At 49.8% G+C, this 60,948-nt stretch overlaps 2 protein-coding genes across 3 annotated transcripts; one reads left to right on the top strand and one right to left on the bottom strand.

Moving 5' to 3' along the window:
• Positions 1–2,092: 2,092 nt before the first annotated feature.
• Tp53rk (TP53 regulating kinase) lies at positions 2,093–5,183 on the bottom strand. Its single transcript, XM_087911006.1, has 2 exons — positions 4,857–5,183; positions 2,093–3,469 (listed from the first exon to the last, which is right to left on the bottom strand). Exons 1-2 carry the CDS (start codon positions 5,119–5,121, stop codon positions 2,991–2,993), a joined length of 744 nt encoding a protein of 247 aa, XP_087767132.1. The 5' UTR covers positions 5,122–5,183; the 3' UTR covers positions 2,093–2,990.
• A 16,091-nt stretch (positions 5,184–21,274) lies between these two features.
• Slc2a10 (solute carrier family 2 member 10) lies at positions 21,275–35,667 on the top strand. Of its 2 annotated transcripts, XM_048441081.3 has the most exons (6): positions 21,275–21,514; positions 28,466–29,737; positions 30,208–30,330; positions 31,791–31,926; positions 33,699–33,759; positions 34,049–35,667. In XM_048441081.3, exons 1-6 carry the CDS (start codon positions 21,511–21,513, stop codon positions 34,148–34,150), a joined length of 1,698 nt encoding a protein of 565 aa, XP_048297038.2. In that variant the 5' UTR covers positions 21,275–21,510; the 3' UTR covers positions 34,151–35,667. The 2 variants fall into 2 exon arrangements, with proteins under 2 accessions (XP_048297038.2, XP_048297040.2); XM_048441083.3 differs by having other exon boundaries at positions 21,276–21,514; positions 33,699–35,667.
• Positions 35,668–60,948: the final 25,281 nt, after the last annotated feature.

Raw genomic sequence — 60,948 nt, 5'->3', positions numbered from 1 at the left:
CAAGTTGCAGTAAGACTAAGCACCTCCCCATGTATTAAGCTGAGCAAGGCGACCCAGTATGAGGAGTAGGGTCCCAAAAGCCAGTAGAAGAGTCAGAGAGCCCCTCCTCCCGCTGCTAGGAGTCTCACAAGAGGACCAAGCTACACAACTCTAACATATAAGCAGATGGCCTAGGTCAGTCCCATGCAGGCTCCCTGGTTGTTGGTTCAGTCTCTGTGAGCCCATGAATCCAGATTAGTTGATTCTGTGAGTTTTCTTGTGGTGTCCTTGGCCTCCTGGCTCCCACAATCGTACTCCCTCTCTTCTGCAGGATTCCTCAAGCTCCACCTAATGCTTGGCTGTGGTTCTCTGCATCTGTTTCTCCTGCAAGATGCTTGCAGGAGAAGCATCTTAGTGACTCTCAACTGGGCTAGCGCTGTCAAACCTGGGGTGAGTCGCTGCCATCACTTCTGGTGACCCTAGGGCAGATTTCACAAATGGGTTGGGCTTTGCACCAAGCTGTTGACTCATCCCAACAAACACTTCCCGCTCCCATGTAGTCTGAGGAGATGGAGCTGCACTGGTCCCCTGGGCCCTTTGTGAGACTCCACCCCTGAGCTACATCAGTACCCATCACAGTCAAGAACTGGGTGCAGATGGACAGAATTCCTGCTGGGGCACCTACTGGGCTCATCACCTCTAGGAACAGCCTCTCCCTCTTGACACCCGCCGAGATCTGCCCTCAGTGCTGCTGCCACCGTTAGTGCCACATGGCACTAGGTACACCTGGGCCAAGTGGTTCACACCATGCTCAGCACTGCTTGGACTCCAGGCAACTGTAGCAGACGGGTAGATGCAGCTGTAGCCTTGTGGAAGCCAAGTGTCTCACTTGTACTCCTGTCCCATAGCTCTCTGTATGCCAGCAACCAATGCACCAGAAAAGGATGAAGCAGTCACCCTGTTTAAAACCCTAGGAGGGCCACAAAGAAAACTATCTTGATAGGGGACCCTGCATGAACTGCCCTGCCCATCTCCTCACCCGTTTTCTGCTCCTCCTCCTCCCCCTCAGTTGTTGCATGCCAACCTTGTCCCGCAGAACTTCTCACCAGCTTAGTACGTGGCCACCCTTCCACTGGAATGCCTTCCCTAAGTTCTTGAATTTGTTTGCTGGCTTTCTTCAGACCTTCCCTCGCCACTGAGATGCGCTGGGCCCTATAGGAAAGGAAGTACAGCCTCCCCTCTTCTATAGGAAAGGAAGTACAGCCTCCCCTCTTCTATAGGAAAGGAAGTACAGCCTCCCCTCTTCTCAACTCTCCAGGGCCAGCACAGCGAGCGCTAGGATCTGCTGACGATGTCTGTGCATCAGACAGTCATTTCTCCATGCAACCTCCCTTACAGTATGTGAGGAAACTGAGGCAGACCATCTCAGTCATGCTGAAAAGGTTACTGCTTGTTCCTGCGGCCCTTAAGTCTCTGAAGATGTTACCCACGTCAGTTCTTGTCAAGTCCGTCATATCCAGTGTCTCACTTCTGGATCAGAGGAAGGCCAGGTATGGTGACGCAGTCACTGGGGTGGTGGAAGCTAAGCTAGCCTGGGCTTAGTTTTAGACCTTGCCTCAAAACAAACAAAACAAAACAGGAAACCCCTAAACCTCAGTCAAAGAATGCTGGCAAGAGTGCCTCTTGCTTCCTGTGGTACCTGAGACAGCAACCTCTGTCCAGCCCACCACCCACCTACAGTGACAGCATCCCGAGAGCTGACTACGAAAACTCCTAGCACAGAACATGCCACACAGTGAGCAAAGCTCACTAGCAACAGCTACCCAGTAGGGGTCATGTGTATCCTCTCCTGGCCGTCTGTCTGTCACACGCTGGCACTCAGGTGGCAGCAGCAGCAGCCGTGAATGGACTAGAAACCGGGCTTACCAACTTCATTGCAAGGCACTTCATCTTTGTCCTGCCTCCCCACCACTTGAGATACACCAGCTCCCTTCTCTACCCCATGAGCTTCAAGACCTATGGACACTGGAACGGTAAAAACCTACACGTTGCTGCGTTCTAATCATCTGAAAGCTGTAAATCTGCTTTTCTACAGAAGAAAAATTCGGAATGCTATTTTTGCATCTTTTTATTGTGACTTTCAAAAATATTTCAAGAATTTATCCATACTATATTATGTGTATAATTATGTGTATGTGTGTGTCTGGGAAGAGGGGCCTCTGCATGTAAGTAGAGGTGCCTGAGGAGGCAGAGCCATTGGGTCCCTTGAAGTCTGAGTCCTGGAAACTGAACTAGAATCCTTTGGAAGAGCGAGCATCACAAGGCCACCTCTCCAGCCCCTCAAAAGCACCCTTTATAATAAACTCCAAATACACCCATGTAAAAATACACACCTAAAACACGCTTCGGAAAGCAGTTCACCATATCCCAGTCAAGAGTCTGTATTGCTCTCTCAAATGATGGTTATATCCCACTAAACTGGCTTGAAGCACAGTCTTCATACACGCACCCAAATCCCAGCAGGTTAGAGGAAAGAGAGAAACACTATCCCAAACTGAGTCCCTGTCTTTATCTCTCCAGGCCTACAGTATTGTTCTCAGCTCAATGCCACCTGGAATGCATGAGGTCCACAAGCCACTGTTTGGGAAAAAGCCTATTTGATTTGATCTGAAACACCCAGGGCTAGGGCTGGGGATGCAGCTCAGTTGGTAGAGCGCTTGCCTAGCACGTGTGAGGCCCTGGGCACTGATAAAACAGGAGTGACAGCACACACCTATATTCAAGGAGTTCAAGGTTATTGATCCTCACCATACACAGCAAGCTTGATGCCAGCCGGAGTTACACACCCAGTTCTACCTAGACCAGGCCTTGTGCACATTAAGCTCCTGCGAACAGTGAACCGCAGGTGATGGTGGCACAGCACAATCGCAGGCCACTTAACAACGACCCCACTGCCTAGGCCCAGACAACCCACAGCATTCTCAGGGGAGACAGTCACTATAGCAACTCTGCTACCCGACCATGGACCGCTTTCTCCCTCTCAGGCGCACTTCATCTAACTTCTTCAGCACTGGACCGGACTTTTTGGATGAAGTACCATAGCTCTTCAGAAAGGCTTCAAACACAGTCTCGGTGTGGGGGTGGGTGCTGAGGAAGGCCTTCTCCAGGACATAGAGGTCAACGCCTTTATCTTCCGGCAGCCCCGAAACAAAACTCAGCCCGAAGTCGATGAGCACAATGTTCAGCTGCCCCAGGGGCCGCTTCAGGAGCATGTTGGAGGTGGTGAGGTCCCCGTGAATGAGGTCTTCGTCGTGCATTCTAGCCAGAACCTGCCCGATTCTCCTGGCCAAGCCCAGGAGGCACTGGGGGTCTTTTTCGGTCTCCATAGTGGACTGGATATAACCTCGAACAGTCACTGAGTCTTCGATTTCTTCCATATACAAGCAGTTAGAAGCATAGTCCACAAAGAAGACAACCGGGGCAGCGATCCCTGCAGTGGAGACACAGGTGCTAGTGTGAGTATCTGTATGAAGGAGGCGTCACCTGCTCAGGTGGGGACAGTTTTTCAGTCTAAATCTACTTACTCTGGAGAGGGCTCAGGAATGCTGTGGGAATGATAGAACTTAACCAGAAGCTTGCCTAAGCCCTGCTCTAGCTCTGCAGGACTATGGTCCAGCCCAGGGTGCGTCTGCAAGTGTCAAAGCTTGCTCCCCTTTCTCAAGTCACCTTAGGACTGGAATTCATTGCTACTCCCTTAAAAAACAAAGGAAACAGAATCCAGAAGGGAAAGCATCCTCCAGTCTGAGCGGCGACCTGACTAGCAGGAGGCTAAGCAGCAGCTCATCTTACAGACCCATCTTTTTCCCAGGACAGGCAGGTTCAAATCCCAGTTCCCTCCTTATTAGTGGTGAAACCTCAAGGTTCCATTAGCTTCTCTATATCTCGGTCTCTGATACTGTAATGTGGTGACAATAGCTCCAATTAACCCCAGGAGTCTCTCCTGACAGTCAACCTCGCCCAGGGCTCTTTCCTAGAAACCGGAGACCTGTCGATGGGGATCAAGTAGCAACCATTCTTGTCTGGTAACTTATGAAAGAGGGTGAAAAAAAAACTATGAACACTACTTTATAGCTCCATTAAGTCGCTAGGACAAGAAAATACCGGCCTGTTCACTGTTGAGTTTTCCCAGGTGGCCCCGCACCTATCAGTGCCCTTGTGCCGAGTAAATGCCTAAACAACTGTAAGTGTAAAAGCAAAAAAGGTCGGTGCGTAGGGACCACAGACAGCCCGTCTGGTGGCTGTGGAAACTCGGGCACTTTCATTTTGTGCCTCAGTTTCTCTGGAGGACAGTTCTGTTGGTGGGAGTGTGAATGGTACTTTTAAAGAAAAAAGTGAATCATTTCATGAACTCAGACGTTTACTGAATGCTTTGTAAGCATTCAAACATATGACACATAGACCTTCTCTAAAGGTCACATCCCTGAGATTCCCATTACACGCAAGGAAACTGAGGAGCGCGGTGCTAAACGACTCGCTGAAGAGACACGCGTGAAGCAGCGCTTAGAGTCTGAATCCGGTGAGTCTGGCTTCGGACACGCTCCCGGTAAGGCACCTGTTGCTTAAAACTACCAAATGGAGAGGGGAGGACGGTGAGCGGAAACGGCATAAACGGGGAAACTGAGGCTAAACTACACGTTGAAGGACAGTTGCCGAGCAACAAACCAAACGGAAAGGCGTTCCGTGCGACGCCGGGAGTCCTTAAACACCGCTCTGGTCCCGTCTCCCGGGTCTCGGAGCCCTATGCAGTCCCGTCCCGTCCCGTCCGCCCCATCTCCCGGGCCTCGGAGCCCCGTCCACCCCCGTCCAGTCCTCCTCACCCGCGCGGCGGCAGCGGAGCAGCGCCCGCGCCTCCTGCACCGTCCTCCGCCGGCTGAGCCGCGCCTCCAGCGCCGGGTGCCGGTAGCTCTTGGGGAAGCGATGCTTCACCACGGCCGCGCGGCCCTGGAAGCGGCCGCGGAAGACGCGCGCCTCGGCGCCCTGCTGCACCAGCTCCAGGCCGCTCAGGAAGAGCCGGCTTCGCTCTCGTGCCGCGGCCAGCGCCTCGGCCTCCGCCTCCCGCTCCGAGGACGTCTCCGCCGCCATGCCTTGGGCTCGTCCGGACCCCGGCAGCTACGCTTCCTCCCGCCTCGGAAATCCTCCGGCCTCTTCCGCCACACGACACTGGCCCCGCCCCACTTCCGCCCCGCCCGAGTGCTGCCGCCTAGCGACCTTTCGAAGCTCTGGCTTTCCGGACGCGCCCCTTGGCCTTTCCCGAAGCTCTTCGTCTATCTCCGTGATCACTCAGCAAATTTCGGGCAACAGCTTCTCACTCTTCGGCCTTCTCCGGAAGCCCGTTGGTGATGCTCAGACTTTGGGAGTCTCCAAGTTGGAGGCTCTTTTGAGAAAAGTCTTTTGTGGACGCTCTGCTCCTTCCTACTAGGGTTCTTTCCTTTCCGTTCCTTTTCTTTTCTTTCCTTTCCTTCCCGTTTCTTTCCTTTTTCCTCCCCACTCTTCCCTTCCTTTCCCCTCCCCTTCTCCTCCCTCTCTTCCCCTCCGTTCATTCTTTTCCTCTCCGTCCCTTCCTTTCCCTTCCCTTCCCTTCCTTTCCTTTCCCTTTACTTTCCTTTATTTTCCATTCCTCTCCTTTTCCCACTCCTCTCCTTTCTTTTTGCTTCGTTTTTGAGACTGTGTAGCTCAGGTTAGCTTCAAAATCATGGTCTTTCCATTTCAGTCTATGGAAATATGCTCTTAAGTCAGAAGGGAGGAAGGGGCTAGGTCATAGCTCTCTACCCAGATGCCACCGGTGCCTGGCATCAGCGTGTCAGCAAGCCAACACCTTTTCTCTAAGTTCGGTTTCCTCATCTTCAGAATGAGGATGCCTGGTTCTGCTGAGGCCAGGGTTTATCAGAATTAATGAAAAGGCCGATTACCATGCCTGTGGACAGGGGTCCTCTTCAGATGGCCTCCCTGCCCCTACCCTGCCCCATGCTCCTTGGAGTCCTATTGAAAATATAGACGAGAAGCCATTTGAACCAGGATTGCTATGGCACCAGCAGCCTGGCTCCGTGGTCCCTGGGTTTCGTTCATACTATGAAGGGACCCTTTTCACACATCAGACCCTTTGTGTGGACAGAATGTTTTCCAGCAAAGCTCACCCGAACCGGTTCCCTTTATATCCCCCAGTGCTCAAGTTTGTAGCTTCATTATCATAACTGTTTGTGTCCACACGGCCATTGCTATGGTGACCAAAACCGTTGGACCCTTTGCCTTAGAAATCTACAGTGCAAAGGCGCTGACCAGAGCCTGGCTTGCTAAGTCAGTCTGGGCTTAGCTCTTTAAACCCGAATCAAATGTTCAATGGCTCGTCACTTTTGCTGAGGATAAAGTACCTACACCTTAATTCAGTCCATGAGGCCCTGCAGGGAGCTCCTGCATCTCTTAGAGACCCACCCCTTCCCCCACTCCCACACACCTCCAACACCCTACCCCGCCCATCCTGCTCCCTCGGCACAGTCTTTGCATCTGCAACCTACCCTGGGGGAAATGTTCTTCCCGCCCCTCACCACCTAGACCCCTGTAGACATCCTTTTTCTGAAAACCAGGGTCACTTTCCAGATAAGGCCTTCTGGCCTCTCTGAAGAGAGGGACACCAATTCTTATCTGCCCTTGTTTTCTAGCTTCCAACCCTGTCTCTCGGACTTCCTTGACGCCTACCTCCCTCTACGGAGCTAGCAGTCAGGCAAAGGATTGTGTGGTTCCCACCCTTCCCCCAGGGCCAGAGAATGGGTACCGGCCCTGAGAGTGTCTTTGGGATAAAGAAAAAAATAGAACTGGTGCAGGCCTGTGTTCTCAGCTCTCAGAGGCTGAGGCAGGAGGCTGCAAGTAAGACTTGAGGGGTGGATGTTGGGGGTACTGAAATTCAAATTTTGACCTTTTAAGAATATCTTCGGGGGGCTAGAGAGATGGCTCAGAGGTTAAGAATACTGACTGCTCTTCCAGACGACCCAGGTTCAATTCCCAGCACCCACATGGCAGTTCACAACTGCCTGTAATTCCAGTTCCAGGGACCAGACACCCATGACAAAACACCAAAACACATTTTTTAAAAAAGTATTTTAACACTTTTTTTGAGAATTTCATACAATATATTTTGTGACTTTTTTTAAAAAAAAAATTGCCGAACGGTGAAGTGGAGTTGACAGCTTCTTGTCTGTCTGGGTGCTGAAAGGGCAGTTTAGAGATGCGGGTGCAGACCTTAAAGGTGCTGAATGAGAAAGTGAGTTGAGCGGAGAAATGGGACACAGGCTAGTCCCCTGCTGGTCCCTGTGACTTTACCGGAGCGCAGGAGGCTGGAGATAGATTAAGGGTGGTGGTAGGGACCCTCTTCGTTTGGTTTCCTGGAGCAGATAGTAGTACAGTGCAGGGTTGAGTGGAAAGTCAGCTACGCAGGCTTCATCCCAAGATGAAGAAGAAGAAGTCAGAGAAGAGTGGTAGGAGCAGGAGGCTGCCAGTCCGAAGTGGGCTGGCCAGCTACGTGCCACAAGGGCCAGCAAGTTCCTACTCAGAACAAGAGCCAATGCAGAGAGCTAGTGTCTTCTACAGTAGGGAGGGTCCTAAGAAACGGAAATTTTATCCAGGAAGAGGGGTAGAAATGGACAGAATGGCTGCAGAAGAGAGCGACTTTCTCCAGGACAAGGGCGGCCATTAGCAGTTGTGAGAGCTTACCCCACAGCTAGCTCTACACACAAACCTAGCTGGTGTTTCACCCTTTCTAGAATTCTACCGCTGCAGAGAGAAGCAGAAAGTTTATCTCTCAAGCTCTTACCCAAACTGCAAACAAACCTCTTTCCATTCACCACTTCTTGCCTCCTAGACTTCTGACGAAGCCTGCAACAGTACCCCTGAGACCCCTGAGTCACTGAAGCCTGCCTCCAAACATCCGTGGGTGAGGGTCACTCATCGTAGGATGACTTAGGTGCCCCCGGTCTGCTCCAGCAGCAGAGCGGGGACAGAACATGGCACTATGCTCTGACCAGGGTACACTTGAGGGGCAGAGAACAGAGGTTTCCCTTTGGGTATAGTACCATCCAGGGTGGGGACATTTTCATTACTCATGACTAGAGTGGTAACAAGTAACCAACAAGCTTAAAGGAAATAGCCGGGCAGTGGTGGCGCACACCTTTAATCCCAGCACTCGGGAGCCAGAGGCAGGCGGATCTTTGTGAGTCTGAGGTCTACAGAGTGAGTTCCAGAACAACCAGTGCTTCAGCTGCCTTCTCAGTTCTCTTCATGTGTGAAAATCAGGCCTCAGGCATCACTATCCTCCAGCTACTGCAAGGTCTATAACCAGTTTACTTTGTTTCCAGACGTTAAAAAGAGATAAATTCACAAAACAGATTTCAGTGCAATTTAATAGTATTCCTTTCTTTAAAGGAACTTGTTTTACAACAACTGCTCTCAGTAATCAACCGCCTGTGTCTCATGGTAAATGGCTGGGCAGAAAGAAAGTGTAGCCGGGTGGTGGGGGCGCACACCTTTAATCCCAGCATTCGGGAGGCAGAGGAAGGTGGATCTCTGTGAGTCTGAGGTCAGCCTGGTCTACAAAATAAGTTCCAGGACAGCCAGGACGGTTACACAGAGAAACCCTGTCTCAAAAAAATCAAAGAAAGAGAGAGAGAGAGAGAGAGAGAGAGAGAGAGAGAGAGAGAGGGAGAGGGAGAAAGGAAGAGTAAAGGTTATGTAAGATTTGAGAATAAGAAAGCTTAACTTCTGAGGGTCTAAAAAATGTTTTATAAATTTGTAAAGTTGTGAGAATATAATTTAAACTGAGTGGTGGTGGCACATACCTTTAATCCCAGCACTTCGGGAGGCAAAGACAATCTCTGTGAGTTCAAGGCCAGTCTGGTCTACAGAGTGAGTTCTAGGATACTCACAGCTACACAGAGAAACCCTGTCTCGAAAAAAACAAACACTAAAACCCAACCACTCCAAAAGAATATGATTTAAGATATATGTAAAAATTAAAATTTCTGACTTCTTTGCCTCTCTGTGCTATTGTTATACTAAGACCCTAAAAGTTCAGAGTTTTAGCATTAACCAGTGGAGTTCTGATAAGATATTTATCCAGCTCTAGGAAGCAATGACTTCTACTACCTTAGTCACAAGCTCAAGATTTTAAATTTTCTTTGGTTGTCTTCTAACTGTAGACTTAGAAGTGCTTCTCATGATGCTAAAAGCATCTGTTATACACTTATATACATCAAGTTTTCTGGATAGAGTAAAGTATGTTCATAATTTTGACCTAACCATTTTGGGTTCACAACTTCTACTATGACTCAAAAGTGTGAGTCTACAGCCTACAGTGTGGGGTTCAGGACAAATTACAAACAGTGGTGAAACTAACATACCTGAAATTTCTGCCTTTTTTGTAAACTTAAAAAATTCTTGTAAGCTTCAGGAAATCAACTTAAATCCACCCCTCATAGGTCAAATGAACTCCAGATAGGTAGTCAATCAACAGCCCATTTCCTTACCTGCCTATTCCGCTTATCTTGAGGGTGGAATCTCTTCGGGTTGCTTAGCCTTGGTACTCACCTTCCCCAACAACCAGGAACAAGGTCTAAAAGTTTCAAATGCACACCTAAGGGGGAAAAAAAGTTACCCTGAACTCCTTAATTTTACCTTCTGTCCTTAATATAACCATAACCATAACCACAAACCCTAACCCTAACCCCTAAATTCTAACTCCTAACCATAAACCCTAACCCTAACCCTAACCCCTAACCTCTAACCTCTAACCCTAACCCTAACCCCTAACCCTAAGGTAGGTTATTGTTCCAGTAACCCTCCAGTTCTAGGTGTTCCCTCAAAATCTATGTCCCAGATAGTTTCAAAATGGCTAGCTCCAGGTGGTCAAGCCTCACAGATTCTGCCTGTACTTCCCTAGCCCTAGCTGGTCCTACAGAGCCTAGAAAGTGGGTGAAATGCCTGTTCTTCCAAAACTTGGCCAGTGCAGTGGCGATGTCAGTGGAGCAGCAGGTAGCAATTGAAGTTCAAGGTGTCACCCACCAGGAGCAAACTCTCTGATAGGTCAATCTTGGACAGGTAAGGCCCTGAGACCACAGACCTGGAATGCCTTTGCCTCTGCTGTGCCTTTCCATGTTTTCTGCTGCCATCTTTCTCTGGTATCTGGCATGGTGTTAATGAGTGTTGGGAGATCCCCACTGCCTGTAATACAGTGTGTTTATCTCATGGAAACATCCTGTCCTATTGAGCATTTTTACCTGTGGGTTATTATGAAGAAACTTCCTTCCTAAATGGTACAGCCTAATTGAAACAATGATTTTATATAATAATAATAATAATAATAATAATAATAATAATAATAATGTTAGTTTAAATAGAGTTTTGATGATTAAAAATACAAGGAAGTGTCACACAGCTAGGATTCATTCTATGGAGGAGCCGCATAGACTGGGGCTTAGCTTAATGATTAAGAAAAACAATTGAGTACCAGCAGAGCAGCTAGCTTAAGTTCTTTTAACCTTAATGTTGGGAGATGTGTTCACAGGTTTTGGAGTGCACCACAGTTGAAACAAAGCTTTAAAAATAACAAAGTTAGACAAGATATTATTGCCAAATAGCTCTGAGGTGAAAAACCCAAGAGGACAATCTAAAGTTTTAGGAAGGCACATAGTTGAATGTGGAACTTGTTAAGGTCAGGAAACGGGAACAAAGCAGCCCAATTATCATTAGCTGGCGAGCCTTTCTTTCTAGGATTGGTTGACAATTAAAGGTGATGATTAATTCCTTATACCCATTTCTGCCCTCAATCTCCTGATAGAAAAAACTATTAATGTGTGGGTCTGTACCCTAAAGATTTAAAGTAGAGCTGACTGTTTCTTTTTCATATATAAAAGTTTAGGTTTGTGATTCTTTTAAGACTCCTTATAAGATTGCCTTTCACGATAAATGATGAAGTAATTGACCTTTTCTTTGTAATTGCAAAATACAGCCTGCCAGTAAAAGACCTACAATTTGTGCTACAAGATCTGACTGAGAAGAATAATGTACTTGCCCACATGGTTAATCTAAAACAAGTTGCTTGGGTATGAATGAATGTGGCTTTCTTGGGATAATTTGTTTTTCACCTGTAATACACAAAATGTTTAATCATGTAAGGGACATGGAAAACATGCTGTTTTTACTGTTTATTTTGTATTCATTGTAATCATTCACTTGAAAAAGAGAATGTAACCACATTGTGATTCTTGTATTACCTGAAAGATTTTGCTGGGATATATAAGCTGTAAGGGAAAGAATAGAAAGAGAGCTAAAATGGGCAAGAAGGAAAACATTAGGAATGAGAGAAGTAGACGGGAAACATCAAGAATAAAGGAAGAGTTAGCAGGAAAACATTTAGACTGAGGAAAGGAAATCACCAGGAAAATAAAGACTAGAGAGCACAAAAGAAGAATAAAGAAAAAGCCTGGAGGAAACCATCAAGAGAGTGTGAGTGTCTTTTCCCCTAATCCCCTCAAATAGAGACAAAGCGGATGTTGTGGATTCCGTTCAAGCCCCATGATGCTTGGAAGTTGGCCCCCTAGGCAGCAGTGGCCAGCATCCCAACTTTGTTGAATCCCCCCAAATGTCACTGCCCTAGACAACAGGAGACAGTCTAAAAAACATGGCACCTCCATTTCTGCCTCACCAGCTATCCTTTCCAATTTCCTCACGTTTTATAACAAACAAAAGGGAGGAATGTTAGGAACCACCCACATTCCAGAACCAGGTGCCACCCTAGCCTGCCTTTGGAGACTCGGCACCAGCAGGTGCCACCCAAGCCTGCCTTTGGAGACTCGGCACCAGCAGGTGCCACCCTAGCTTGCCTTTGGAGACTCGGCACCAGCAGTCATTGTCATCACCAGCTGCCAAGTGCAACATGCATACCCTTTATAAAGGCCCAGCCATTACGCGCCCCCCCCCCTCACTCTCGTTCCCACTTACAGGGAGCCTTTCACTGTCACCCCCCCCCTCCAATAATCTGTATGAGGTCCATTGTGTGGTGTGATCTTTGCATCATTTTTTGGCCCCAATATACCAATGTTCTCTTCTGAAACAAAACCCTAACATTGGAGACCCTCTCTGTTTCCTTGCCTTTTTGGTTTCTGGTCCCTGGGAGCCTTCCTAGCATAACTCAATAGATGCAAACTAAGTTAATCACCAAAGACAGGACAGATAAAGGAAGCATTCCTCTTTGGTGTGAATTAGGTCTTGCTCATCAGCACACCTCATGTGCCGGACACTGTTGGTTCATAGATGCACACACACCCCAGGTATGGCCAGGGAGTCTCAGTTCCGACACTCGGTTCTGGAAAGAGACATTCTTTATAATTAGGAAGGTGAGCTATGGGAATATGAGTCTGGGTTATCACAGAGATCTGTCTGAGAAGAGGCAGAGAGAGAATCTCTGTGTTCTGTTGATGCCATTTGAGAATAAATACAGCTGTGCCCGAAGCCCTTTAGGACACCGAGACTTGCAGTTTGAAGCATCTTGACCTCTTGGATGACAGATAGATAACAGGGCCATTGACAAATAAAGTACAGGTCCCTCAACCTCACACAGTTAAGGGGAACACTCAAAGGATGGGAAATTGGTAAATATCCTGATGGACCCCCAAGGTTCTACAGGACTCTTTTGTGCTGATTTGCTATGCAGCAATTTGGTAGCAGACGTGAACTATTACATGCCTACACACACATACCCTCAGCAACACACATAAACACAAAGTGCAAACACACATGCACACACATCTCTCTCACACAGGGCAAATGGAAGCTGTCTAGCCCTCTATGTTCTTCCCATCAGTCATGTTAGATCTCCAGACCCTGCCACTCCTGGTTGCTGCTTGAGGAAAGTAGGTGTCAGGTCCAAAAAAAAAAAAAAAAAAAAACCTCCATCTCCCCAATTCTGGTGGTTAGACAAAAGTCAGTCCCCCTCTACCAAAAGGAGCCATTTTCCTTATCACTGGCAGAAGGGACAAATGGCTACCTATGGTGCCTACTAACACACCAAAGTCCATGTCGGCCTCTAGCTCCCTCAGTATCACAAGTACCTGCTGGCATCCTGGCTCTTCTCAGATCTTTTCATCTCTTTCATTTCCTGAATTTCTCCAGTTCATGGGCTCTATGTGCATGAAACCCTGGGTCTATATGGCCCAGCATTGTATAAACTGGGCAAGGCAGTATGATGTGGGAGTCCACTCTTTGTGCTGTGATTACCATTAATGAATAAAGAAACTGCCTTGACCTGTAGATAGGGCAAAACTTAGGTGGGCAGAGAAAACTAAATGAAATGCTGGGAGGAGAAAGGCAGAGTCATGGAGATGCCATGGAGCCGCCAGAGTCAGACATGCTGAATCTTGGCCAGTAAGCTACTGCCACGTGGCAATATACAAATTAATAAAAATGGGTTAAATTAAGATGTAAGAGCTAGCCAATAAAAAGCCAGAGCTAATGGGCCAAGCAGTGATTTAATTAATACAGTTTCTGTGTGATTATTTTGTTTCTGGGCAGCTGGGACGAACAAGCAGCCGCCCCCTGCAACAATAGTACACATCTGCAATCCCAGCCCTGCAGAGCTAAGGCATAACGTTCAGAGTTTGTCCTATAGAGTCCTTGGCTCTATTGTGAGGCCAGCCTGAGTTACATGAGACCCTGTTGAGGCTAGGAAAGGAGGGGAGGGGGAGAAGACAAGAGAGAAAAGCAAAGGACAAAAGAAGGGCAAGGAAAAAAAAAATAAAATAACCCTCCTGTGATGGAAAATTGTACATACTAGGCACAGGTCCCCTGACCATGACAGGCTAAGCACAGGTCCCCTGACCGTGACAAGTTGAACTCCAGCCCCACTGCTCAGCTGCCCAGGGAGTCCAGAGTAAGGTTGTCAGTGTCTTCTGTGATGGTCTAGAGTTTGACCACCATGCAGACTATTCCCTCAGCCTCAGACAGAATCCACAGGGCCCTGTGTAAATGAGTGGCCGTGGCTGCATGCTGCGTGGACAACGCAGACAGCTGGCTATGGCTTGCTACTGCCTGTGTGAACCTGTGGCCTTTAGTTTGCTAGAGACCTCAGCACTCCACAGTGCCCGGCTTGCTCCCTTGTTTATAACACTGTGCAGACCTGCATGGATGCTGTTTGATTTGAACTTGCAAGGCCTGTATCACCTATCAGTGGGCTGGGTCCTTTGACTCTATCAGAATTCACAAATAAGTGAGGAGTGGCTCTTCTGGTGTTGGCAGACGTGGACCCTTGTGTGTCAAAGGCTTATGGGTGGGGCTGGCTGACCTAGAGGCTTGCAACTCCTGATAACTAGGGGCTCATGGTCCAGGCTCTAGTGCCAGAGACTTACAGATCCAGGTGCTCAAGTTAGAGACTGATCGATCTGGCTTTGGATTGCCACGGTCCAGTAATTCACAGCTTGTGGAATTCTTGGTTCTTTGCAGCAGCAGTTAGCAGCAGTCAGGGTCAACTAGTGTCACAGGTCCCTCGCCTCAGTGATTGAAATAAAATTGACACCACAAAGGAACTACTAATACTCTCACTGAGGAAATATTAGTATCTTAGGGTTGCTATTGCTATGATGTTTCATGACCAAAAGCAGCATGGGGAGGAAAGGGTTTATTTGGATCACACTTCCTCATCGTACATTGCTCCTCACTGAAGGAAGTCAGGACAGGAACTCAAACAGGGCAGGGTCCTGGAGGCAGGAGCAGATGCAGAGGCCATGGAAGGGTGCTGCTTACTGACTTGCTCTACATGGCTTGCTCAATCTGCTTTCTTATAGAACCCAGGACCACCAGGTCAGAGATAACACTACCCACAGAGGACTGGGCTCTCCCATATCAATCACTAATTAAGAAAATACCCTACAGGCTTGCCTACAGCCTAGTCTTATGGAGACATTTCTCAATTGAGGTTCCTCCTCGTAGATGACTCTAGCCTGTGTCAAGGGTACATAAATTTAGCCAGTATAATTAGGTTACACGAGGTAGACTTAGCTAAGGGAGCATATTTTCAGTGTAATTGCAAGAAAAATCATGTATCAATGGGCTTGTTAGAAATAGTTTTGTGCCATAATAGAAATTTATGCTCACTGAGAAACACTTCTGTTAAGGCTGCACTTGGAAAGCAGAAGCAGGAAAATCCCTGGGTTTGAGGCCACACTAGTCTATAGAGTGAGTTCCAGGACAGCCAGGGCTACACAGAGAAACCCTGCCTTGAAAAACAAACAAACAAAAAATGTTTGTTCACTAAGGTTGTTGCAGTTCAGTTCAGCCCATTCCCATAGCAAAGAAGACAGCCTGATTTACTACCATTAGGCCCATTCTCATATCAAAGAACATTCCTCTGAGAGCTCACATCTCATACCAGGACAGCCTCCACTAATCCCCCATCTGCTATCAAGTCCAGGTTCTCTTATGGGAAACATATTTGAATGGTTAACACTGATGCACTTATGAAATAACTCTGGCATCTTGTTTAAACTGTTAGAAGTGTAGCTTGAGGCCAGGGCTTGAAAGAGATTTAAGGATGACAGTGTACGTGAAATGTATCATTTTTCTCTTTGGGGTTGGCTTCCTTTTGTATGTTAGCCAGAATCAGTCAAGTACTACGATTAAAGGTTTTTTCCTTAGTGTTGTTATTAAAGGGTTTTTCCTTTATTAATCTCTAAGTGTTCGGCAGGACTGCTCCCCAGGAAAGCACATTTATTCTATAACACCAGGTGTCAGGGCACACAGATTCCCATAGTAGCTGTGGCTACTGGGGCCTCAGGTGTCAACCCCTTGCTCTTACAGGGAGTAGCGTTAGTTTGGAACTTTGGATCCTGAGCCCCTTTGTCCTTAGAACTTGGTAGCTCCCAGGAACTCTTCCACAGACAAGACCATAGTTCCTTAACTTAGCTTTTCATACCTTCTCTCTATTTTCATTGGCCTTGTCATCTCTCCTGCCTCTTTCTCACTGTTAGTTTCCAGGCTAGCCTCGGACTTGGGATCTTCCTGCCTCTGACTCTTTCAGCAAATCCTACTGGTATGTACCACCACATCTGAGTCACGGCACCAATGTTATGGTTACAGCATGAGTTGGAACCCTGGCAGATTCCATGGTGGGTGAGGACCATGGACAGGAGGTGAATACACCATGCAGGCAGAGTTTGAGTGTGGAGTTTAGTGAGATAAAGGGAATGGAGAAGGAAAGAGAGAATGGGAGAGAAAAAGAGAGAGAAAATAGAAAGAAGAGAGACAGAGAGAGATAGAAAGCTGCCTCCTCAGAGAAATGGCAGAAAGGAGGAGAGCAGGAGTAGGCAGGGATTGTCTCTTAAAGGGACAGGGTACTGTCTGCCATGCACAGAGGCATGGCGCAGGGCGTGATACACTGTACCAGATTCCCAAGGAGCAGGGCCAAGGTGTGCCTGGATCCTAACCCACCACCTCTGGGATTCTGAATTCCTGAGGAAGGACTCCTCATCCCTCTCTGAGGGAGAATAAGGATATCTAGGTTCTGCCTGCCGCAGTCATTGCAGGATGACTGGAGCAATGCCTGCTGGGACGGGAGTCCTGGCTTCAGCCACAGTAATTCTCAAGGTTGCTCATCCTCAGAGTGATCACAAGGCTTTCAAACCAGTGCCTTCAGGGCCATCCAGTCACTTGCTAGAGAAGTGATTGCTCAGTTGATGGCTCCCCTGCCAGGCTTTAAGGTATGAGGAAAGGGTCAGTCTGCTGCCACTCACAGACCTGAATGACTCTGCTCTGAGCAGTTTTACTTATTTACAGAAAAAAAAAAGCATGAGAGGGTGCTTATAATAAAAACTTAAAGAAATGCCATATCCAAATTAATAGTCTCTACAGCTTTGCACAGTATTTAAGAATGTTTACTGGTGCCTTGTTCCTGCCTCAGAGCCCAAGGGAACATAGTCCCTCTGCCTGCCTCATTTTACCTATGTTCTTGCTATGGGCTGACTCCAGGACATCTCCTAAATGGGCTACTTAGATGAGTACAAGGAAGGCCATTCACGTGGAAGCTTCACCCCAGTCCCTGGCATCCATATACCCAAAGAGTCTGGGATGTTTGGATTAAAGCTTCACCCCAGTCCCTGGCATCCATATACCCAAAGAGTCTGGGATGTTTGGATTAAAGCTTCACCCCAGTCCCTGGCATCCATATATCCAAAGAGTCTGGGATATTTGGGTTAAAGCTTCACCCCAGTCCCTAGCATCCATATACCCGAAGAGTCTGGGATGTTCTGGTGGAAGCTCCATCCCAAGCCTCCTCCCCCATCTCTCTCCAAACCCTGCTGCCTCTCAAAAAGTCTGCCAAGTGATAACCCCTCCCCAGAGATGCTCAAGACCACTCCCACAGAGTACTTAAACCTGCCCCCCAGAGAACAGAGGCAGGGTTTTCCAGTCTTCCTTTCCTGTCTCCTCTCTGGGGACCGTTGGTTTGATTTGGTCCGATTTGGACTGCTGTATCAGCGGAGAGACTCATGGGGCACAGAAACTTTTCAAGGCCACAGTCCTCATCAGCATTGGTCGTGACCAGGGCAGAGTCCTGGGCTTTTACTCTGAACCATATGATGCTGGAGTAAAGAAGAAAATAGAAGAGAGTTTTGTTTGTTTGGTTTTTTTTTTTTTTAGGTGTGAGGACTGAGCCCAGGGCCTTGAGCTTGGTAGATAAAACCCCCAATCCTCAAAAGAGAGTTTTTAGAAGTTCCTGTTCCCAAGGTTTCATCCTAGTAGGGAGACACAATAAATCATAGATCTGTAGTGTGCTTGAGGTCAAGGAGTCTTAGGAAGGCAAATAGGCCCCATCCCCTGGCTGTGTGTGTACACAATCTGGACCACACTTCCTCCTTTCGGGTGAGGCTCTCCTTTTATCGATCAAGGTAATGAATAGTGATGGAATATGTACCAGCTATTTATTGTTCTGGAACAAATTGCTACAAACCTAATGATTTAAAGCAAAATTAATCTCCTTATGGTGTATGCACCTGTCAAAGGTTGAGATCAAGGAGGATTTGCCAGTCAGGCAGGGTTGGGGGAAGAGACCTGAGCACACTGTGATCTTGGCTGAGGTTCAGTTCTTCACAGGCAGCTGATCTAAGGCCCTCAGTTCCCCACGGGCTAGGGCCTGGAGGCATCGGCACTGTGACTCAGTAGAGCCTTGCCCTCAGTGGGGGGGGGGGGGCTTCCACAGGGCATCTCACACTGGGCAAGTGGCTTTGTCAGAGCAGTGGCTAAGTGACCTAGAGTAAGGCTGACACTGCCAACTTTTGTAATCAGATTGTAAATGGCAGTTTGGCATCTTCTGTTTTTTAGAAACCTAGGACTTGACTACTGGCAGGGAAGCCAGAGAAGTGGATGGCTCTGGTACACAAATACCAAGGGGTAGGGACCATTCCGGTGTGTTTGAAAGGAGCTTCTTCCTTGAGGGGATCAAATGAAGAAGGAGACCTCCGTTTTCTGTGTCAGGCAGGCACACATCTCCACAGCAAGCATGAGTCACAAAGACCAAAAACATCTAGGCCATTCCAGTTTCTCAGGAATGGAACAACACTTACTGAACTGGCCAGTGACAGCTCCACAGAGGAAGGAAGAGCTGCCATATGGGACTGGCCAAGAGGAAGTGCGTGCAGAACGGTGGTATGGTAGGATGGTTGGCAGGGCTGCATCAGGAGCTCTGTTTCCCAGAAACTCCTTGTGGTTGGAATCCCAAATGCCCCCAACACACACACACACACACACACACACACACACACACACACACCACAAGCTCACATCTGAATGTCCAACTTGCCGGCCGTTTTGAGGGCTGTGGAGACTTGAGGTGAGGCCTGCTGTTGGAAGTAGTTTGCTAGGGGCCTTTGAAGTCATTCCCAGCACTCATTCTGGCCCAGAGCTCTCCACTTCCTGTCTGTCATGATCGGAGGTGTCTCTGACATGGGTTTCTACCAGCATGAACTCCACCATATGTTTCGAACTATGATGAACTGAAATCCCCCTAAACCATGAGCCAAACTAACCTGTTCTCTCATAGGTCAATTCTGTTGGTTGATTTGTCCAGGGCAGTGCCAAAGTACCTAGGCTTACTTAAGCAAGTGCACCATCTCCCTTGGCCTCAATTTTCTTGTCTCCAAAATGGGAATCGATTGGAGTAGTTCCTACCTCCTTAGGTTGTGGCGGGGTTAACAGGGAGGCAAAACACCAACAATGTTAAGTAATTTTCAAAAGTAATTTTACTCAATGGTTTCAGTTTTCAGTCCAGTTATTATTGCTGTATAATTTGATCTAAAACTTTGCAGCTTAACCAACCATTTCTTCCTTTCTTTTGAATTTTTCAAGACAGGGTTTCTTGGTATAGCCTTAGCTGTCCTGGAACTAATACTGTAAACCAGGCTGACCTCAAACTCAGAGATCTGCCTGCCTCTGGCTCCAGAGTGCTAGGATTAAAGACATGCACTGCCACCACCCAGCTAGTCAATTATTTCTTATACTTGAGCATGGGATTTGGGGCTCTTGAATCCAGTTTGTCACCGCTTCATGGTATCTAAGACGTGGTCTGGTCAGGACTCCTGGGGGCTGGGGTCATCTCACAGAGACTGACTGGGAGACGAGCAGAAGCTATGACTGTATATTGAGGTCATCTTCAGGCCACTTTGGTTAGTGTGGGCTTCCTCACAGCATGGCTGACAGCGGGCCTTTGTTAGCTGTGTGAGAGTCTCCCTACGTGGCCTGAGTTGCCCTCGAACTCACGGACCTCTTAATTCAGCTTCCCAGTGAGTGTGTGCCACTATGCCCCGTTAGTCAGACCCACCCGGAGGCTTAGCATCCCGGCGTCCCAGCCTCAGCCCAGTAGTCTCATAGCTTGCTACTCCGGGAAATCTCCTGTATACATACACCAGGGAGAGCGTGAAGAACTTGGGACCATGTTTTCAAACTGCCCTCACCGCCATTCCTCTCAGACCGTAAAAGGCCCTGCCCCAGAAGGTCTTGTCGACATCATCTCTTTGCAAGATATTTGTCTGTGTCCGTGACACGTGGGCCTACTTGGAGAAAGTACATACGTCTACTAGGGAGGCTGAGCTAGTGTGAACACATGAGTGTGGAAGACTGCGTGTGAGCATGGGAGGCTGCGAAAGGCTGTGCTCCCTTGTGTGCTGAGCCCGCATGTGGTCTTGGAGTGAGAACTAGTGACATTGTCCCCAGCCTAGGTGCAGGGCCAGCCACCCCCTGACTCCATATGGGTGCCCAAAGTCATACAGCGACAAACAGAACCCTTGATCTCCCTTCCCAGCCTCACGACACTCCCGTTCCAGTGTCTAAGTCCTTACCAGATGTCCTCTGGTTTGCCCGCTTGTCTCCATCCCAACTGCTGCCTGGGCGCAAAGAGCTCATCTCTCCTGCCAGCTGTCCAGCTCCCACCCTTGCTCCTGTACCCATAAGTTGGAATAGAACTCCTCCTTCCCGGACTGGGATATACTCAGGGGTAGAGCACTTGCCTAGCAAAGCACCCTCCCCCATATTCGTGGCCCTGCCCACTGTCTGGGCTTGTCTTTCCCTGGCCCATCGACCACTCTCCACTTGACCTCTCTGAACTCATAGGTTCCGGATTCCCAGCCTTCACTTGAGATGCTTCTTTGTTCCCCACTGGCTCCTTTGCTGTCCCCTGGGCCTGGTCCATCAGGCCCCAGCTGAAGTTTCTCCTCCTTAGACCGACCCAGCTGTCCCCAACTGCCTGGCCCAGCGCCCAGTCTAGTGTTGTGCCGCCCTTCCTGATGCAGCCGGCCCTTCTGACTTCTGTAACTCATTTTCTTCTGCCGTTGGAAAGAAAGCTCTTAAGGAACAAGGAGCGAGTCTGCCTTGTTCCCTGGGCCACCCCAAGTCTAGGCTAGTGCTCCTGTGGCTTGCTGGTGCCCAGACCTCCACGAAAAGTGAACGGTGCTAAATGCCTGGGATTTCAGAGGTGTAGTGTGTGTGTGTGTGTGTGTGTGTGTGTGTGTGTGTACACATGGGAGAGGCCTGACACAGGATGTGTGTGTGTGTATATACACATGGGAGAGGCCTGACACGGGGGGTGTGTTGTGTGTGTACTTGGGAGAGGCCTGACTCAGAGTGTGTGTGAGTGTGTGTGTGTGTGTGTGTGTGTGTGTGTGTACACTGGGAAGGCCAGGGAAGGGTGGGCCACAGTGACTGCGGAAACTATTTGTAGAGTGACAATTCCTCCCAGAAAAACTTGAAGTAAGTTCCCTTGTAGGGCAGCCACAGAATTTGCTGTCGCGGGGCGGTCCCAGACTACCCTCTGTCCCGCCCCCCAGACTCAAGCTGGCCAACGTGGCGGCGGTGGGAGGGCTCAGGCCCCAGCCCTGGGGAAAGTTCGTCGCCACCGCTACAGCAGGTATTTGACCAGGACGTGCCGGCAGCCTGCGCTGCTCGCTAGCTATGGGTAAGTCGCCAAGGAGCCTAGAAGCTCCGGGCTGGGAGAACTGCAGGCCTGGGCCTCCACCCGCCCGCACCCCCCATCCCGACTTCCCCGACCCAGTGTAGGAAAGGGCGCCCCTCCCCATGTCAATCCGCCTTCCCGGGGAGTGGCCTGGCCTCAGGGAGCCCCCAGGAGTCCCAATGAGATGATTCTGCAGACAGGGCTTGGGATGGTTTTGCATTCAGGGTCGCTTTGGGGTGCTGAGGTTCCCCGGGGGCTCTGCAGACAACTCTGGGGAGACTACAGCTCTGCAGACTGGGCCATATGCCCAGGAGCCAAGCCAGCCAGCAGGTTGCTAAGCACCCAAGTGCTGGGTACTACCCTAGGTCAGGACATTGACAGGCAAGGATTAGCCAGAACTCCTGTGCTGGGTTCAACTCCAGTGAGAGGAGAGGGATCATGTCTTTGCCACAGCAGGAGCCCAAGATTTCTGTTAACTTTTCTGAGTTCAGAAACTCAAAGCCATAGTCAGTCCCTCGTTCTTCAATGGATATATAGTTCAGGACACACACACACACACACACACACACACACACACACACACACACAGGCTGGGACACACAGTAAACAAGGGAGACTGTGCTCTCGGTCTTGGAGGTAAGGAATTGCGGGTAGTGAATGAGATGCTGTGTTACATACAGGGCTCCGGAGGCCTGGTGATGTGTTCCTTGGGTTGCAAAGTGAGCCAAGGCAGACCCAAAACCTTACCCAGAGGTGGGTTTTGCTGAGACATGGGGGAAGAACTTCCAGGTGGCAGGAATGCACAGTGGGGTCCAAGTCAGGGAACTCGGGATAAGTGGAGGCGCAGACTATTCAGGGCTCCGAGGGCTGTAAGGAGAAGTTTGGATGTTATTCCAAATGACAGGGGAAGCTGGAGATTTTAAGTTGCAGGTAGTAAATGGGGTACCTGGAACTGTCTGTTAAAACCCTACCAAGGCTGTCCAGTGGAGAGTCATAGGAGCTGACACTGGTTGTGATATAACTAGTGTCTCGTTTGCAGATAATGAGGTTCAGAAAGGTCCATTCTCTGACAGCCATGCCAGAGAATAAATATCCTCATTCTAGAAGGGAGGAGCAGGAGATTCGCAAGGAAAAACTGGGCCAAAGCAAGACTCAAACCCAGGAAGGTAATTAGTAGTTCCTGGAGATCCAGGTCTGGCATCTGGGACTCACGGTGTCACCATGGGAGCTTCCACGGGCTTGAGCAGCCTTGTCTCCATCAACTGAGAGACTAACGGCCACAGGCCTCTGTCTGAGCGGGCTCCCTTGTGGTTTTCCTTGGTGTATGGTTCACAGTTTTGGTACCTCTAACTTCCTGGGGTTTCCAAACCAATGTTCTGTCATCAGCTCCAGGGGCAGCAGGGTCCTCTGGGATCCACTGCAGTGGCCTCAGGCCAGCTGATTGTGGTGATATAAACCCCCGAGGAAACCACTTCCTAGGTGGCTCTGGGCCAGCATGGTACCCCCAAAGGCTCTCGGTACCCCCAAGGAAAGCCGTTTAAGTTCTAGCTTTGTTGATTCCATGGCTGGGACTTGGTGGATTTCTGAGATGCCCACAAAGTCTCCTACCTATCGTCCCAGTACAGTGTGCTTGGCCTGTTTTTTAATGGTGTGACTCTCTTCAGAGACCTTGTCTTCCTCAGCTCCAGCTTTACACAGGCTTCTCAGACTGGGCTGCTCTGCTCTCGCTCCCAACTCCTCACTGTAAACCTAGCAAAAAAGCAGCTAGCAACAGCTGTGTCATAGCCTGAATGCTGGGCTACCTTGACATTCCTGTAACAGCCAGCTTGATATTGTTAAAAATCACTTCCAAACAACTCTCTCTCTCTCTCTCTCTCTCTCTCTCTCTCTCTCTCTCTCTCTCTGTGTGTGTGTGTGTGTGTGTGTGTGTGTGTGTGTAGAGAGAGAGCAAGAGAGAGAGAGAGAGAGAGGTGATGTGTGTGTGTGTGCGCACACGTACGTAGAGGAGTAGGAAGAGGCGTATAGGAACATATGTGCCACACTGTGCATATAGAAGTCAGAGAACAAACAGCCTTTGGTAGTTGGTTCTCTTTCCACCTTGTTGAGGCGGGGGTCTTCCTGGTTATTTTTGTTACACCATGAGCTCTGGGATAGCTGCCCCCAAGCCTCTGGGTGATTCTACTGCCTCTGCCTCCCACCTTTCCAGAGGAATGCTGGGATTACAGATGTGACAACCACATCTGGCTTTCTGTAGGTTCTAGGACTCAAAACTCCAGTTGCCAGGCTTGTTCAGCAAGCGCTTTTACCTCCTGAGCCACCTCAGTGGGCCTAAAGTATGACTTTTAAATTTAGCTTCCCACAGAGCCTCAGGCTGTGAATAAATTGAGCATACATTCTTTGTTGGACTATAACAAATGGCCTCTAGTCCAATTCCAAATAGATCTTTTATTTCTGTCTTAAGCCTCACAGGCCTGGCCATCCCTGTCTGCATTCCTGCTAGTGCTCTGGTCTTCTGAGTTTCTCCTGGACACAAGCATTAAGCCCTGATAACAGCATTCTTGGGAATCTCTAGTCCACAACTCTAAACTCTTGCAAAACCCTCCCACCAGCCGGTTCCGTAGGTTTAAGAACCATGTAGGCAGGTATGGCCACAGCAACAATCCCACTTCTGGTACCAATTTCCTGTATTAGTTACTTTCTATAAGTGCAACCCAAATACTCAAGAGAGTAACTTGAAAATAGGCAAGGCTTATTTTTACTTCACATGAGTGTTCAGTCCATGGTTTCTTGGTGTTAGCATGGAGGCACACCTTGGCCCTGTACCTTGGGAACCTGGCACAGTGCATCATGCTCTGTGCCCTGCATCACGCCTGCATGCATGATAGACAGTACCCTGTCTCTTTAAGAAACAAACCCCACCTACTCCCGGCTCTCTTCCAGCTGTTCTTGCCACCACCAACCCCCCCTGCCCCCCCTCGCTTTCTCTCTCTCTCCCTCTGTCTCTCTGACTCTGTCTCCCTAGTCCCTCTAGTCCCTCCCCTCTACCCTTCTCTCAATAAACTCTGCACTCAAACTCTGCCTGCATGGTGCATGGTGTATCTCTCTCTCCTGCTCGTGGTCATCACCCACCATGGGACCTGCCATGGTCCCCACTCGTGCCATAGTCTTAATACTTGGTCCACTGCTTAAAGGCAGGATAATGTGGTGGTGGAAGCGCATGGCGGTAGGGGATAATGGCATGGTTGTGGAAGCATGGTGGGAAGCGCCCTTTTCCCTTTGTGGTGGAATGGAAGCAGAGTGTAGAGAAGAGAGAGGGAAGTAGGGACTTCCTTCCTCCAAAAAGGTCCCACATCCTAATGTTTCCAGAAACTTCCCAAATAACACCGTCAGCTGGGGCTCAAGTCCCCCAACAACGTGAGGTTTTTGTGGGGCCAATTCACGTATAGCCATGACAGTCATCTCACGTAGTTTGACAGAACCTCTGAGAGTGAGCTCCAGGACCAAGGGAGGGGAGGACAGTGGAGGCAGGCGGGGATCTTTAGATGCTTCCCTCATCAGGAGCAGGGAGGATGAGTGGCAGGACGGTGGGGGCAGGGATGAGGAAGGGGGTGGAAATCAGGATCCTCGTGAACGTTTGCCTCTGCATCAAAGTTGTCTGACAGTGGGGGAGAGGCAGGAGTGAGAGAACAAAGTCCTGTCACGCAAGCTGTTGTTAACCAGGAGTGCCGACCACTGGCTTTGGCTTTTTCTGGTCGTGAGTTTATTTCCACAGAGGTAATTCCCAAACACACCTCATTTAGTTGTGGTAAGACACAAATGAGTTATTAAGCTTGGTGATCAAAGCCGTGCCGGGACCAGAGACTGCTCTCGGTAAATCTGGCTATCACATCACCAGTGTGTGGGGGCGGGAGTGACAGATGCAGCTGGCTGCTTCTAGATGCTTCCAGAAATATCTATGTTTAAATGTACGAATTCAACGTAAGAATGACCTGGACAGCTTCAGTGCCAATGTGGCAGTTCCCAAACACATGAGTTAGTAAGATTATTATTAGTCATAATAGAAGGGGGGACATCAAAATAGCAACCCCAAACTTAATCCATTTGTGAAAAACATGCTTGGCAAGGAAAAGCAGTGTGGCGAGCTTGACTCTTAGGCTGAACTGGAAGGCATCCAGTTCTAACTGGCTCAGGGTTCTGAAGGTGGGGTGTCCCTGCCCGGCTAAAGGTAGAAACTTACTGACCTTGGGGATGTGAGCTGAGGGTGAGGGAGGTCATAGCTGACAAGCTGAGGGTGGGCGAGTGTTGGAGGGGACTGCTTGTTCGTCCCAGCCACCCAGAACCAAAATAATCACACAGAAAACATATTAATTTAACCATATTAATTTAACCCATTTCTATTAATCTGTGCATCACCACGAGGCTGTGGCTTACCAGCTAAAGTTCCAGTGTCTGTCTCTGGCGGAGCTACATGGTTTCTCTCTGACTCTGTTTCCTTTCTCCCAGCATTCAGTTTAGTTGACCACGCCTCGCTCTATTTCCCATATAGCTTGCTATAGGCCCAAAGCAGTTACTTTATTAACCAATGATATTCACAGCATACAGAGGGGAATCCCGCATCAGGGGAGATCATGGCTGACAAACACTGGGCCGCTGCTCTCTGTTTTCCTCCAGTGTGTCTGTTCACAGTCCCTTTTATGATCCCTGATGTTTGTGTTTCCATCTCATTTTCTTTCTCACCCTGTTCAAGCCCTCCAGGCTTAGTGGCCAGCAATCCTGAAATCTCCCATCCCATACCACTTGATTAACCTCTCCTTTAAATTCATGAATTCCATCTGTTCCTTGGAGCTGTTTTCTTGCGATTCTTCCTGGTTTCCTTACTTGAAGAAGAGATTTATTGTCATGTTATTCTGGAATTTCTGATAAAAATTGTCCCACACCATGGGCATGTGGCCCTTCTGTTCCCTGTAGATGGCTATTTTATCGTAGTCCTTCCTGCTAGTCTTTTGTGTTTGAGACAGGGTCTTGCTGTATAGACCACGCTGGCTTCAAACTTGCTGAACTCCTACTCTTTCTGCCTTAACCTATGGCCTGCTGGGCTCACGTCCTGCTTAATGTCTCATAGAAACATACAGTTTCATGATTTTTTTTTTTTTTGTGAGACAGGGTTTTGCTGTGTAACTCCGGTTGTCTTGGAATTCACTCCGTAGACCAGGCTAGCCTCGAACTTACAGAGATCTGCCTGACTCTGCCTCTCGAGTGCTGGGACTAAAAGCATGTGCCACTTTGACCAGGCTTAGTTTCATACTTAAGGAGGGAGGTAACGGGTCAGATATGTACCCCAACAGCTACCAACTGATCTTCTTGTCCTTCAGCAGTGTTGAGGCTGGAACCCAGGGCTCCATCCACTTAGGTAAGCACTCTACCGCTGAGCTGCACTCCTGGCCCCACACACTGCTTTCTAGAGTCCTTTGTCATTCAGACATTCTCTACTGAAGCTGGGCCAAGTAGCATGAACTTATAGTCTCAACTATTCGGAAGGCCAAGACAGAGTGATCTCTTGAGCACAGAAGTTTGAGGCCAGCCTGAGCAATTTGAGAGTCCTCAGAGAGGGGAAGAGACTGGTCTAGTGTCACACAGTTGGTGAGCTATACAATAGAATCTTCTCTTCTGACTATCTAACATATTGTCTTGTCCTCATTGCTATGTATATTAAAGCATCTTTGCATTCCCCTTTAGTTCCCCCAACTTAAAAGAAAAGAAAAGAGTAACTGTGCAGTGGTGGTGCACTCCTTTAGTCCCAGCACTCGGGAGGCAGAGGCAGGTGGAGCTCTGTGATTTCAAGACCAGCCTGGTCTACAGAGTGAGTTCCAGGACAGCTGTTACACAGAGAAACCCTGTCTTAAAAAAAACCAAAAAGAAGTAACTAGACGTTGAGACGACTCCATCCACTTCACTCAGCAACTCCATAAAGCATTGAAATCAATTGTTTAAAAATTAGACCAACAATTACCTCACTCCCTGTGTAAGGCCTGTCCCCTAAGAATGAGAGTCTTCATGTCCTAGTGACCCTCATTAGCTGGCCATTGTCAGCCTCTCCCACCTCGTCTCCTATCACTCACCCTTGCTAGACTCCAGCCTCTCCACCCTTGCGGATAAGCCCAGAGCTCTAAAGCTCTCCCACCCCACCTTAGCTCCACCCCTTACTGTGGCCCTGAGAACATGGTTTTGTAACCTCTCTGTTCTGCTTGGATGATGCTGATGATGGTAGAGCACTGCTGTGAATGCAAGCACAGCTTTGACAACAGTCTGGTCCTAAGTAAGGGAGGGAGGGAGAGAGGACAGACAACTGTCTGGGTGGATGGTGGGTGAGTGGGTAGATGGATGAGTGGGTGGGTGGATGATGTGTGTGTGTGTGTGTGTGTGTGTGTGTGTGTGTGTGTGGGTGGGTGGGTGAGTGGACGTTTGGATGGGTGGGCAGGTGTGTGGGTGCGTGGATGGATGGATGGATGGATGGGTGGTTAGATGGGTGGGTGGGTGGATGGATAGACAAATGGATAGGTATAAATTATAGATAGATATATGAGTTGATGGAGAAAAAGAAAGGAAGGAGAGTAAGGGAAGGGAAGTAATTGACTGACTGGAGATAGATAGATAGATAGATAGATAGATAGATAGATAGATAGATGGAGGGTGGGTGGGTGTGGCCTCAGAGACAGGCAGAGTAAATATATGTCTGCCTGGATGATTAGAGGGATGGAAGGATAAATGGATGTCTCAATGGAAGGGAGGAAAGAAAGATAGAAGGAGGGAGGAAGGGAGGGAGGGAGGGAGACAGGTGGTTGGGCAGTAGACAGCTGCGTAGATGGAGGATTGATAGACAGAAGGGAGGGAGGGATACACAGACCCTCTGGTGAGAGTCAGTCCGAGCCCTACCCGGTCACTTTTGTTTTCCAGGCCATCGCCCACCTGTCCTGCTCTGTGCCTCTGTGTCTCTGCTGGGTGGCCTGACCTTTGGCTATGAACTGGCTGTCATATCTGGTGCCCTGCTACCACTGCAGCTGGACTTCGGGCTGAGTTGCCTGGAACAGGAGCTCCTGGTGGGCAGTCTGCTCTTGGGCGCGCTCCTCGCTTCCCTGTTCGGGGGCTTCCTCATTGACTGCTATGGCAGGAAACGAACCATCCTGGGGAGCAATGTGGTGCTGCTGGCTGGCAGCCTGATTCTGGGTCTGGCCGGCTCCCTCTCCTGGTTACTCCTGGGCCGCTCGTCCGTTGGCTTTGCCATCTCGCTGTCTTCCATGGCTTGCTGTATCTATGTCTCAGAGCTGGTGGGACCGCGGCAGCGGGGTGTTCTGGTGTCTCTCTATGAAGTCGGCATTACTGTGGGCATTCTGTTCTCTTATGCCCTCAACTATGTCCTGGCTGGCATCCCTTGGGGCTGGAGGCACATGTTTGGCTGGGCGGCTGCACCTGCCCTCCTGCAGTCGCTCGGCCTCCTTTTCCTCCCTGCTGGTGCACAGGGCTCAGCGGTCCACCAAGACCTCATCCCGCTCCAGGGAGGGGAGGCCAGCAAACCAGGCCTGAAGAAGCCACGATACACCTTTCTGGACCTCTTCAAGACCCGGGCCAGCATGCGGAGCCGGACCGTAGTGGGGCTGGGACTGGTGCTATTCCAGCAGCTGACAGGCCAGCCCAATGTGCTGTATTACGCCTCGACCATCTTCCGCTCTGTCGGCTTCCGTGGAGGCTCCTCAGCTGTGCTGGCTTCTGTGGGGCTTGGTACTGTGAAGGTGGCTGCCACCCTGACTGCCACGGGGCTGGTGGACCGTGCGGGCCGTAGAGCCCTTCTACTTTCTGGATGTGCTCTTATGGCCTTGTCTGTCAGTGGCATAGGCCTGGTCAGCTTTGCTGTGCCTCTGGACTCAGGCCCCGGTTGCCTGGCCGTATCCAATGCCAGTAGGCAGATGGACCTGCCTCAAAGCTCGGGTCTGCTTAAGGGTTCATCTCCATCACCAGTGCTACGCACCAGTGGGGACCAAAGACAACCAGTCCTGCCAGTCACTGAGAGAATCAAGCCCCATCCAGTCACCACAGTGACTCTGGGACCAGCTCTGAATGCTGCCTCCCCAGTTCCCCCAGGTCCCATCTTGGAGCACACTCTGCTATGCTGGTCTGCGCTAATCTGCATGATGGTCTACGTGAGTGCCTTCTCCTTTGGATTTGGACCAGGTAGGAGGTAAATCCAGAGGAGGTAAATCCATTTAGTGGGCCTTATTCATCTATGGATGCATGTGCATTAGCAGTGGACAACTGAGGCTTGGGGGTTCCTTGTTTATACCAAAGGGTTCCTCCAGGGCTGAAACCTAAGCTTCCCGCCCCCATCACCAAATTTTAAACTTCAGGTCTCCTTCAATCTTGGATCTATCCCTGAGTGGCTGCATCAGAAGAGCTTTATCTGAGAGGAATCAGATAAAAACCAGACATACCAGTTCACCTAGGACGCTTCTTCTGTTGGCCCTGAATGTCTTGTGTCCCAGGAACCCGAGAGTGCGGCCACTCGTGGGATTCTTGCAGGGGTGTGGGGATGTGCGGCTGGGAGAATCTGGGACCGAGATTGTGACACAGGGCTCAGCTAACGAGGACAGGAGCTAGCCTGTCCAGTTCATGAGTGTCCAGAAACTCTCTTGCTCTCGCCCCAGTGACCTGGCTGGTCCTCAGTGAGATTTACCCAGTGGAGATTCGAGGGAGAGCCTTCGCCTTCTGCAGCAGCTTCAACTGGGCGGCCAACCTCTTTATCAGCCTCTCCTTCCTCGACCTCATTGGTGAGTACTCTGGCCTCGTCCTGGGCCACGTCCGTCTGGACCTAGGGACAGTTTTCACCAGAGCTAAAGTTCCCAAATTTGCTGGGTCACAGTGTCATGAAACCTGATGCAGCCCAGCTTGTGAACCCGAAGGAAATATTCCATCTCAAACCACCTAAGTGTGTGGGGTGGGAGGCTTCACACAGCCAGTCGTGAGCTTCCCTACTTCAGAGACTGTCCTTCACTCTTTCTTAACTCTGCTGATCACCCAGAGTCTTTTTTTTTTTCTTATTCAAGGTTTCTCTGTGTTGCTTTGTTGCCTGCCCTGGAACTAGCTCTTGTAGACCAGGCTGCCCTCAAACTCACAGAGATTCTCCTGCCTCTGTCTCCCGAGTGCTGGGATTAAAGGCCTGCGCCTCCACCACCCGACTACCCAGGGTCTTTGTTCACAAACATTCCTGCCTCGTGGTACAGAGGTGGCTACCAGCAGGCCTCTAGTACACCCCAAGTCCTGGACCTAGCCCTCATTGACCCAACAAGATCACTTGTCCCTCCCAGGGCCAATGGCCGGTGCTATTCTGATGCCCAGGGCTCCTTCACTCTGGGCAGTTTTTAGGATCGGGTTATTTTCTGCTCCCCCTGGTCAAGCATTTCCATGTCTAGCTCTGAGACTGTGGAACACTTTGGAGGAGCAGCTCTTCTGATGGTCTCCCAACCTTCTTTCTCCCTACTGCCCCTGTCTCCAGACATTTCTGTGTGTATGGGTGAACAAGACAAAAGGGGGAAGGAGGGGAGAGAGGAGGGACTCATGGTGAGTCCTGCCATATCCTCACCCCCATTGCAGAGATGAGAAAATGTTGTTCCTAAGTGCAGTCAGGTGTCAGAGGATGGAGCCAGGCCCTACAGACAGCCCATGGCAGATCCCGCTGCTCAGGGAAGCTGATGGGAGGGTGATGTTGGCTGGCAGAGAAAGGCACCCACACAGAACCTCACTTCCCCATCTACAGAGTCCCTGCAGTCAAGCCCCCTCTCCCTGTCATGGGCTGACGTTATCATCTCTAATGTGGTCCTTAGCCCTGGGCAGAGTCCTCCATTCTGGGTTGGAGCAGTGGCTCCTGTCTTCCTGTTCTCCTGGCTCAGGTCCAGTAAGCTGTAGGTCAGTTTGCAGAGTGCCCTTTTGTGGCCTTCTGGAGCAGAAGCTCTGGAGCCACCTTTGTCATGGTTGGCCCCTGCAGCTGGCTACATCTCCACCCAGGTGTTCTAACTGAGGGACTTTCCTCTCCATACATCTTGCCCTTACTGTGTTGGTGGCCTCAGCCTCAGGGACAGCCAGTGACTTGTCAGCCATTCTGCAAACCGGGCATCCCTGGCCCTTGCATGGGTGAACTATTGGGTTTATACCCTAGGACTTGTTGGCCGGCGTGGGCATCAAGAGCAGGGTGCTCAGCTCCTGGCCCACACTCCTGACATTGTATCCCAAGGTGCCATTGGCTTGGCCTGGACCTTCCTGATCTATGGGCTGACTGCTGTCCTTGGGCTGGCCTTCATCTATTTGCTTGTTCCTGAAACAAAAGGACAGTCACTGGCTGAGATAGAGCAGCAGTTTCAGATGAACAGGTATGTGGCGGATGGGGCTGGGGGCTAGGACGGTGCCTCCTAGCACCTCCAGGACCTCAGGCTCCTTCCTCTTCCTTTGGCCGGATTCTCCTATCTCCTCTTGCCTTGCTGCCATTGTCGCCAAGTCATTTTCCTTCAGCTACTATGTACCATCTGACAGCGGCTTTGCCTCGACCTCAAGGCTCAGCCCCTGGATGTGTGTGTGTGTGTGTGGTGAAGGGCTCAAACCCGGGCTTTGCATGTGTAACCAAGCATTCAACCCCTGAGCTGCCGTGTAGTCCACGCTAGCCTGGGGCTTGCTGCGGAGCTCAAGCCGACCTCATCCTTGCCAGTTTCTCGCCACCATGCCAGGCTCTCACAGGGAATTGGAAATTAATTACAAAACCACAGAGTATTGGAATCTTAAAAACCACCAAATCTTAGAGTCATGGACTTCGGTGTTTGTATTAAGTCCTTGCAGCTATGTCCCCGACAGGTACTGAGACTTTTGTGAATGCGGCAGAGGTCAAGTCTGGCCAGGTACTGTCCTCAATGAATTGCTGTTCAAGTTTGGAGGGGGCATAAATAAGCCAGCAGACCGCTGAAGGAGAGTGGCCTAACCTGATGGTATTTAATGAGAAGGGAAAGGAAGCCGCGTATCTTGCAGGAAGGCCAGATGGGCACGGAGAGGGACAGAGAGAGAGGATCAGGGGTTGTGGCTCAGTTAGAGCAAGGGCCTTTCTGAGTAGATGCAACTTCTGTTGATGAGGAGGGAGGCAGCCATGTAAAAATGGGGGAGAGGACATTCCTAGGTGGGGGATATTCCTAGGTCTTTGCTAATGCAAAGACCCTGAGGTGGCAAGGATCAAGAGATCCCCCCCCCAGCCCCACACACACCGTGGGACTGGAGGAGGGAAGGAGGGCCAGATCAGCCAGATGGAGTTAGATCACTTCCAGTATGGAGGCCACAAACAGGATTTCAGAATCTTAGCACCCTGGCAGAAATGAGGGGAGACAAACAACGGGGTGCTACGGCAATGAGAAAATGTCCTCACCTTTCTTGCGGTTGAGGTTTCTGACTGCCTGCTCTATTTCTGGGATGGCCTGAAGGGTTTTTTAAGTCACTGTAATGTTGAGCCAGCCTGCAGCTGAAAGAAATAGGTGGGGAATGGGGTTGGGTGAAGGGGGTCGGCTGACCTCCCAGAGCAGAATGCTGCTATGGGTGATGTGGGCGGGGTGTAGTTCCTTTAGCTAGGGTGTTGGTGTTTGAGCCGTTGCATGGAGGTGTACTGAGAATTCCCAAGGTACATGGTGACCCTGGTTGTGGTGAGGCGGGTGGGGTCCTGTGGCATTCAGTGGTTTTATTCTGGTGCCTGAAACAGTGGCGGCCGCACCCTGGTTATCAGTGATGTGGAGTTCAAGGGCAGCCAGTGAGGGAGCTGTTACCTGAGTGGGGAGAAGGCCAGTGGTTCAGAGCTGGGTGGAGAGGGAGTATGTTCTGGAGGAGGGGAGAACAGAGGCCCTGGCTGGCGTGATGGCCGTTGTGATGTTTGAAGAGTGGTACAAGCATCACACACATCCTCACAGGGACATGAAAGGGTCTGGCTTTGAGTTTAGAAAGGGCACAGTGACTGGATGGAGACACAGCCAGCTCGGAAGTACAGACTGGAGAACAGAGGTAGACCCGTTAGGAAGGGATCAGGAAGGGGTGGAAGAGGGTGGGGGCAGCGAGGTCCTTTGCTTACTGCCTGGGGAAAGCCTGCGGCTCTCTGATCATATGGTTTTCTTGGCAGGTTCCCTCTGCGCTTTGGTCACAGGCAGAACCCCAGCGGTATCCAGTACCACCTCCTGGAGGTATCCTCAGCATCCTGAGGGCCCAGTCTGCTTGGAAGGTGTTGGTATATTGGTTTCTGAAGTTCCAGCTCTCTGTCTGCTGGGGCCTGGAACTCATGAACCAAGTTTCCTTCCATAGTGACCCCTGCCCTAGTGGGGTCACTATGTCTCTTGCTGGGGTGAGAGATGAACCCCCAACTCTTCATTTTGGGTGTGAGATTCCAAGGACTAGCTGCAGGCATCAGGGTTCCCATGGAGTTGGCTTGACCGCATCGTTTGTAGTAACATTCTCTGTGGTCTCTTCATCAAGGGCTTCTCAGATGACCTGGGATGGAAGTGTCCCCGCTCACCAGCCCTGAACCAGCAGAGTCTGCAAGTCTCTGCCTTCGTTCTCCACTCGCCAGGATCTTAGTGATCAGGACCCTGTTTTGGTCACTCTCTTTCTCTTGTCCAGGATATTTATCAGACACTGGGACTCTGACTGCGGAGAGGCTGTTGCTAAAATGACTTTTAACCCTGGTCTCAGTTTTCCCCATATGTCCCACAGAAGCCTGGACTAGGCCTCTCCTAACTCTCAGACCAGGCATAAACACTCAGTGAGGGTCCTGTCATGTGGCCCTGGGACAGAAGCTTTGTTAGTAGGGAGTATACCTAGATTTGAGAGTGTAGCAGCCGGGAATGCAAGAGCTAGTCTCCAACATGTGACAAGTGCCAGGGTAGGACGGGGGACTTTAAAGGAAGAAAGAAAGAAGGGTATGGAAGGATTCACTGGTGTTGGTGATTATTACTTCTACTTTGGGTGCTATTGACTCCCCAAGACTCAATTTCTCCACCTGTAGAATGGGCAGAGTTGTGCCCTTCGGGATATATTAACTTACCCCATCTCCCTCAGGAGGATCTTCCGTGAGTCCTGCGGGCTTCTGCTCTCTGTGTTACGCAGGGCATCTCCTTTGGTGGCATTGTAAGGGGTCAGTCAGCTGGAGTTCAGCAAGTAGTTGAGGTCAGAGGTCGCATAAGGATATAAAAAAGACAGAGTTGGTTCCTGAACACTGGGTAGCTGGCCGCACTGGCAGTGTAAGCCACACCCTTCTGGTTTCCAAGCCTGGTTCAGTGACCTTGCTCTTTTTCTAGATATTTAATTTCTAGTCAGGGGCGTGCTGGATTCAACTTGTACTGGCTCCTCACAGTCGACTGCCACATGGTCAAGATTTCTGCAGACTGGTTGCTAAGCACTGCCATTATTTTTTTCAAAATGTTTTAATTTATAATAAACGGTTCGTGTAATCCTAATAGCCAATACTCAGACTTCATCTTCTCCAACCAGCAGAAGCTAGAGGATTGAGCATTCTAGGCCAGTCTGGCTTTAAACCTTGTCCAACTCAATAAATAGGTAAATAAAAAAGCCAAACCCGTGTTGCCACCTCCTAATTTCTCTGCCGCATTTCTCCCTCCTCCGGGCTTCTGGGTCATCCTCACGTGTGCCTGATGGAGACGGCAGAAGGTATCGCATGTTTGACTGATCCTGCATTCAGTGGTATTTTCACAGGAAATACCAGGCTGTGTCTTTGATTCCCAGAGGTGAGGGAACTCTGCAGAGCAGGGCGTGGTCTGTGGTTTGGCTGATTTTTCTGGAGATGAGAACTGTGGGGTCAGGGGGTAAGGTGCCGCCTGCGTGTAGTCGGGATATTGAAAACAGCACAGAAAGTGGGGTGTGTGTGAAAATCCTTCCACTCTGGGCAGGTCGGCAGACACTTGCTCGTGGCCTTGATGGAGGGCGGGTTCTGGTGTACGTCTGACCTTCGGAGATGTGTGTCCGTGCGTCCGTCGCCTAGCCCCAACTGCACACTGACTGTTTATGGAACACTCTGTAGACAAAAGGTTTTCCCACACAAATACATGCATTTTAAAATAAATTATTTTGGAAAAAGATGCACGTGGTGATTTATATTTCTGCACAAATGCGCATTTATTGTTTACCGTTCTCTGGAGGACCAGCCTCCAGCAACACAGAGCCCAAAGGGCATCCACAGAGTTGGCATATACTAAGGTTTTTCTATCTGAGCAGGTAAAGAAAAAAAAATGCTCATACACTCTCTCTGGATGGTTTCCGTCTTCATTCTTCTATATTCTTCATTCTGCGTTCTGTATTCTCTTTTTTCTTATTTCTATCCAGAAATGTCGCTTCTGTCTCTCTAGATATTTCCCTTCTAATTCTCTTGATGTTCTCCTCCTAATTCTCTCATTGTTGATACTCTCTATATATACTTTCCCTTTTAGCTTATACACCCCGGCAAAATCTTTCAGGCAATATAAAAATTACAATGTGGTTATATTCTGTTTTTCAATGAATAAATACAAGTTCAAAACCAGTCTGTTTTCCATATCCCTTATACGATTAAACATTTCATGTATTTACAGGTGAAAAACAAATTATCCAAAGAATCTGCATTCATTCAAACCCAAGCAACTTGTTATAGATTAACCATGTGGGCAAGCAAGATATTCTTCTCAGTCAGGTCTTTTACTGGCAGACAGCATTTTGCAATTACAAAGAAAGGACCAATCATTTTATTATTTGTCTTGAAAGGTAAGGAATCTTAAGGAACTCAGAAATCTAAACTTTTATATATAAAAAGAATCAGCTCTATTTGAAACTTTTAGGATGCATATCTATTTACCAATAGTTTTTTATATCAGGAGATTAATGATATAGTTTTTTATATCAGGCAGAAATGGGCACAAGGAATAAATCAACCCCTTTGATCACCAACGAACAAAGAGCGTTAGATAGCAACAATTGGGCTACTTTGTTTTTGTGTCCTGACCTTAACGAGTTCCTCAGCTATGTGCCTTTCTAAAACTTTTGATTGTCTTCTTGGGTTTTTCACCTCAAAGCTTTTATCAAAACATTATCATGTTATCATAAGGCTTTGTTGCAGCTGTGATGCACTCTGAGACCTGTGAACACATCTCCCAACATTAAGGTTAAAAGTGTGTAAGCTAGCTGGGCCACTGGGACTCTGTTGTTTTCCTTAATCATTAACCTGAGCCAGTCTATGCGGCTCCTCAATAGAAACTCATATGTTCTAGCTGTGGGACTCTTCCTTGTTTTATTTTTTTATCATCAAAATTCTATTTAAGATGGGCGGTGGTGGCACACGCCTTTAATTCTAGCACTCGGGAGGCAGAGGCAGGCAGATCTCTTTGAGTTTGAAGCTAGCCTGGTCTACAAAACGACAGAACAGACACCAAAGTTACATAGAGAAACCCTGTGTTGAAAAAGAAAAAAGCTCTATTTAAACCAACATTATTATTATCAATTAAACAGTACAGCTTAGGAAGGAATCATCTTCATAATAATCCACAGGTAAAAATGCTCAATAGGACAGGATGTTTCCATGAGATAAACACTCTATATTACAGGCAGTGGGGATCTCCCCACACCCATCACACCATGCCGGATACCAGAGAAAGATGGCAGCAACAAACATGAAAGACACAGCAGAAGCAAAAGGCATTCCGGGGTTTGTGGTCTCGGGCTTGCCTGTCTGAGATTCACCCATCAGAGGGGTTCCTCCTGGTGGACTGATGCCTTGGACTTCAATTGCCACCTGCTGCTCCTCTGCCATGGACACTGGCAATTGTCCATTAAGTGTCAAGGCAGAGTTGTGGCCTCGATAAGGTCCCTGTTTTTTGGGAGATTTTTGTTTTGTTTTGTTTTGTTTTGTTTTGTTTTTGAGACAGGGTTTCTCTGTGTAACAGTCCTGGAACTTGCTTTGTAGACCAGGCTGGCCTTGAACTCAGAGATCTGTCTGCCTCTGCTTTCCAAGTGCTAGGATTAAAGGTGTGCACCACCACTGCCCGGCCTAGGTCCCTGTTCTTGTCCTGACATTCTGGTTAGATGCTTGATCCATGAGAAATATAAAAAAAAAAAGAGGGAATTTTCAGCTTTTGAATTCTGGGTATTTCACGGATAACTGTAATTTTTTCTTAAAGAGAGCTGGCCTGGAAGGGCAGGGCTTCTCTGTGTAACAGTCCTGGCTGTCCTGCAATCCAGCACTCCTCGACCATTGGATTCACTCCCGATCTACCAACCATTCCAATATTTCACCTTCAGAATGAAAGAAAACCCTTCTAGCTGTAGTAACCTCAAGGCCATAAGACTAGGAGTGTTGGGGGACAGGAGAGGTCTTAACTCCCTATCTAGAACCGTCTAGCTTGTACCTGTGTTCAAGTGACTCCTATAATGTTCCATTTCTGTAAAAAGTTACTAAATAAAAGATCTTTTAACGATGCTTTAAAACATTATGTGTGTGTGTGAGTGAGTGTGTGTGTGAGTGAGTGTGTGAGTATGTACGTGTGTGTGTGTGTGTGTGTGTGTGTGTGTGTGTGTGTGTGTGTGTGTGTGAGAGAGAGAGAGAGAGAGAGAGAGAGAGAGAGAGAGAGAGTGTGCTGGTTCCCATGGAAGCCAGAAGAAGGCATCAGTTTCCCAGGAGCTGGAGTTATAGGTGGTTGTGAGCTACCTGGGATGTTTGGGAACTGAACCTGGGTCTTCTGAAAGAACAGCAAGAGCTCTTGATTGCTGAGCCATCTCTCCAGTCCCCAAATCTTTTTTTTTCTTTTTAACACTTTTAGAAACACTGAAAACCCTACATGTAAATGCTAAGGACTGCCCACCTCCTATATGTTACGGAGAAAGTTCTTGTGTCTGCACACTTCTTCCTCTGTGACGATAAATGAAGCCAGTTAAGAATGAAGACAAAAGAGGCAGTGTGGTGGCCCACGCCTTTAATTCCGATACTCTGGAGGCAGGGACAGATAGGTCTCTGTGAGTTTTGGGGCCAGGTCTACACAGTGAGTTCTAAGACAGCCAGAGCTATATAGTGAGACAAAAATAAATAAATAAACGCAGAAGGATAAGCAGAAATGTCACATCCTCCTCTTTTTTGTTTTATTGGGTTTTTTTTTTTGAGCCTGTCCTGGAACTCACTCTGTAGACCAGGCTGGCCCCAAACTCACAGAAATCCACCAACTCGTGCCTCCTAAGAGCTGAGATTAAAGGTGTGCTCCCCCACTCTCCAGTTTCCTGTGAAGCTGAGTTCAGAAATACCACGTCCTGGCCAAGGTCAAGAGCAGAGTCAGCGAATCCCAGCATCTGACTGTTTCTTGACTTCTACTTGTGTAGAAACTTGAATTACATGTGTGCCAAGTCAACATTCCAGTTTTCCTGGCAGAGACCGAGTCTGCCAGCGGAAACAGAGTGTTTTCGCTTTCTTTCTCACCCTCGCCTGTGCTTTTCTGCTTTCTCTGTGTGTGTCCTCTGCACTCAGCCCTGTGAACTTGCTAAGTTCTTCCAGACTTGGGAGCCAGTCGCCACCTTGTACCTCTGGTTTTGACAATCTAGGCTGGTGGTTACTGAGATATCATCCAAAAAACTTTCTCTGGGACCCTCTGTCAATCATCCTTCAACTTTTTGCAGGGAGAATTGGCAACTGTGCTGAACTTGGATACCACAGTTCATTGCCGTCTGCTGGAACTGAATGGGCTTTGAGCTGGGCACTAAACAAGTTGCTATGACGTCTTTGTTGGTTAAATCCAAACACACCAGCTCTTTACTGATTTTACTAACACTGTAGGCGCGAAGCAGTGCTTCGGGTTCTCCCACACTGGGGCACCAAGGGCCATGTGTAAGCGGAGACTGCTTTTTAGTTTCCTGACCACCCAGACCGAACAACCACATAGAAACTATATAATTACAACACTGTTTGGTCAGTAGCTTAGGCGTATTCCTAGCTAGCGCTTACATCTTAAATTGATCCATTTATATTAATCTGTGTATCTCCACAAGGCTGTGGCCTACTAGTAAGGTTCTGGCATCTTTCTCCTTTGGCAGTTACTTGGCGTCTGCCTGACTCTGCTTTCTTTCTCCCTGCATTCAGTTTAGTTTTCCCACCTAGCTCTATTCTGCCCTGCCATAGGCCAAGACAGCTTCTTTATTAATCAAAAGTAATAAAACATATTCATGGCATACAGAGGAGAATCCCACATCAGTCATGCTAACTTTCCTGATCCCATCAGTGAGTTAATTTTTTCAACAAACCCTTAAGATTTCCAGCCAGGAGCTCTCATTCCACGGCAAGTGGGTCTATAGGAATGACCAGCCCAGTCACTCCTTTTCTTTGGCCATGAGGTTGTTCACAGGGCTACAAGTTCTACTTATTGAAAGAGCAGAGGCAGGGGCTGCAAGCATACTTTCTAAGATTTGGGGGTACTTCTCCCCTGACTCTCCACTCTCCAGTTTGCCTGCAGGTGGCCCAGGGTCTGACACCTGCTTGGGTTGTCACTCTTTGGAGCGGTATTCTACTGGGACCGTCAGCTGACCCAGAGCCAACTGCTTCTAAAGGTTCGAACCAGTCTCTGGAAGAAATACACATTTTGTTCCAATCAGATCAGCAATCCATCGTGCTTGAGAGGCTAAGCAGGTATTGTCTCTAAAACTTAGAATTTTCCAGAAATGGATTGGTTTCACGTGACCAAATTCTCTTGTCTTATCTGGGTAGAAACTGTGCGTAGGCAAACTCTCTCTCTCTCTCTCTCTCTCTCTCTCTCTCTCTCTCTCTCTCACACACACACACACACACACACACACACACACACTTATCTCTGTAGCTCAAGTCAGTCTGGAACCCCTTGGAAGTTCTCCTGCTTCAGCCTTCCATGCACCAAGATTACTTGTGTGACTCACCACGCCGGTGGCTCTCAGCGTTAACCGATCTGACTCATAAACTGAATTTACAAAATGAAAATTTGTATCATGAGAGCCAGAGGCTCCTGGCTCTAAGCTGTCAAAGCCCAGAGTGACAGCCTGTGAGCCTCGGCTCTTGTCTGCTCGTGGGAATGGGGTTCATAGTTGTGCAGCTTGGGCTCACCGCCTCCACTCTTTATAGCTACAGCCTCTTGTCGCCCAGGACCTCTCAGCTTCGGGATGTGCCTGCCACGGTTTGTCCTTACTTCTTGCAGTTTTTCCATCACTCGTTGGAGCTCTTAGCTGCTTCCTTGCTGAACTGGAAGGCCTGGGGTTTGACTCATTTTCCAGCTCAGACTGCCCTGCCAGTGGTAAATACCAAACATAGACAGAAGTCCTTCTGAGAGAGGCCTCTATCGGGCCTGGTGCTGCAACACTAGCAGAGAAGCCTCCCAGTCATCCCAAGGCGACTGGGAAACAGGCTGCTCACAGAGCTGGAAGGAGGCACAACACAGCTGCCTAGGATTCAAACCCCATCGAGTGCAGCCTTGCTTGGGCATGACTTCCTTTCCGCCAGGCAAATAGCTATGCCATTCACTGCTGTCCTGATTGTGGTTTTTTTTTTTTCTGTTGACTTTGTTTTCAACTTGACACAGACCCAAACTTATCTGAAAAGAGGGAATCTTAATTGAGAAAATGCTTCTGTGAGATTGACCTGTGTGCAAGTCTGTGTACTACGGTCTTGATTAATGAGTACTGTGAGGGGGCTCAGCCCACATGGTCCTGGATTCTATAAGAACTGAGCAAGCCATGGGGAGCAAGTCAGTAAGCAGCACCTCTCCATAGACTCTGCTTCAGTTCCTGCCTCCACGTTCCAGCCTTGAGTTCCTGCCCTGACTTCCTTGGGTGATGGACTGTGATGTGGAAGTGTCCGCCAAAGAAACCCTTTTCTCCCCAAGCTGCTTTTGATCCTGGTGGTGCATTGCAGCACTAGGAACCATGACTAAGATGGCATCTTCACATGGAACCAGTCACAGGGTTTTTATGGAGTCACGAGGGAGGTACAACCTGCCTGTCCTGAGACCAGCTACAGGGTGAGCAGGCGCATCTGGAGCCCACCAAGACTGTTCTACCCTGTGGAGCTGCTCAAAGCCAGAACAGTTTGCCTGGGGCAGTCAAGACTGGAACAAAACCTCCAGATGAAGGAGTTGTGGCTTGCAGCGACTGTGGTGACAGTGGTCTTTGCAGCTGGAGTGGAGTTGTTCCAGAATGATCAGGGAACACTCACAACAGCTACAGGGCAGTCTGACTGGTTGTCAATGAAGAGATTGCTTGGCCAACAGCTCCTCATTCAAGGCAAGCAGACACAGCTGAGCAGGTTGAAGGGTCTGTCGGCCGTCCTTCAAGGGTCCAAATAGCTCATTCATAAGAAAAGACACGCATGAAAGGGTGCTTACCATACAGACCTGTGAGTGTGGGCCCCATCGCTAACACCCCCAAGGAATTGCCCCCACACCTATCTCATGGATGCTGGTTTGTGAGGGGAACACAGGAGAGTCCCTTCATCCTTGGCTTTAATGAAGAGTAAAAATGTCTCTGCACCATTGGCCTGGAGGTGTGGGTGGCAGGAAATATGTGGCACCCTGAATGCTTTCGCTGCAGCAGGCAGCAAAGCGGCTGGTGCTCTCACTATTTCCAGCCAGTGCTGAGCTAAGGCTCCCCAAGCCATCCTTCCATCTGTTCGTCCATCCATCCGTCCATCCATTCTCTTTGTGATTCCTACATGAATGGAGGGAAGGATTCCAGCTACCCACTGAGCTCTCCTTGGCCTTTGGGTGTCAGCCAAATGGGAAGCAGGAAGACCTTCTCCCCCCACTCATGTTGGTGTCTTCACTTCCTTGTCCACACTTGCCTGGTTATTGAGTTCTTGCTGTCTGCCCTGCTGGTCCTTCTGTCTGTCCTCTCCTGCCTGCATCAGACACAGGAAACACCGGCACCGCTTCCTCATCCTTCCTGAACTCGCACGGTGCGGCAATCCATGAGCCTTTGTGAACTGTGCAACAACAGGACCAGCCATGCAGCTTAGACACCATCTTCTCCTGGATTTCTCCCCCTCCCCCCGAAACTTCCTGAGGGTCCAGCTCATGCCCTGATTGGACAATGACCCTTCCACCCTGCTCGTGCCTGTCTGATGATTAATGTAAAAGGAGGGGCAAGGTCGAGCTAAGTCAATCAGAACCAGTGGCCATGGATCCAGGAATAGATCTTAAAATCCTATGAAAACCTCTGTTGTGAGGATAACTCCAAATGTTCTCTACCCAGTGGGTCTGCAGTCTTTATTGCATGCAGGAAACAATGGCACTGAATTTGTAGTGTGATCCCACCACATAGTGTGTGCTCTCTCTCACACACACACGCGTGTTCACGCACACACATGCACACGTGCACACACACGCACGCACACTATCACCTCTTGGGCAGGTTGTGGCCTATCCAACATGAAGGGACACTATTCACGTCTTAGGGGATAAAATACGAGGAAGATGCCTTTCTCACGTGTTTCTGTAAGCTAAGTGGATTTATTTATATATTACTGTGTTTTTATATAATTTTTTTTCAAAGAAAAGCATGATATCAGAACTGAGGCGAGATGTTTAGATTTCTGTGTACCTTGCCTGGCGAGTCCATGCCCCTTGGTCACTGCATTATAGGGTTCCTGAGATGTTATTACACTACACGGCCACAAGAGGGAGAACCAGGTACCTGGGAAAGTGCTTTCTAAACAGCAGCCCTTGGAGGGTGAGGCCTTGAGAGTAATGAAGGGACAATCGAGCAGGTTCCCGGTGGGTGCTGAGGGGGTCCTAGCACCATCTAGATCCAGTCAGCCAGCCTTGCCAGTCCTGTCAAGACCTGTCTTCTGAATGTGCCTCAGGTCTGGAGACAGTTGAGGTCTGTGTCCTTGAGAAAGCCCCAAAGTCACAAAAATTATTAATAAAAAAAGAGGCCTTCCCGAAGTGAGCTCGCAAGCTCAGTGCTGCCCCCATGAGCATAGAGAAGGTACGTGCATTTGGAAATGGTGGGCCAGCAGATGATTTCGCGTGCAATGGTACTTGTTGCTAAACTCAGTAACCTGAGTTCAATCCCCAGGAACTTTGTTGTGGAAAGGGTGAACCAACTCCTGAACATTGTCCTTTGAGTTCTGCATGTGCGCTGTGGCACACACACACACACACACACACACACACACACACACACACACACACCACACACCACACACACACCACACACACACACACACTAAATGTAGTTAAAACAGAAATAGTGTTTCTTACCAGAGAGGGGCTCAAGCCTCACAGTCCGTGTTGTCCCTCCCCACTCCCACCCCATCTCTCCTTCGGTCCCCTCCAGGTGCCTTTGTCTGACGTCTTCTGGACTTGTTCTGGTTTTGCCTTCTCCAGAAGGTTGTAGAAGTGGGCCACGCAGCCTGTGGCCTTTTGACACTGCCTTCCTTCTCCTGGCAGAGCCGTTGCTGAACTGCAGCCCTGCCTAGCTGTCCGGTGGCCCCGTGCTCCTCTTTATTGCTTAGTCACAGGCCCCACCCCCACCCCAGGTTGTGCCCTAGCACACTGCCCTTTCCCCAGCCAGGGGACACTGCAGTGATGATGGTGACAGTTTTAGTTCAAAGTGACGGCACACAAGCTATGAGCACTCTCTGTGTGACCCCGGGATTTTATTTCTGGGCTGCGCCTGTCGGGGCTGGGGTTATAGAGCCATCCAGTAAGCATGCGCTTAACCTGTTAAGAAAGTGCTCTCTGCTTTCAGGGGATCCTTGGGAGTGGCTGAGTCACGGTCCCTCCGCACCCCAATGTCTGTTGTTTCCTCCTCATTGGCTTTCTACCACCATGAGGAGAACCTGGCACACAGTAGGCAATCATCAAATCGGCACATAGTAGGTGCTCAAAATCACCTACCAGATGTACGGATGGTTAGCTAGAGGCTGTTGCACAGCGTAATCATGAAGGGTGTTGTTTATTGTGTGTGTGTGTGTGTGTGTGTGTGTGTGTGTGGTGTGTGTGTGTGTGTGTGTGTGTGTGTGCGCGCGCGCGTGTGTGCACCCTCCCTACCTCAGGAGACACACCCTCCAGCACAGCCCCACCCTAGACCTCAGGAGACACTCCCTCTGTTCTAACTTTTGGCCCCCAAGCTCTGGGCTTCGGGGATAGGAAGCTTTCCCCAGGTCAGAATGCACAGCCGGACCCCAGATCTTGTCTACAACTCCTGCCAGCCTCCAAGGCCCTAGAAACTCAGCTGTGCCTCTCACCCTCTAGCACCTGAGTGGGAAGCATGCAGGCCAGGGCAGGGGGCAGCCCCTCCGGGGACCATTACTGCCCGGCTCTGCTGAAATCTCTCCATAACCCCCTTGCCAACGTGTGTTTGCTCCCGTCTTCTCTCTGCTTTTCCTTTTCCACAGCTCCTGTGACCCTTCTTGCTCTTGTTTTTCTACGTTAATTGAAGACTGATCCCCCTCGCCGGGGAGGTGTGAGGCTGCGCCAAGCACAACAGACCCAGCAGGTCAGTGAAAGTGGTTCCCAGGAGGTCATCTCTGCAGTGTGTGTGTGGGGGGGGGGGCTCCTGTAGGAGGACTGCTTATAGGGGGCCTCTGTGACGACAGAGGTGGCCTGGAATGGGGAGCAAGTGGGAGGAAGGAACTCAGGGTCTTTCTTAATGTTATTATTGCTGTGATGGAAAACCATGAGCAAAAGCAACTTGGAGAGGAAAGGGTTTACTCCACTCGCAGTTCCATAGAACAGAGTTCATCATCAAAAGCAGTGCGGGCAGGAACTCATGCAGGGCAGGGACCTGGAGGCCGGAGCTGATGCACAGTCATGGGGGATGCTGCTTTCCGGCTTGCTTGATACAGCTTGTGCAGCCTGCTTTCTTACAGAACCCAGGACATCCAACCCAAGGATGGCCACTATCCACAATGGCACTCCCTCTTCCGTCACTAAGGAAATGCCTTAAAGGTTTGTATTCAGCTGGATCTTGTGGAGGCATTTTCTTAATCGAGGCTTCCGCCTTTCAGATGATTTTAGCTGTGTCAAGTTAACATAAAATTAGCCAGCATAGGGTCCCTGTGACCCCTCATGGTGGGATCAGAGCCGATCGCCCTTCAAGTCGTCTTTCCAGCAGTTTCTTCAGCTATAGTTTCTCAACTGAGGCAGTACTACTGCTTCGCCAGGGCGCTCGGCATGCTGGGACCCTTTGGGTTGCTGTGGCTGGTGTGCGGTGCTGTGCTGGTCTCTAGCTGGTAGGGGTTAGAGAGGAGGTCAGATTTGCGCAGGACAGGCACACGGGACAGGCACACAAGACAAAGAATACTCCAGCCCACACATAGTGTGGCCGACGCACGGATGAGAATCCCTGCCTAATAATGATGGTTGCCTTGTGTGATGAGGAAACCCGGGCACAAAGCAGCCAAGCATCATATCTGAAGGCACGCAGCAACAAAGACCTGTGCTGTACCCAGGTTCCCCGCGGGTCATCAAAGGGTGGAATAGGGGAGCCAGGAGAAAGGGGCCCCTAAGCTGGGCGTGGAGCCCCTAAAGGGCTTCCACTTAGAGGCTTTCACAGAGTGTGAGAGGGCTAAGGATAATGTGAAGTATTTGAGGGACAAGTATCTGTCATGTTTCCTCTTATAGTCGTCTTCTGAAAGAAGGAAAACCTGCTTACCCCTACTTACTACCCACCGGGCAAGCACCATACTGCAGTTCTAAAGAGTGACCAGGAGATGGCGCAAGGGCACCTTTGCGGTTCCCCGTTGCAGCTTTTCCTTAAAAGGGAACACGGCGGCGCCTTCAAGAAAAAGAGTAAAACACACAAAAGCAGAACAAAGAAATATAAAAAATACGTCTTGCCCACAGCCTGACTTCCGAGGGCTGTTTGGCACAGGAGCAGTGTGTGCTTTCCTCCTGTTCGCTCTGCAGTTGAAACTGTTGACTTTAGTGTGTAATGCCCTGTACACAAGTTTCGCAGCCTAGGTGGTCACCTCACACTTGGACCGTAAGAGACAAGTCCCCAGCGATGACTGTGGAACGGGACGCTTCTGTCAACCCACACGTGTCAACTTGGGTGTGCCTGTTGTGGAGACACAGAGAGGCCAGGGTCTTTGCCATAGCTACTACAACAGACAACATAGCCACTGCTTATCCCAAGAACAGAGTTTCTGAGGGGCCATCCCAGGAGGACTCCTGGGAAGAGAGGATGTTGGAGACCAGAGGGCTGACAGCAAGAAGTCTGGGGAAACCCCAGTGGCGGGAAGACCCCTGGACTGTGTGAAGGACACAGCAAGAATGGGGGGGGGGCTGCTTCTGGGGAAGACCCTGCTGGGGTCAGGAGAGATGGAGGGAGAGGCAGAGAAGGTCCGACACACCGGCTCCACTCTCTCTGCTTTTGGATAGAGGTGACATGGGTGGAATGGGAGAAGAGTCAGCAGGACAGGAAGGCCCACCCCCTGGCTTCTGGTCTCCTTAATCCAGCAGCCTGCAAGAACGGAGCAGCGCTGAGCTCCTAACCCAGGGAGAACAGTACAGTGGTGTCAGTGAGGCCAAGCTCCGCATGGCCCCTCTCAAAATGGAAACTTGTTTACTCCTTCGTGTTGCAAAAATAATTATGGACTGGTGTGGAAACCTAGGATACGAGGAAAGAAATGGATAGGGAGGCGACTGTGGGGGCAGGGACACATGCGTGGTCTTACCAACCTCAGAAACTACTTAAACTTATCTATCTATCTATCTATCTATCTATCTATCTATCTATCTATCTATCATCTATCTATCTATCTATCTATCTATCATCTATCTATCTATCTAATCTATCATCTATCTAACTATCTATCTATCATCTATCATCTATCTATCTATCTATCATCTATCTACCTATCTATCTATCATCTATCTATCTATCTATCTATCTATCTATCTATCTATCTATCTATATGCATGCACACATGTGTGGACATCACAGGACAATTTGTGGGAGTCAGTTTTCTCTTACCATGTGGACGTTGGGCATTGAACTCATGTCGTCGGGCTTGGCAGCAAGTGCCTCTGCTCCCAGAGCTATCTCCCTGGCTCCTCAGGAACCATTTAAAGTGTTTCCTTCAGGATGAAGGATATGGCAGAGCAGAGGCCTGAAGCTCGGGGGGAGCAAAGCACTATGGATACCCAGGTGAGGACATTTCACAGGGCAGGCAGCATGCCAGGCAGCTAGGGCAGGCTTCCCTTTGAGCTGACAGAGGATGAGGCAGAGCCAGTCATGGGGATGACATTACTATGAAACTGCTTCTCGAGTCTGGGGCCTCTTCATCCTCTGCCGAGCACCGGCATTCCCAGGACACCCACTGTTCTGCCATGGCCTTCAGTTTCGTGCCAGCTCCACAGGGAGGACCTACTCGCTGCTGGAGCTCTAGATCATCAAGTGAATGGATACTGTTCTCGAGGGCAGCATTGAGACTTTCGTGGGTCCCAGTTCAGCAGCCACAGTAGGTCACTCGGAACAGGCAAAGGGAGAAACATGAGACCCGGTGACTGAGTAGAGGAGGTGAGGCTGATGTTACTGGCAGAGGCCTGCCACACCCCACTCCGGGTGTCATCATCGCGGTTTAGATTAACCCCTCATCCTAGCACTGTGAAAGCCACCTGACCCTGGTCGAGACAGTCACCTCTCTGACTCCCATTTCTGCATCTGGAAAATGGAGATAACATCAGGCCGCTGAGAGGACTCGCCAGATGACAGGTGTCTCAAAGATGAAGAGGGAGCTGGGGCATCGGATTCTCTCGCTATAAAACTTGCTACAGCGTCCTGGAGGCTGGAAGGTGGGTGGGACCAACACAGAGCCTGGGGGAGGAGGAAGGAATGCCTGCCACAGGACCTTGGCGCTGGCTGGGTCCTCCTCTGACTCCTTCTGTTCTCTCAGGGCTCAGACTGGATATCAACTCTTAAGAAGGTCACCTGATCACCACACCCTTACTACCCTCTTCCCTGCCACCCTCCCCTCCGCCATCTTGTTTTGCTTACATCCCATGGCCACCCGGAAGCTGCCAGAGATTTCTCTCCCCAGTCCACTCCTCCCCCAGCCCACTGCTCAGCTGTGTGGGGTGTTTGCACAGACTGCTGTTGGGGCCGTTACAGGCACCCAGAAGCTGGACATTTGGTGAGTGCCTGAGACTGGTGAGAAAATGACTGTGCTAGAACATCAGAGGACCCCTGGAATGAAGTGGGGGCAGGAAGCCACTCTCCCCAAGTGGAGCAGGGGAGCTTTGGAGTTTCCTGCCAGGGTAGGTGGAAGTGTGAGGACAGAACCCCAGGAAATTCCAAGCTACCTTGCCATGTTCCAGCTTTTAAAACTCAGCCTTAATGTGATTTCCGCATATTGGGGATAATAAAAACGTAGACCGTGTCTGTGTGGAGCTTACCCCCGGTTCAATTTCCACCCTCTCTGGGTGTTGTTACGCTGTCTGGTCCTGAGGGTGATGGGAGATGGATGCAGAGCAGGTTAAATGGGAAGGCCTAGATGGGTGACCTAGTGCAGGACTTTGGCATCTTGAGACCATAGGAGATTAGCTGTCTCTGTGCCTCAGTGCATACCTGTGCGCACACACACACACACATGCACATGTCCGAGCCCGGTTCCGACCATGCTTTGTGTGGTGCACGGTTCTTTTCTATTTGTTCCATTTCCCTCTTTTAAAACGATGCTCACAAACTGACAGTTTGGTTTCCTGACCAACTTCCCAGCTCATAGCTCAGTCGTGAAAATCAGCAGCCTAAGGGAAATGGAACTCCAGGTGAACCGAAGTTCACAGCAGACTCTGGCGGAGGATGCCTTTGTTCTAATGCAGACATCTGGAATCCTGGGGCTTAAGGTACCCCAAACCTTGGTGTGCTGGAACCAAGCCCTGAGGACAGTGAGTCAGAATGTCTCACCTGCTCCCCGAGTACCACTCCACCCACTGAGCCTCACACCGTTCCCAGTCAGCTACCAGGCTGTCTTTCATGGAACTCGTGGCTCCTACAAACTGACAAAGCCAAGTTCTTTCGTTCCTGTCCTGGCATCTGTCTCCTGTGGTCATACCGATGTGTGGCTGTGATGTGACAATCTGGTACATGGTACATGGATGTGTCCTTGATGCCCAGCACTCCGTGTTTAGTAGTTCAAAGAACAGCTTTTGCTGAACCCCAAGAATAAAGGGGTTAGGCTGCTGGCACCCAGAATTGGGGAAGACAAGATTGAGATCCCTTGTGAACAGGTAGCAGGAAATGGCCTGGGCCAGGGAACAGGGACATTTAGGGCACAAACCTGGAGCATGATCCCTCAAGTTCAGGGTGCCACCCCCCCTCCCAGGTTCTGAGGAAACTCTACTCTGCACCAGGCACCTCTATCCACTGTGGCTCCCAAATCCCCAAGACCCAGCTGTTGCAAAGGAGAGGCGGATTTGCTGTCAGCTCTAACTTTAGTGGATTGAAGGGAAGCAAAAGCGACGGCAGCGTGACCAGGGTGCTGCTGTGTCGCTGCTGCGTTGAGCAACTCAACCTAGACTGAGCCGCAGCGCTCCCACAGAGCCCCAAGCCACTCTTCATCATCAGCTCCGAGGACACTCAGAGGACACTGGACATCAGCTGTGACTCCCACTAGAGGCCACTTCCATTTGACGGCTGTCACGCTGACCGAGGAGCCTGTGGTGTTGATGGCACGGAAGCTCACTGGAGCCTTGTGGTCTTCTCAAGTCCAGGGGACAAATTCCTTACTAGAACCTTGGCCACTGCGCAGCGGGGGCTGAGATTAACCATTACATCGCCGTCACCAGTGACACAGAAGGAACAGAGGTGCAGAGGACTCCCCCATAATGACAATTGTAGTGGGTGTAGAAGATGCTGAGCATGAACGACCAGGTGCTGTGTGGTCCAGCCTCTCTCATAAAGCTGCGGCACTGAGGATGCAGGATGCGGTCTACTGAGTCACACCCCTTCCCGCAAGCGTTGTAATCTGGGTCAAGGAGAAATCACGTCAGCAAGAAGCCACCTCAAGTGGACGGGCCTGAGGTGCGAGCAGCGCCTCTCTGGGAGCCGATGTGGGCTTGGGGAAATGGCTGCTGGTGAAGCACTTGCCAGGCAAACAGGACCCAGGTTCAGAGCCACAGTACCTACACAGAAGGCTAGCAGGGTGCTGTGTGACTGAGAGAGGAGGATCCCTAGGTCCTGTTGGCAGGCTAGTCTGGATGGATCAGTGAGTTCTAGGTTCAGTGAGAGATCCCATATCAAAATATAAACTGGAGAGTCACAGAGGAAGATATCCTGATGCCTACAGCCACACACACACACACACACACACACACACACACACACACACACGACTGGCGAGATGACTCAGTGGATAACAGCAGCACTGGTTGCCCTTCCAGAGGTCCTGAGTTCAATTCCCAGCAACCACATGGTCTCTCTCTCTCTCTCTCTCTCTCTCTCTCTCTCTCTCTCTCTCTCTCTCACACACACACACACACACACACACACACACACATACACATGCATACAACACATCCACACACAAAAGACTAATGTAGATTGGTGGGGAAAAACAAGAAGAGCCCAGAACTTTCTGGAAGAGCTGTCATGGCAAGGATTTGGGCTCTTGCCCCCATACCTGGATTTCCCTCCCTTGATAAAGGGCTGGCTGGTACTGGGCTATGCAAAACTCGGAAGGGGTCAGAGAAGACTGTGGAGACCGTATCCTCTGCAATTGCTCCTCTGTAGGACGCAGTTCCACATGGATGGGCTCTTTAGAGAATCATCGCCTCCATTAGCTCGAAGTCAGGGCGCCCTGGAAGCCTGGTGTGCTTTGCCTATTGACTCGCTGAATGAAATCTTAGCTAAAATCTTTTTATTTTATGCTATTAAGAACCCGGGAGAGAGCCAGCACCTGAACCGTCCCTGCTTGGTTAGTGATCAGGGTCAGCGGGAAGTGGCCCCACGGCTGTTGTAAAGAGACTGTCATTTTGGACTTCCCACCAGTGTTTCACATTACCAGTAATTGGGAAGTTAGTCCTCCCCTCAGGGCGGACTTAATGGATAAACATCTCCCCACTGGCACATCTAATTTTATGGGCAACTCCTGGTATCGCTTGGGTAACCTCGGGAGGTGGCCAGTGTGGTTTGCTCCTGTGTCAGCCTGTGGTTGATGGTGGTGGAAAGGGTGACTTTCCCCACCGTGAGATCACAGGTCACTCTGCTCTGTGTGACAGTCCAGAGAAGGGTGGGCCTGAAGGGTTTCAGGGGGAAGCCAGTCATGACTAGTTGCTGTATTCTGAGTAAGGATGGGAAAGAGGGGTTTCTTTTTTTCTTCCTCTTTCTCTCCCCATCCCTTTCTGTGCAATAAAGCACTTTTATTTATATTATGATATTAATAAATGTCCATTTTAGTTAGAGAAAATATGTCAAGGACAGACAGCTCTGGTCCCTGCCCCACTGTTCCCTCCACCTGGAAGCCTCTCCCCCAAATAACCGCATCCCTCCTCTCTTTCCCAACTTTCCTCAGCTACTGCCATCTCAGTGAGTCTTCCTGACCCCACCCTCCCTAAGGGTGTCACTGTCCCAAGCCTTCCTTAGCTCTCCAGCACACAGTACCACAACCTTCCCCTTGGCGTCATTATTCCCTGTCCACGTCTGTGTCCACCCACCCGGGAGTCTCATCCCTGTAGTTGCAGGTTGTGTAACCACATGAGACAGATGTTTAATAACAACCTTGAAATGAGGGCTGGGAGTGTGGGCCAGTCGGCATGGATGAGAACTCAGGGTCAGATCGCGGCACCCACGAAAGAGCCAGGTACAGCGAACAGCACACATCTGCAAACCCAGCACCAGTGAGGTGGAGACTGGAGGATCCCTCAGGCTTCCTAACCTTCCAGCCCAGTCTAACTGGTGAGCTTCAGCTTCAGCGAGAGACTCTGTCTCAAAAAATAAGATGGCGGTCCAGTGAGATGCCTTGGTGGATAGGGACTTTGCCAGCAAGCCTGGAAACCCAAACTTCACCCCCAGGACCCACATGGTAAAAGGCAAGAACTGACTCCTAAAAGGTTGACCTCTGATCTCCACACTCTTGCTGTGGGTGAGAGTGCCCTCTGACAAAAACAAACTAGTAGATATCAAATTAACAGAAGACACCCACGGACCTCTGGCTTTCACACACATGTGCACACTGGTATATGCACACCTTCATACATGAACACACACACACACAATGGTTCAAATGAAATCTGTCCCCCCATAGGCTTATGTGGTTGAGCACTTTGTCCCCCTGTTGGTGGAGCTGTTTGGGGGAGGTTATAGAACCTTCAGAAGGTACCACCTTGCTAGAGGAAGTCTATCACCAGCATCGAGCTCTGAGACAGCCCAGTCCCACCTCCTGTTCTCTTATCTTTCACCCCTGTATGGGGATAGCGTGTTAGCAGCCGGCTTCCTCTTCCCACTGCCAGGCCTGTCTCTGTTGCCGTTCCTTCCCCATGATGGGCTCTGCCCCTCTCGAACCACAGGCTGATTTTGCTCAAGGTATTTTATTAGAGCAACAGAAAACTAACTAATGCACACACTAATCAAATAAGTAAAAAGAAACAATTTAAATTAAAAATTTATAATGAGCTGGGTGGTGATGACGCACGCCTTTAATCCCAGCACTCGGGATGCAGAGGCAGGTGGATCTCTGTGAATTTGAGGCCAGCCTGGTCTACAGAGCGAGTTCCAGGATAGGCTCCAAAGCTACCAAGAAACCCTGTCTTGAACCCCCACCCCGATTATAATGAATATTGGAAAGGGTTCCCCAATTATCTTTCGTATTTAATCACTGTCTGGGATGTGAACTTTTATGTTTCCAGCAGAATTGCCCCAAATCCATGGGGTCAAGCAGCATGGGAAAACACTTAGAAGAGTCTGGAAGTCCACGGGAAGGCTTGAACTCATGGTTTCATCTGGGCACAGAGTGGTTGGGTGGCATTAGGAAGCATGTCACCTGGAAATAGAGACCAAATCATCCCATGGTTGTTCAGCGGGATGAGTGTTAACAGAAGCTCTGCATCCTAAAGAGTCCTCGGGTTGGCCCCTCCAGGCTGCATTCAACAAGGACAAAGGTCAGGAAAGGATTATCTATCTTTATTACAGAAATAGATGCTGAGGCCGAGTGGCTAACTGGTCTACCCAGCACCACACAGCCCTGAACAACAGAGGCTGACATTCAAACAACTTCAAACATCAAGCCTTATTTTGTTTCTAGACTGCTGCGCACCACGCCCCCGTTCTGCGCTCTATGCACTAGAACCCAGTTCGCGAGCTTCGGGCAAGGGGCTGGAGGTTGAGGAAACACAAAGACAGACCGACACACGGACCTTCAATCGCTGGTACAAAAAGCCCTTCTTTAATAGCACAAAGGAGCCTTAAATACCCTGCAGTCAATGGCCAACAGGTGAAAATCCCATCCTCTGATCCTCTAGGCTAGGCACAGCTTCTAGTAACTTCCATTAGAAGGCTCTAGCAGGGAAGAGCAGCTGAAGGCCAGGACTCAATTAGTCCCAACACTAGACCACCTTCAAAATCAGAATCCTCTGCTGGGCATGGAGCTGCATGCAGAGAGTGCTCCCTAGCACACACAAGGCCCTGGGTTTGATTCTTACCATGGCAGAAAGCAGGCATTGTAGCTCTCATCTGTCGTCTCCAGAGGTGGAGGCAGGAGGATCATCCTCGGCTACAAAGGGAGTTTGAAACCAGCCTGGAATATACGAGACCTTATCCTTAAACAAACAACAAACCCCAGTCCTAACGCCAGACTACAGAGTTGGCTCAGCAGTTTAAGGTTCTTGTTGCTCTTGTAGGGGGCCTGGACTTGATTCCCACACACACCTAGAGAGCAGCTCACAGCCCTCCATAACCAGTCAGACGTCCTTCTCTGACCTTCACTGTCACCAGACATGCACATGGTGTGCCAACCAAACACTCATGCACATACAATGATAAAATAAGTAAATCTCAAAAGAAAGCCAGTCTCCTCCAAATGATGCCAGGTGGCAGTCAGGAGGACGCAGAGTGTGCCAGTCCTCTGGGATAGGAATAGATTGATAGCGCAAGAACGAGGAGAGGCGACAATCACACTGTGACAATCCCTGCCACAGATGAGCGTGATGTGGGAGTTCATGCTCATTCCTGGCCTTCCTCCATTCTGTCTCTACCTTCCAGGAGCCAGAGGCCTACTTGTGGGGACCTCTCCTGGGGACTTCCTGGTGGCATGGTGAGTGTTGGTGAAAGGAGTGTGAGCAGGGACTGTTCCCTGGTCCTGTCCTGCAGAATAGCCAGTGGCCAGTGCCCTAGCTCTCCTCAGCCTCCACATTTACAGCATTAGCAGACACTAAGGCTAGCCCTTCCCTTGTCCCCCACACCCCAGGGTTAGCCCTTCCCTTGTCCTCACTCCCCAGGGTTAGCCCTTCCCTTGTCCCCACACCCCAGGGTTAGCCCTTCCCTTGTCCCCCACACCCCAGGGCTAGCCCTTCCCTTGACCCCCACACCCCAGGGCTAGCCCTTCCCTTGTCCCCACACCCCAGGGCTAGCCCTTCCCTTGACCCCCACACCCCAGGGCTAGCCCTTCCCTTGTCCCCACACCACAGGGCTAGCCCTTCCCTTGTCCCCACACCCCAGGGTTAGCCCTCTTTTGTCCTCCACCTGCTGGCTCTGCCCAACCCCATTTGACTGTGTCTGTTTTCGTCTGAGATGCCCTGACACAGCCCCCTTCCTTTCACTTCCTCATTCCTTCCCCCTTCTCCCCAAGTGGACCTTGCAGACTGGTGGTCCTGGCAGGAGGGGAGGGGGCTGAATTCAGCTGCCTCCAGCTTTCAGCCGCCAAACACAGCCTAGCGCTTGCAAATCCTTCCAAATTGCCTTGCAGCCTCGGACCCCAGGGAGCATTCAGGTGGAACTCCAGATCTTTCCACTTCCCTGGATGGCAAAATGAAACACAACTGGGGGCCCTCACGCTCAGGCACCGCAGAGGAACTGCCTCGGTTCCAGGCCTGGGCTCGGGCTCTTTCCTCTGCCTGCAACCACAGCAGACATCGCCTTTATAAGCCGCTCTCTAGTGCTTGCTCTGACCAGGGCTGCTGGTGAGACAAACCAGAGCTTGGGGCTGCGCTGCACCTGGGATCGGCTCCAATGGCAGTCAATGCCACAGGAAATGGAGAAGCTGCGAGGCCCTGGACCTGGGTTTGTATAGATCTGCTGAGTGAGAGAGACTGCTTGACAGAGGGTGACGCTAGTTGGATTTGGGAATAGCGGCCCCAGTAATTAACCACCTAAGAGCTAAGAGGGAACCTGAGCTCACCAAAGAGGCCTATTCTGGGCTTCTGAACTTTAGAAGGCTCTGTATTAAATGGCCCCATTTGCCCTACTCTTGGGGATTCCTATAGATCTCTGAGTAGGGAAGGCTACAGATTTCTTCCCAATTTATTTTCTAAGTTCATTGGCTCATACTGGTCAGGTGCCAGGGTTGACCTAAGAAAGCATCCTCTGCTGTCGAGAAGTCAAGAAAGTTTTCTGGAAGGTTCCAGTAGCCCTACCAATTATGTACTAGAGAGCCGGGGAAGGCTCAGAGGATAGTAGGTTGGTTAGGTGGGTGATTGCAGTTTGGGTTACAATCATGTTGCCATAGGCTGGCCCAATGGAGGATGTCCCAGGATCTCTGGGAGGCACTGCAGATAGTCCTACTTGGAAAGCTGGAAGTAAGCCTCCAGGGGACCCTCTGCCTTGGGGTCTATAGTACACAGGCAACTGTTAACAACAGCATTAGTCTTGGGAGTGTGGCAGCTTTGGGTTCCAATCCCCTCCCTTAAAGCAAGGGCCTTACGCCTTTTAAAACAAAACAAAACAAAACAAATCCCCTTTGAATTGGTTTTGCTTCTGGGTAAAAGTATGACTGTTGCAGTGACCAAGGGTTTGCTGTTTCTCCCATGGCCGAGGACCATGACACCATCATCATCATCATTGTGTTTGAGATCACCATCACCACCTTCATCACCATCCCCATCACCACCACCACTTCCCCTACCATCATCATTGGGCTGTTGAGAACCGTGTACAATCTGGAATCAGCCATAGCCCCACAGATTCAGAATCTGCTTTTTCCCAGGCTGCCCCAGGCCTTGCATGTCTATGAAGGCGTGAACTGGACTGACCTGCTCCTAGGAGGGCTCTTTAGGGTGTGAGCGGTCCATGGCCCCAGTGCCTGTTTGCTGAGCACATACTGCGTGCTAGCTCTGCCCAGACTCTAACAACACAGTACTGAGTCAGGCAGATAAAGCCTGGCTGTTGTGGAATTTTCTCTCTGGTGCAAAGAGACAGACAGATAAATGTGTAAAATATGAAACACATGCACAGGTACAGAAATGTCACAATGAAACTCTTTACTCTGGGCAATGAAAAATGTTTAGGAGGGTATGTGTTCATGGAGATAAAAAGACTACAGCAAAATGAATGAGTTGGGGTTGTTCTGAAAGCAGAACCGTGAGCCAGTGGTGTGTATCAAAGAGAAAACAGCGGTATCCTTGGGTAGAAGTGGCTGGGACAAAGACCGGCGGTGGAAAGAATGACAAGAAAGAGCCATCAGGTGATGTCTGACATGTTCAGGTGACATGAATGGCACATGCGAAGGGCTTGTGGCAGATGCGTGCTCTGTCTGTCTGCCGGGAGGAGGCAGTGACTAGAAACAGTCGAAGGGGAAAGAGAAGAGCCAGGATGAGGACCTGTGACTTCAGATGCCACCGAGAACTCTGGCTTTTGTGGACAGGATCCAGTGTGGTTGAGTGAAAAAGAGTTGGCCACCGGGTGTCATTTACCTAATGTTGGCTGCAGCTATTGTCCCTGAAAGCCTCAGGAACAGGAAAGACTCACTCTTGGGGTTTCGGTTTAGATGTTGCTTCACCAGAATTGCCCACAGCCCTTGGTGACCCCGGTTTCTGAGAGCTCCTCAGGGCATGAGCCCATATAAATCCTTCCCCTGTTGCTTCCTGTCAGGTGTTTGGTCATAGTAATGAACAAAGTAACAGATACGATACCAGAAGATGCAGAAATGCAGGTGCAAGCGCAGCATCTTAGAGAGCACACTCTGGGTGCTAATGTGGGTCTCTTGTACGGGCCAGGGGGAGGCTGCTGATGGGAGAAGGGACAAGAGAACCAAGTGTTGCTCCCCGCATGCTTAGCACACATTTCTTTATGCAAAATGAATCAAAAGGAACCAAGCAAAAAGGATTTTTTTCAAAGGTGATAGAGAGCTTACCTAGCATGAATAAAGCCCTGGCGCCATTCCCATTACCGTATAAATCCAGGAGCTGAGGCACACACCTGTGATCCCAACACTTGGGAAGCAAAGGCAGGAGGATCAGAAGTTCAAAGTGATCCTTGGCTACAGAGTGAGTTTACGGCTAGCCGGGGCTACGTGAGACCCTGCCTCAAAACAAAACAAAACAAAACAAACAAAGAAAAACCCAAGAAGAAAGAAAGGCCAAGGAGGCATAAATCTGCAATAGGATTAACATTGGAGTCTTTCATATGTCATTTTGTTTTGCGACAAGGTCTCACTGTGTAACCCAGCCTGCTCTTGAGCTTGATAGAGATCATCCTGCCTCAGTCTCCACGTTAAAGTTACAGGCATGCACCAGTGCAGTGATTTTGACATTTGGATCTTTATATCACTTCCCAAGTTCCCAAGTAAAACTTTGTCTGGTCAGCTTTGGGCAAATCGGTTGTGAGCAGGAAATGCAGTCAGCGGGCAGCAGAGCATCTCTCTGCTTGCCTGTTTGCTTGGAGAGTGCAGGAGGGGAGAGATCCAGAGACCCAGGGGCTAAGTAGCCAGTCACACAGACAACAGTTTTCCACTATTTTTTCCCTTGAATTCCTAAGATCTATAAGAGGGAAAATTAGGGGAAGCTGGTCATGAAGCAGGTAAGATTGAGGGGAACTGAGGAATTAGCCAGGTGGCAGAGACGGGGCAGCACAGACCAAGCTTCTAAGATAAGGAGGCAGAGCAGGCTAATCAAGGGTCTCTAAGTAGCTCCAATGACAGGAAGAGGAGGGGAAAAATAATAATAATAAAGGACTATAGAAATGGGATCAGATCCCAAAGGATTTGTGCATCCCTGGTTGAATGGACAGCTCACACAGGGCCCTGCCGCTTCAGTAAGGTGAGAGCTCTGGAGCAAGGTGGCAGCAATGGGCAAGTCACAGGCAATGGGAAGAGGCACCGGGAGCCTGTGAGGAGGGGCTGGCTAGGAAGTCAGTTTGCTGATGGCTGGCAGCCCATGGTGGCAGAGACCTAAAACTGAGTGCTGGCCTGACTGTGTTTAAAATACGAACCCACAATATTCGTTAATGGATCATGTGTGGGAGAGAGGAGAAGAGCCCTTAGAAGGAGATGCCGTGGACACCTAACCCCCAAACCCAGCCAGGCTGCAAAATGGCTTAAGTTTGGGCCCCTTCTCTCTGAGTCTCCCAGGCAAGAGTTTCAGGCTGCTGCCTCGAAACCAGCAAGGCCTTTGGCCCCCCGTCTTAATCAGATCTCTCCCATCCTATTAAGCAATTTGGGGCCATTTCTCGAGAAGATTTTGTTATTTCCCCAAATCTCCGGCTGCCTCATTTAGAGTCAGTGTTTAGGCGGAATGCAATTAACACATTCCAAACCCGGTTTCCCCTGAAATCCAATCAATTCTAACTCGTTTTCCAATCATGCTGCTTTCTCTAATTGTGAGCTGCGGCCTCCGCAGAATAGGGACTTAAGCCAATTATTGCCTCGCTCGTCTGAAAATTGTGCGATTTGTGTCGGCAGCTCCCCACATTACTGATGAGCCTCTTCCAGCTAATGGAATAATGAAAACACAAAACAGATTTACCATGCTTAATAAGAGGAGGAGATAATGAAGGCAAATTAAAATGGAAGCTCAGATCTGCGTGGAGAGCGGTAATGTGGTTTTCCCCCTTTTAAATGAGCACTCCGGGTTCTTGGATGCTGGCATCGGGAGGGGCCTGAAACTCAAAACTCTAGCGGACGACAGTGTGTCCACTTGGCTCGATTTGGAAGATGGCGGTCTGCTGTCCCACTTCCTGGAGTTTGACTGTTGCTCTTCACCCTGTGCAGCCACCCCTCTGCCCTCTGCCCTCCGCTAGAGCCACTGGGGTTGAGTCAGCCACTGGGTTCAGTTCAACTCTTCTTGGATTCGATCACCCTCTGGCAGAAGAGTAGGCAGTGAAGTAATTTCTGCAAGGTTCAGTGTCCTTGATTGGTGCAGTCCTCAGCACCTGTGGGGGCAGGGCTTCAGCCACATTCCTGTCCTCTCCATCCATTAGCTGCCGCTTGTACCCATGCACGCCAAACAGGGACACCAGATAAGTGTGTGGATATAGTCACAGATCTACGGAGGGAGACGAAGGCCCCTAGCTGTCAGTTCCTGGCACCGTGTGCTCACCATTGTCCTGGATAGCCACCCTTGCATAGCAAGTGCCTGGAGGTCTGGGTCTTCCTGTGCCCTGCATAAATGTGTAAGCCGGGACACATCATGGATGTGTAACCCGGGACACATCATGGATCATCAGGCCGTCTCCACCTACCTATTGGGTGTGATAACACGGGGATCTGAATATGGCTTGGCTGAGGAAGTTTCACAGAAGACCTTAAGAGAGTGAGAGGTGGTGGCCTAGAGAGAGATCTCAGAGAAAGGAGGTGAGAGAAACTCAGGAACACGTGTGTGTGTGTGTGTGTGTGTGTGTGTGTGTGAGAGAGAGAGAGAGAGAGAGAGAGAGAGAGAGAGAGAGAGAGAGAGAGATAGCCTAGTAAGGGGTGAGGGGCCAGGGGCTGCCCAAGCAGAGTAGATTTGGAAGCAAGTGAAACAGAGTGATCCCTTTCTCCCCTTTATTCTCCCCCTCCTTCCCTCCTCCTCTCCCTCTTTTCCCTCCTTTGCTCCTGGCATTGCCTCCCACCCCCTCAGGCCTATACTCACGCTCTGTAGTTTCTCCGCCTCCCAGAGTGGGCTCTCTGGGCCTCCATTTCGAGTCCAACAGGAGTCAGAGCAATGACTGTGTTGTTAAACAACAAACATGTAAAACCGGTCCTGGTGCAGTGGTGCAGGCCTGTAATCCAACACCCCAGAGACTGGGGTAGGACTGAGTTCAAGGACTGGGCTGTGCAGGGAGATGCTGCCCCCTTTCCAAAAGCAGACGCACCTACAGGGAGCTGCGGTAAAATCCCTGAGCCGTCACCCCGACAACTGTGGTTCCTGTCCTAGTAGCCTGGGCAAATACCCCATTGCCCAGTGTCAGGGTGAATAGAAACCTCCCTCTCCTCAGGAACCACAGAGAGAGAAAGAGGAAGGGAAACTGCTAGTCACTGGTGC

Source organism: Myodes glareolus, chromosome 10, assembly GCF_982192425.1.
Source record: "Myodes glareolus chromosome 10, mMyoGla1.1, whole genome shotgun sequence".
In the NCBI taxonomy this organism is placed as follows: Eukaryota; Metazoa; Chordata; class Mammalia; order Rodentia; family Cricetidae; genus Myodes; species Myodes glareolus.
The sequence above is the reverse complement of the archived record's forward strand: the minus strand, read 5'-3'. Positions and strand labels throughout refer to the sequence as shown.

Coding starts and splice junctions, on each gene's coding strand:
- Slc2a10 (XM_048441081.3), top strand. Junction 31,927..33,698: donor CAGCAGTTTCAGATGAACAG/GTATGTGGCGGA, acceptor TTTTCTTGGCAG/GTTCCCTCTGCGCTTTGGTC. Junction 33,760..34,048: donor TCCAGTACCACCTCCTGGAG/GTATCCTCAGCA, acceptor CTCTTCATCAAG/GGCTTCTCAGATGACCTGGG.
- Tp53rk (XM_087911006.1), bottom strand. CDS start 5,121: ATGGCGGCGGAGACGTCCTCGGAGCGGGAGGCGGAGGCCGAGGCGCTG. Junction 3,470..4,856: donor GCTCCGCTGCCGCCGCGCGG/GTGAGGAGGACT, acceptor TCTCCACTGCAG/GGATCGCTGCCCCGGTTGTC.